This window comes from Helianthus annuus, chromosome 9 (genome assembly GCF_002127325.2).
Source record: "Helianthus annuus cultivar XRQ/B chromosome 9, HanXRQr2.0-SUNRISE, whole genome shotgun sequence".
Classification (NCBI taxonomy): domain Eukaryota; kingdom Viridiplantae; phylum Streptophyta; class Magnoliopsida; order Asterales; family Asteraceae; genus Helianthus; species Helianthus annuus.
The window spans coordinates 166,283,178-166,353,629 of record NC_035441.2 but is presented as its reverse complement, the minus strand read 5'-3'; the positions used below and the strand labels follow the sequence as shown (position 1 = coordinate 166,353,629).

The window sequence follows — 70,452 nt, the reverse complement described above, 5'->3', positions numbered from 1 at the left end:
GTTTCAGGTGCACCAATGCCAGTAACTGATGAACCTGAAACCGAACAAAAAACCTCCATTGACCCAAAACCATCTAATCTTCCCTCCGAGGATCTCTCTACACCTGTAAAAACAAAACCTGATGACGATAGTCCGAAAAGCAACTTACTTGTTCAAGAAGCAGCGTTATCACCAATTCCATCAGAAACATCTGCACAAAAACCAAACGATGCTACTCTTGAAAGTAATGGCAATCGTGTTGAGACGGTTAGTCCCAAGAACACGAGCTCAAGAATAGGTGATATCGATACCGCTTCACCTTTTGAATCCGTTAAAGAAGCCGTTTCCAAGTTCGGCGGCATTGTTGACTGGAAAGCCCACAAAGCCCAAACCTCTGAGGTATAATCTTCTTCAACCTCTAAAATCGCCACGTTTTATTTTATTTCGAAAGGTATTTTAGATATTTTTTACGTGGCAATGCAGAAACGCAAGTATATAGAACAAGAACTTCAGAAAACAAACGACGAGATCCCGTTACTGAAGAAAAATTCTGAAGCAGCCGAAGAAGCAAAACAACAAGTATTAAAGGAGTTAGACAGCACTAAACGGCTCATAGAAGAACTAAAACTGAACCTCGAGAGAGCACAAACCGAAGAAAACGAAGCGAAACAGGACTCCGAGTTAGTCAAACTAAGAGTCGAAGAAATGGAGCAAGGGATCGCTGACGAATCTAGCGTTGCCGCCAAGGCACAACTGGAGGTTGCGCAAGCGAGACACGCAGCTGCGGTTTCCGAGCTGGCCACCGTGAAAAATGAGCTTGAAAATCTCCGTAAAGAATATGACGTATTGGTTTCCGAAAAGGATATAGCGGTTAAAAAAGCTCGGGAAGCGGCATCTGCGTCGAAAGAAGTCGAGAAAAAGGTGGAAAACCTAACTATCGAACTCATGATGACGAAAGAGTCGTTAGAGTCAACACATGCTGCTCATTTAGAGGCTGAAGAACATCGAATCGGAGCCGCAATGGCACGTGATCAAGATGCGTTAAACTGGGAGCGAGAGTTGAAACAAGCGCAAGAAGAAATTGAAAAGGTCAACCACCAGATCGGCTCGGTTGAAGATCGGAAATCGAAACTCGATGCCGCTACAGCTTTGCTTAACGACTTGAAAACCGAATTAGCGGCTTACAAGGAGTCAAAGTTGAGTCAAGAAGATGTTAACAATCCTGATAATGAAATACAATCAGCGAAGAACAATGTTGAAGAGGTGAAACAAAACATTACGAAAGCAACAGAAGAGATCGATTATTTAAAAATGGCCGCAAGTTCGTTAAAAACCGAGTTAGAGAAAGAGAAAGCTGCACTTGCCGCCATTAGGCAGCGAGAAGGGATGGCGGCGGTGGTGGTTGCGTCTCTTGAAGCCGAACTAAACCGAACAAAATCGGAAATCGCGCTTGTTCAAACAAAAGAAAAGGAAGCCCGAGAAAAAATGGTGGAGCTCCCAAAACAGTTACAAACGGCGGCGCAAGAGGCGGATCAAGCGAAATCAATGGCGCAAGAAGCGCGTGAAGAGCTAAACAAAGCGAAAGAAACATTGGAACAAGCGAAAGCGGGAGCGAGTACAATGGCAAGCCGATTACTTGCGGCACAAAAGGAAATCGAAGCGGCAAAAGCTTCGGAAAAGTTAGCTCTGGCGGCCATTGACGCACTTCACGGGACTGCGAATGAACCAGAAACCGGAGTTACGCTTTCTTTGGAGGAATACTATGAATTAAGTAAGAAAGCCCATGAAGCGGAAGAAGCGGCAAACCTACGTGTGGCGGAAGCAATCTCACTGATTGACGTAGCGAAAGAGTCGGAATCGAAGAGCTTGAGTAAGCTCGAGCAAGTGACGTCGGAACTGGCTGCAAGAAAGCAAGCACATGATGCGGCGTTACAAAAAGCGGAAAAGGCAAAAGAAGGAAAGCTGGGTGTGGAACAGGATTTGAGGAAGTGGAGAGCGGAAAACGAGCAAAGGCGGAAATCGGGACTAGGGGTGGGCCCACGAGAAAGTTTTGAAGCGGCGAAGAGTTTTAACACGAAGCCCGTTAGCTCGTCAAACCAGAACCCGAGGCCTGTTGTGAAGACGGTTTTACCTGAAAGCAATAACAACAGCAATAGCAACACGGCGGAATCTTCACCCGAGGTGAGGAGTTTGAAGAAAAAGAAGAAGTCGTTTTTCCCTCGGATTTTTATGCTATTGAGAAGGAAGAAATCGGGGTTGAATAAGCGAGGGTAAATGATGGAACTGAGAGGTGTCGGTAATGTTATACGTGTAACATATGCTGTTGGTTTTGATTGTGATTCTATTTGGTCATAAATGAGGAACACAATAAGTTGTATTTTTATTGTTGTGTAACAAATTCCAGGTTTGAGTTGTGTATTGTATACTTATACTTCACTTCACTTGTCTAGTACTATCGCGTGCAATTTTTCCTTTTTATGGTTCCATTTGTTTATACATTTTTGTCGTTTACTCCAACTTTTTAGAACGGTGACCTGAATCGACTGTTTTGTGAGTCTTAATCATCAAATGAAGATGTTGGTGAACCCACAGTTAAGATGGTTTATGTGTTATAATCGAATTTACTTGATCAATGCACAAAGAATGTGATTATATTACATTGAACTGATTTAGGTTATAATACAATATTTTCCTGTTACAAGAATCACAAGTATTCAAATAAGCTGCTCTAAGAACCAGAGCCAGCGAGGGTTTGAATGATGGTTACGTGCCACGGGTCCGATAGGTGCTTAACTAGGTTATCGACAGGGCCCACATGAGTCACATTAGCCTGCACGAATATCCCAAGCATTGCCACCATTGCAAGCCGGCCTATAACAACCAGTCAGTTAGTCCCAAAACATAACTAAAATAACTGTCGCATAATTATTCAAAATGTTAAAAGGCATAAACAACACCATTTTTAATCTCCTTCAGCTTCCACTCGTGAGCATTTGTTATGTCTTTAGCAAGACCAAGAGGATTTAGCAAAGGCCCACCAGGATATCTGTTAAGCATCATCGATTATATATATCATATAAGTCGATGAAATGTACAAGTACATGTCATTATAGATACAAATGATATAAAGATTCTTACCCAGGTTCTAAACCTTCTAGAGCAGCTTCTAACCCGAAAAAAGACCCTTCCTTGGCTTGAGAACCCGGATTAGTGAAATCCATGTATCTTTTGGTCTCAACGAACCTGCACAAAGTGAATTTCGAAACTAAAAACTGAATAATCATTCACTTTATATGATAATTTCAAAAAATTTAAACTTTGAAATACCCCATCAATAGTAGTTGAACAATGAAGAGAGTTCTAGTACTGGCAAAATCGAACTTAGTTGCACCTGCTTCATACCACACTGGTAGGTCGCTAATTCCGGTTACACGAAGCAACTGCAACAAAAATGTTTTGTTTATATATAAAGAACCTCACTTTCCGAAACCTGTTTGTTTAAAATTGGGTAAGATCACAATACCGGGCAAATAAAAAAAAAAATAGTTTAACGAGTTGAAAGTCGTCTAAAACATTAAGAGGTTTTCGAAACTTCGGATTGATGATATTGTTTTTAATCATAACTAAAACATTAATTACTTAAACAATAATCAGAAAAAAAAGGGACAAAACAAAGACCCGTGTTGACCTGCAAAAAATAATGACCCGTTACCCAACCTGTCTAACCCATGCCCACCCATTTTGTCACCTCTAGCAGATATACAATAATGATTCGAATAAGAAATGAACCGACATCAGTGAAAAGAATTCCAGCAACTCCAGCCATAGCAAAACGGGCATGAACCAGTTCAGCCTGCACATACCACTTCAAGCTAGCTGGATCCTCTCCAAGTCCAAGAGGGTCAAATCCAAAATCTCCAGCAAGACTTCACAAGAAATAAACAAACTTTAAAAAAAAAAATCATGATTTTTTTTTTACAAATGCTAGTGTCAAGTGCTACTGCTTACGTTCCATCAAGATGAGGTGGCGGGTCAAGCCCAGGAAGCCATGTGGGCCGCTCCTGAGCTTGAATGGCGGTTTTCATGTGTCGTGCACCCCTGCTCCATTTAGATATGCCGGTTGTACCAAATGCTGTTCTGTTTGTACTTTTTCCGGCACGGTGTTTTACTATGGTAGATGAAGAACAAGGGCATGCTAGCATATGGGAGCTTCTAACAAGTGAAATGTACATTTTTTTTAAATCCTTATCAACAAACAAACCACCAGTTACAACTCTGAAGGCATAAAAACCACAAGGGACCCACTACTATCCACATATGTGTGATGGAAAGACACAACTTATCCAGATACTTCTAACCATTAATTCATATTTATATAAAAGAATTAAAAAAAGATAATAACAACACATAAATTATATTAACCTCAAATGATAAGCAAACATTTCAAGTTCATCTTAACCATTAGTAGTCCATTACTCCATTACAACAATCCTGTTGCTAGCAACAAAAATACAATCAAGTTGATAAAAGTACATATTGTTTTTCAGAAAAAAAAACTAGAAATAATTAAGCATAAGAAAGTCTGCTGCTAGATATGCTGAAAGAACTGACTTTCATTGGAGTAGCAACGACGAGTGGGGCCTCAGGTGAATCACTCACTGCAAATTTCTCATGCATAAAACGGCTTTCAACGATTGAATCGTCTTTTGGGACGATCTTGTAGCAGTAGCAACTCTTCAGACCGACTTGATTTCTGTAGCATTCGTGGGACCCGTCCTTCACCTGCTGAAAGTTCCAAATGACACTGAACTTCCCCACAGTGGCGACCAGGTGGCGTTCTTGCTTCCCGTCTTCAGTGACCTGTTTCAATTCATCGAAATTCCCATAAATCAATCCAAAAAAATAATAATTGTATATGGTAAGATGTTAGTAAGAAGCTATAGCATGAAGCAATATGCAATTGATAGGAATAAAGTAACTGAAACCGATACATACCCAAGAGAATTGTGCCCCACGGAACTTGTTAAACATTCCAGCCCTATGTGAATCAAGAGGATTCAACTTCAACAGCCTTGGAGCTGCGATTCTATTCCCCATACGTCCTGCAAAGCCCGTCTTTGATTTCCCATCTTTATCGGTAAACAACGTGCAAATAAGGATCAAATAAGTATCGGTTGTGCCCAAAATCCACTTCCCATCATAAGTAACATCCACATGTGTAATGGGTGACCCGAGGCCCGGAAAAGCAGTCTTGGCTTGTCTCATGGAGCTCACAGAGTACAGCCTTATCTTCCCGTCAAGAGAACCAACAACAATTGACCCATCACCAGTAGTCGCAAAACATTGAAAATTTGTCCCTCTAGAGAACTGATGTCCTTGTGTCCAGTTCAACACAGGGGTGTTTGCATCAGCAAGATTCTGAACAATCCCGTGTCGGTCACGCATATCCCACCTACAAAGCCTATTATCATCCAAACCCAAGAAAGTCGACCCGGAAGGATCCATTTGCGCTCCTTTGCTATCGTTCGTCACATCCCTCATCGTAATATCCGTCCCATCTTTTGCAAACTTCCATTCAGTTACAACTTTCCCAGTTTCTATATCAAACTGATGAATCCCACTAGTGTGCGGTTTTCCACTAGTCATCGGACTCATTAACAACATATTTGTTTCCGCTTTCATCAAAAGCGCTTTCCTAGGAGTCGATTCAACGTGTCCTTTAATCGCATCATCAAAATTAACATAAACCCCTTTTCCATGAATCCCATGACTAAAATTCTTAACAACTTGAATACCCGAATCGCTTACCAAGAAACTGTTGTCCAATGCCCCTAAAGCCAAGCTTTTTATACTGCCCCCTTTCGCAGCCTCTTCGAACTCCTCTCGAAGATCATGGTTTCCCCTAACCGGAGTCTTGAAAGCCGGACTGTTCGAAAAACTATCCTCAGCATCCTCCCACATTGAATCATCAGCAGCTTCCGGATTCGCCCACGCTACAAAATCTTTCCCGTAAACCTTCGCTTTATTCTCATCATTACACTCAAACCCATAAGTATTTTCAAACAAACACTTCTCATACTGCTCAATAAACCCCTTGTAATCTTCAATACTAAAAAACTTCATAGCGTAAACACCATTCGACACAAAATCAACCCGTAACTGATCCATAGTTGGCTTCAACTGCAGCTGCTGATCAACCGTTGACCGAACTTTCGACCCGACTTTCAAAAACCAATAAAGATCCCCATCCCCATCTTCTTCCTCTTCATCGTCATCATCTTCATCACCCCCATTCGACGTCGTTTTGACGAAAGAATACGAAGTGAGCTTATCAACAACAACCCATTTGGAATTGGCAGTATTTGCAGCTGAAAAGATGTAAAGCTTAACGGGGTTCTTGACAGATTGGTTCTTGGATTGGTATTTGAGTTTTAGGGCTTTTAATTTAGCTTCAATTTGGTCAACGGAAGAGGGGGTCTTGGGTGGGGTTTTGATGGGTGATTGGTGGTCTTTAACTTCTTCGTAATCTTCATCGGATTCGGAGTGTTGTTGTTGTTCTTCATCGGATTCAGAGTCGGAGATTTCTAACTCTTGTCGGCGGCTTTCAGCGGCACCCATTTGGAGTTAGATTGGGGGTTAGGGTTTTGGAAGGATGAAGAGGGTAGTGAGATCTGATTGAATGCTAGTGGTAAAAGGGGGAAGAGGGAGGCGCGCAAATTGAAATTTTGAAATGAATAAGGGGTTTGGACCTTTTGTTGGTTACTTGGATCTGACTTTTTTCTAATACATTATTGATGGTGTGAAACCCACCAACTTTAAAGCTTTAGAATATAGGGTATGGTGGAGTTTGGGTTGAACATTTAGTGACATGTGGAATTGGAGCTCCCTCACCACCTGGTTACGTGTCCGTGGGGTATGGCAGGGCATGGGTTGGGCTTGGGTTGGGGTGCACCGGTGGCATAAATTATAAAAAAAAAATTACAAAAAATTTAAAAAAAATCACACAACATTTATAAAAAAAAAACTACAACTTCATTAAAATTTAAAATTACATAATTTATAAAATTACAAAATAAACCTAGAGCGTTAAATAAATTTCAAAAATGTCGATCTTGTCGAACGTCTTTCGCTCCTTGCCTCGAAACTCTATGTTCGCCACCGCCACCCGGTCCTCGTGGCTCAACTCGCCGCTCGGAACCGCTTCGTAGTAAGCCTTGAAACGGTCGAGTTTGGGCCGTAGCTCGCGCCATTTATGTTGGCATGCGTTGAGGTTGTGGCGGTCATTACCGACGTTATGTCGATAGGCCGCGAATGCTTCCACCCAGTATTTTGTTTGGCCCGGTGGTCGTCCCTTCATAGCGTCGACGACGCTAGTAACGAGTGTCATTTCTTCTTCATGGGTTCACGATACCATAGCGGTGTTGGGTTCGTGAGATGGGGGGGACCAGTGGGGTAGCGGGTTCAAGAGAATGAGTAGCCGGTGGGGTTTCGGTTCGTGGGATGGGGGACCAGTGGGTGGGAGTTACAAATATATAGAGGGTTGTTGGGAGATCGGGGTGGTGGTTTGGTGGTATGGGGGGACCGTTTGAATTTTAAAATTCAAAATTTGAATTGTGACCGCCTGACGTGGCGGGGTGAGCAAATGATATTCCGCCAGCTCGCTTGGCCATACCGCCCCACGCCCGGCTTGAAAGCCAAGCCCCAAGGGGCCACGCCCCAACCCAAGCCCACCCGGGGTGGTGCCTTGGGCGTTTTACCCCAACCCAAGCCCCATACCCCATGGCCTTAGAACACACGGTGTGTGAGATCAGGAAGAATGGGCGTGAAACGTCATGTGTTAACCAAGTTAGCATTGTGGTCTGGAGAAAAAAATACGGGTGAGAAATAGCATGGAAGACGAAAAAAAATTAACAAAAAAATAAACATCGACCAATGAAAACAAACATAAACTACACCTACAAATCAAGAGTCTCCACATCACCCACACAATTGCCCCACGCTGATGGAATTTCTCCCGCCCCTTCCCCACGCCAACCACAATGCGTGGTTGTGGCTTCCACGCCGCTTTTCACGTCCACACCGTATGGTCTTAAAGAGGTATAATCTTCTTGTTATTTTCTTAGACTGCTCGGTATGGGGAGCGGCCTAGAGCTGGTGAGGGCCGGCGACGCCCCAACACACCGCCCCTAGGTTCGTCCTCGTTGTCTCCGGCTTGCCTCCGACGCCCAAGACGGGCCCCTCTCTCTCTTCTTCTTTATACACACACATATATACATGCATACACGTATATATAAATATATATTTAGGCTCGTCCTCCACATCCTAGGTCCATCCCCTTTAGGCCCATCCTCACACCCGCTTACGTGTACGCTTACATAACGGATCTTCCTTTGAGGACTACCCCCCTCCACACCCCAAGGCCGGCTCGAAGGGTGTGCGGGATGGGCGATGACTCACTGCCCAAACCCATCGGGGGCCCATTTTTTTATTAGTTTTACACTGTAAATTTAGAATATATACATAATGAATCAGATGAATACCATCTACTTGGTTTGATGGTTTGAAAGTCACTTAGTAATAAGAAGACACGGGTTCTAATCCCAGTGTCCTCAGTTTGTTTTTCTTTTAGTTTCTTATCTATTTATTAAACGCAAATGACATTAATTGCCTAATTTTGTCAGGTTGCATTAAATGATTGGTGTTGATTCAACTGATATTAATTTATTTTCATATATTTACATTTTATATAGATATATTTATTCTTTTTAAAAATTTATATTTAAGGGCCCGTATTTTCTATTCGCAAAGGGCCTAAAAATTTTCAAACATTTTTGGAGACGACCCTGCCACACCCCGTAGTCTTGATTATCAATCATTATAGTAAGGCATGCATGCTTAATGGATTGTCACATACTTACATACTTTATCTAGCGTATCGGGCGTAAAAATTGTCGTTTAAAGTTAAAAACCATGTCTTACACCTAGGGCATGTTTGGCTAAGCTTTTTGAAACAACTTAGTGATTTATTGGCTTTTTGGAAAAGTCAGAATGGAGTGACTTATTGACTTATTGGTTTTTTCCCCTCACATACACCCTCATTGCCAAATATCATTTTGAAGCTTATGACTTTTAAAAAACCAATAAGTCAATAAATTATTTCAAAAAACTTAGCCAAACATGCCCCTAGTCCCACTTGTGTTATGTACTTTTTAGTTTTCTTTTGTGTATCATCATAAATTGTATGTTTGCTAGATAAAAAGTCTAGTCATACGTTAGTCAATAATATTACTAATCAATACTATCCCACATTTTCACAAAAAAAAACCAAATTAAAATAATCCCATTGACCAGACGTTTTTTTTTAACAGCCAACAAACTCAATCCCGAGCACTTTTGGGGCACCCACTGGACAAACGGAGTACTCCGAGAGTAACCCGAGTCCACCACCAATTCCGGGGAAAACCCAGTAACCCATCCGTCCGTAGGCACGACGGTGAGATTACCGGTAAAACCGGTTTGGCTCAAGGATCCAACCCAGGTTTCCCTGGGTCTCCTATCATTGCCCACCAATGCCTCACTCTACACCAAGTGGGAGTCGAACCTGCATCTCTCAAGAGAAATGCAAGCCCTCCATCACTTGATCTAGAGATGATTGGCTTTACCAGACGTTGTATATGATGAAAAATTTAAGTGTGGGATCATATTTAAACCATTGGCCTAAAATTTTGAGTCCACTTAAAATTGAGATGCATAGTAGGGAAAAGGCGTCTGAAAGGCGGGGTAAAAACATTACACCGCCCATCCCCTTCAAATGAAACTACGTGTGTTTTGTTTGGAGATGAGGTTGTCACCGCCAAAAGGCCCAATCACACCTCACCATCACAGAACCAACTGTTCCCTATGTTCATTTTTCTCCGCGTGGAGTTTAGACCATGTGGTATGGTGGGGCGGGGGTTGGGACTTGAGTTGGGTATTGGTTGACATGTGGAACGGGGTGGCAGACATGGGAAACCCACAAAAACACACGGATTGGTGGGCGGGGGTTTGGGGGGCGTGGGTTTGATGGGTTTGTGGGCTGACCGGCTGGGCAGACCCAATACACAAATTTAATTTTTTTTAATAATTTTAAATAAAGAAAATTACAAAAAAAAAAAAAAAGATTACAAAAAAAAAATTCCTAACTTTTATATTTGTTTTTTATTTGTTCTCTCAACGCCAAGACTATTTCTAACTCGTCACCCTGTAGGTAGGTGATCAATCGGCTGGGATAGAATTTTCAAATCATCCCGTCTTTGTTTCAGGGCATCTCTAGTGGCATCTCTAGCTTCTTTGCTACTTCGTATTTCGGTCCTTTGTTGTTGGAATACGTTGAATGTATCTAACTTGCATGAAATGTCATCCAACTGGTCGCTGTATATTCCCCTACGCGAGCCAGAACTCCCAGCTGAAGGCGACGCCGTTTGTTTTTTAGCACGCCTTCTTGAGGCATTTCTTCCATGCTCAGGTCGGTTTGGGCTTGACGAATCATCCAAAAGGTCCTCAAAGTCTTGATCTCGTGCATCAGATTGGGCTTGGGACGAGGCCCTTGACATTTTGGAGGACGAGTTAGTTTCGCTACCAATGGGGATAGTCGCCCACTTTGGATGGAATTTACAAATCTCCCAACAATGCATGGAACGGAAGTCGGTCCCCACATTTGATTTGAATGCATTTACTGCATTTGCCAAAACTTCGGCTCCGGTTTCACCACTTTTAGGGTTTTGCGTTGCTTTATTTAAATAACCACTAAATTTTGTAAGTTGGGAGCTTATCTCGCTCCACTTTGAGAATAAGCTATCGTTTTCACGATAAGTCCCCCTACCCATTTCTTCATGGAATAGTCTACTAACCGATTCCCACAGGGCGGTTCGATGTTGCGAATTTCCTATTTTAATAAAAAAATATTAATATAGTACAAAGTTATATAAAAAATAACCATTCCATTAATATAAACAAAGGTTAAGAATACCTAAAGTTGAATGTTGAGATTGTTCACACAAAGCCCTCGCCAATGCAAGTTCTTCAGCGTAGACCCATTTTTGTTGTTTTCGTTTGGCGGTTTCAACTACTTTATCCTCCTCGGTTTTTTTCTTATGACTTCTTTTTTTGATGGGTTTCGATGCGGAAGGACCCTCTTTGGGTGGTTGAGTTTCGGGAACGGATTCGTTTTGTGAAAGGTCGATGGAGGTTGGTGAAAGGTCGACGGGCGATTGTTTTAACGGGGTAGGTATTGAATCTTCGGTGTGTGGGAAGTTAGTATATAAACGATTCCCAATATACGATGCATAACCCGCTATGTCGGGCATAGGAGAGTGTATGAAAAACGGACGAGCTATTGGACAAGTGGGTGGTGGGCTAGGATTATTTTCTTGGAATCCATACGGGTTGCTCGGGTCAAAAGGACGGTTGTAAGGATGCATTTTTTCGTTTTGTAGTAGGAGAATTGAAGATGTATAGAAGATATGGTTGAACGTGGTAAAAAATGGAAGTAAAATGTGATTTTTATAGTGAAAAAATGGAAGATTTTTTTTTTTTAAATATAGCCGTTGGCCAACGGCTAGCCCAACGGATCTTTTCTTTTCCCCATTCACAAACCGCCATGTCACCTTGGTCCCCCGCCCCACGCCCGGCTTGAAACCCAAGCCCCAAGGGGCCACGCCCCAACCCAAGCCCACCCGGGGTGGTGCCTTAGACGTTTTCCCCCAACCTACGCCCCAACCCAAACCCCATACCGATGTCCTTAATATTAACATATGAAATTTAGACAACGACTACAATTAATTTATATCTCATTTTAAACACATACATAGGAAGAATGATGTGTGACATGTATATTTTGTTGTTTTATCATATTAAGGGTCTTTACGGTCACAAAATCAGTTGTTGCTCATGGCTGTATGACTGGTTTAGCGTTAGCAACTTAATAAAAGTGATAGCACCACGGGTAATTTCACATGACAAAAGGAGTTGGCTGTTTGATTTAGGGTGGCTTGAATTCTAGCGACACTTTGTAATGATTAGTGGGAGCACTAATGGCGAAGCTTTATTGGGGCCGGGGGTGCCCTGTCCACACGGGTTTTTCGCTCGTAGTGTTAATTTTACCAAAAATTTCCGAAATTGTTTTTTTTTTGTGTAAAGTAATTCATTTTCAAGAGTCCGACCCCGACCGATTTAAATTTTGGGAGTCCGGCCCCCTCCGATTTAGATTTTGAGAGTCTAGGCCCACCGAATTTTCGTTCAAACTCTTCCACTGGACAACACGACCGTATTACACCATAATTGCATGTCTTTATGCCATTTGACAAAAAAATGTGGTGTCTATTTTCAGTTTGATGTCATAATTAATTTCAGAATTGCATATTTTTATCATACTCAGAAATATTTAGAGTAAACTTCCGTTTTGCTCCCTGTGGTTTGGTCACTTTAATGGTTTTGCCCCAAACCTTTAAAAATAGTCATTTTCCTCCCTGATCTCTCTAACTTATCATCATTTTGCTCCCCGCCTCTAACTCCATCTAAAACGTCTGTTAGTTTTGTGGGTAGTTTGGTAATTTAATAAATATATTTATGAGATCTTTTTATATTATAAAGTGACTCTCTCTCTCTCTCTCTCATCTCACCCTTCTTCTCCCTTCCTTCCCCTTTCATCTCCTCTACTAAGTCAGAATTCTTTCAACCTAACCAGCCACCACCATGAAACCAGCCACCACCATCACACGCAACCCGTCACCATGACACCACCACCATCATCGTTTCATCTTCGTCTGAAGCCATAACCCCGAAATCTTCATCTAACCCTAGTCATGGATGTTGAGGTTTCATCTTCGAGAAAATACATTGATGGTGGATCCAGACAGGCTAAACTAATCGTGGCGGTGAAAGGTGAACCGTTGTTGGTAGCTGTCACACCCCGATTTCCACTTGTCTCACCGGTGGGCCCGGTGGGGGATTACCGTGACGTAGTTGGCAACATTATAGTCAAACCACACAATATATATGAATGCACAGCGGAAGCAATAAAGATACTTATATTTCAACTTTAAGTGTATATCAATGTATCACCATTGTTGAAATAATAATCCACAGGGGATCAAATATAATAACAAAATATTGTTCAACAGACTTCAGGCATCTTAAGCTTGCGAGACTTCTAATGATGCAAAGGAGAAATCCCAGCCAATTACGCCTAGTACCTGCATTTAGTCTTTTTTGGGAAAATACGTCAGTTTACACTGGTAAATACATTCAATTGACACTTTTGTAAAATGTTTAATAAAATTGGTTTAAATGCTCAAGGCACAAACTCTTTATAACTTGGGATAATTTATAATCAAATCTTGTAAAGAATTACATGTTACTATGCGTTCGGTCGCCCGGGTCGTGCCGGGTTAAAGTTTAATAGACACACCACATAGCGTAAAACCGTGGCGTGTAACCAACGGCTACACTTTTATATTTATGGACATAAGGCCGGGTGTACGCCTACACTGGGATGTCAAGGTCGTGGCCATTCGTAAATGCTGCCAAGGATATCCGGGACATGGTCATTAAGCCCCCAAAGGCGTTAAGCCAACAAAACAAGTTTTTAAACGGGTCACATTGATAATACCCAACTACAAATGAGTTGGGGTCAATTGCCCGACCAAGCGGTAATTTAGATACCGTAACCCAAGCCCGTATAACGGAAAATAAGTTAAAAGTATTTACCTTTGCAAGTATAATCCTTAATTGAATAAATCACAGATAGCTTTCACTGGTCTCCTATTCTGGAACGAAGGTTTTAAAATAACCTATTAGAATCCTAACGGGCCTTTATATTTGCCGTAGCTTAGACCGGTCGGTTTCAAAGGATAGTTATGGTTTAATCGCGTGAAAGGCGAAAACCGTGAATGGGGTGTGATTTTGACCCAACAAGTTTGAAGACTTGTTTTATATGGGTATAATAATCATACTCTGGATTTTGGGGTCAAAACAATATAGTTTGACCCGTTTCGACTAATTTATGTAAACTAGTTACATAAGCCGAACCGTGCACGCAAAAGGCGTAACGGGTAACCGTAGGGGTCCTACACTTGTTTCCTAAGTCAATATGCCTTAAAGAGGTTGTGGTATCAGTAGGATACCTTCCGTAATGCCCGTAACGAGTTTAAGTTCATATTATGCCCCGTAGGGGTATTTTGGTCTTTTTAAAGGCTTTTAAAGAGCTTTCTGAGTTCTACAGGAAATCTGAGTTTCCCGAACAGTTTATCAAGTCTAAAATACTTTATTTATTATTTAAAATCAGTAGCAACTGGAATCGGGTCAAAAGACCTTGTATAACTCAAATTATGGCCAAAAAGGGCATATTCGGTATTTACCGAACTCTTGCCATAACCGCAGGTTATGAGCAGGTTAAAAATAATTAAAAATCTTTAAAAATCCCAAAATATTATTTTACATTAGTAAGTAAAAGTTTTGGTGTCGAAATCCGGGTTTAGATAGGCGTTATGCTAATTGCGCTATTTAATTACCAAAGTTTCGCAATTTGCGCTATTTAGCATAACTCCTATTCTGGCCCTCGGATTGACGTGAAATTTTAGGGACATGCTTAGAAATCAGTAACCAAGGTTACGATCCGTTCACGTGTCCGAAATTCTCGTTTTAATTTACAAAGGGCGTTACGGTCAACTTTTAAGCATTTAACGGAAATGTGTAAAAGACTTGGACAAACGATAAACCGGTCACAGAGGGTTATACCATCATGTAACCTGGTCCTAAGAGAGTCCTAAGGCATTTCTACATTACACTAAAACGGGTCAGAGCTGAAGTCAAAGCAAAAATCAAAGTTTTGCGACTTTCGGCTCCGAACCGGGTCAATATAGCAAATGGCCGAATCAAACAAGCTTAGACTTGTTAATATATTTATTATCATGTTTTAGGAGTGTTTAAACAGGTTGCATACCATCTACATTACAGATTATGCATAAATCGCAAAATAGTATTTATGTTGACTTTTTCTAAGCACGTTTGACTCGACATTTGAACTAGTTAGAGTGGTGATCAGGGGGAACCCTTTTAGGGGTTTATTACCCACATAAATACCAACTTATAACTACTTTTGATTCGGCTAATCACTGGACCATTTGTGATTAACCGCTATGTCAACCGTTAATTACGACGGTTTGACTTTTAAGCTAAAACTAAGAAAAACTAAACCATAAAGGGTTGAACCAACTTACAGAAGTCCTATGCACGAAATGTGAAGCTTAGATAGAAGTCTTGAGCTCCAGAGATGATCAAATATACAAGAGAAGGTGTGAGGAACATTGTTGCAACCTTATGGCCTTTTATAGGCAATGAGGATCACTAAGATCATCACACAAGGGTCTACAAGGCTCCCTTGATGATCAACAATTGTCCCTTAGTGCTAAAATATGATTAGGGGTCGCCCATATCTCTGGAAGATCTTGGCATTAATGTTTTACCGTTTAACACAGCCAACAGCCAACTTTCTGTCGCTGGGCATCGCTTACGGACCGTATGGCTTGGGCCTTGCGGTCCGTAAGCCTATGGCGGAAACACTTTTACCCCTTCACCCCTCTTACGGTCCGTAAGGCATAACCCTTACGGTCCGTAAGCGATCATCAGTGGCAAAAAAATTAACCTTTCATGTTTTGAACGGTCAACTTTGAATTAATAATTTTGATGGCTGGCCTTTTACCCATACTTGACCAGATGCCTACCCCATATGCAATATGGGTTTGCAAGAAGGATGGGCTTATAACCAATTATTTGTCTTGCATTATTTTCTTAGGATTAGATTAGCAACTTGTAGGCTTGTGATTATTGTTAATGACCCGATTAAGATTAGGTGCTTATAAATTTGCTTGGGGTCTCGGGATTTATAGTAACGAAGTCGCTCAGAGGTATAAAATTAACATGTCAACATATTCGAAAATCCTACCGCAAATCTTAATTAAATCCGGGTTTATATTATTTTTGTCGTATTTGACACGTGTCATTTATTTATTGGACACAAAAATTCGAGGTGTTACATCCTCACCCCCTTAAAATAAATCTCGACCCGAGATTTACTGAAATAAATAAGGGTATTTTTCTTTCATCGTGGATTCAACCTCCCACGTGAATTCGGGACCTCTACGGGCATCCCACTTGACCTTTACAATAGGTACATGCTTCCTTCGAAGCTTCTTTACCTGTCGATCTTCAATCGACAAAGGCTTCTCTACAAATTTCAAGCTCTCATCTATATGCACATCTGTGTGTGGGATAACCAATGATTCATCAGCGAAGCACTTCTTTAGATTGCAGATGTGGAACACATTGTGAATTCCATTGAGCTCTTCAGGTAAGTTTAACTTATAGGCAACGGACCCGACCCGTTCGATAACCTCGAAAGGTCCTATGTATCTCGGGCTTAGTTTGCCTTTCTTACCGAAATGCATCACCCCCTTCCAGGGTGATACTTTAAGTAACACTTTTTCACCTACTTCGAAGTGAAAATATTTACGCTTTGGATCCGCGTAACTCTTCTGCCTATCTCAGGCAGCTTTGAGACGGTCTCGAATCTGGACAATCTTGTCCGTCGTCTCGAAAACTATCTCTCGTCCAGACAATTGGACATCTCCAACTTCCGCCCAACAAACAGGCGATCTACACTTTCTACCGTATAATGCCTCGAAAGGCGCAGCCTTAATGCTGGTATGGTAGCTATTGTTGTAGGAGAATTCGATTAATGGTAGGTTCTTATCCCAACTACCACCCAAATCGATAGCACATGCACGTAGCATGTCTTCCAACGTTTGAATAGTACGCTCACTCTGACCGTCTATCTGAGGATGGTAACCCGTACTAAAATTTAAACGTGTGCCCAAAGATTGCTGGAAACTCTTCCAGAAATGCGACGTGTACCTAGTATCCCGGTCAGAGATAATAGACACAGGTATGCCATGCAAGGCTACAATCTTAGCAACATATAACTGGGCTAACATGTCGGAGCTATAAGTCTCCTTGATGGGTAAGAAATGCGCTGATTTAGTCAGCCTATCAACGATAACCCATATTGTGTCATTTCCTTTCCTCGTCTTGGGTAACTTGGTAATAAAATCCATAGTTACACATTCCCACTTCCATTCAGGAAGTTCAGGCTGTTGTAGCAAGCCAGATGGCTTTTGATGCTCAGCCTTGACTTGCGCACAAGTTAAGCATTTTGCTACATAAGCGGCTACAGACTTTTTCAAGCCTATCCACCAATAATTTGCCTTTAGATCCTGATACATCTTATCGATGAACAAAATATTTGGAACTATGGGCTTCCTGGAGGATAACATCTCGTAGTCCTCCATAAATCGGAACCCATATTCGTCCATTCAAACGTAAAATTCTGTCCTTGCTAAGAGTTAACTGCTCCTCAGTTACTCCTAACTTCTCCTTAGGATAGTTAGCTTCCAACACAGCTTCTCTCTGTGCAGCTAACACCCTTTCAATCAAATTATTCTTGACTTCAATGCTCTTGGCATTGATTCGGATGGGTTTCACCCTTTCCTTTCTACTCAGGGCATCAGCGACTACATTCGCCTTGCCGGGATGATATCTAATTTCACAATCATAATCATTTAAAGTTTCCATCCAACGGCGTTGTCTCATGTTTAACTCCTTCTGATTAAACAGATGTTGAAGGCTCTTGTGATCCGAATAGATCACAAACTTGATACCATACAGGTAATGCCTCCACAGTTTTAGTGCGAACACAACGGCACCCAGCTCCAAGTCATGGGTGGTGTAATTCTTCTCGTGCACCTTTAACTGTCTTGAAGCATAGGCAATAACTTTGCCTTTTTGCATGAGCACACACCCCATGCCAGTGTGTGATGCGTCGCAGTAAATTACGAACTCCTCGGTACCTTCCGGTAGTGTCAACACAGGGGCGTTGCTCAGCTTTTGCTTTAAAATATCAAAGGACTCTTGCTGCTTAGGGCCCCAAACAAACTTTTCCTTCTTCTTGGTCAAGGAAGTTAAGGGCGCAGCAATCCTTGAAAAATTTTCAATGAATCGCCTGTAGTATCCTGCTAACCCCAGGAAACTACGAATCTCAGTAGGCGTCTTTGGCTCTTGCCAATTCATGACAGCCTCTACTTTAGCGGGATCCACCTGGATACCATGCTCGCTAACAACGTGTCCTAGAAATTGGACTGCTCGTAGCCAGAATTCGCACTTAGAGAATTTGGCATGGAGTTTCTCATGATGTAGCAGTTTGAGAATACAACGAAGGTGTTTCTCATGGTCAGCTCGGTTCTTTGAGTATATAAGAATGTCGTCGTTGAAAACGATGACGAATTTGTCCAAGTACGGCTTGCAGACGCGATTCATGAGATCCATGAACGCAGCCGGGGCATTTGTGAGCCCAAAAGGCATCACTAGGAACTCGTAGTGACCGTAACGAGTCCTAAATGCGGTTTTATGTACGTCTTCATCTCTGACTCTCAATTGATGATAGCCTGACCTTAAGTCAATCTTCGAAAAATAACTTGCCCCTTGTAACTGATCGAACAAATCGTCGATCCTCGGCAAGGGATATCTATTCTTTATCGTGACCTTATTAAGCTCGCGATAATCGATGCACAGACGCATCGATCCGTCCTTCTTTTTAACAAACAGGACAGGTGCTCCCCAGGGAGACGAACTAGGTTCGATGAAACCTTTAGCTAACAGTTCATCCAGCTGGGTCCTCAACTCCTTCATTTCGGTTGGCGCTAGCCTGTAAGGTGCTCTAGCAATAGGTGCTGCTCCAGGGATGATATCAATCCTGAATTCCACTTGCCTATCTGGTGGCAAACCAGGTAGATCTTCAGGGAAAACTTCTGGATACTCCGAAATGACGGGAATGTCTTCTATCTTTGGTTTAGGTTCTTCAATAATCACCTGTGCCATGTAGATGACACAACCCTTCTTTAGACATTTTGAAGCCTTGAGCATAGTCACTTGCTCAGGCAATCCGTACTGGGTATCTCCCCGAATGGTAAGCGATTCACCAGACGGTGTCTTTATCACCACTTGCTTTCTGTTGCAGACGATTTGAGCCTGGTTGTGAAATAACCAGTCCATACCCAATACTAGGTCAAAACCGGCCAATTTAAAGGGAAGTAGAGATAGAGGAAAAGAGTGGTTCTTAATGGATATCACACATCCATCTAACACAGTGGAGACGGTTTCTATGGTGCCATCTGCTAGCTCTACCTCGTAATTCACATTTAAGGTTTTGACAGGCATATTCAGCAATTTGCAAAATTTATGATCTACGAAAGGCTTATCAGCGCCCGAATCAAAAAGTACTCTTGCAAAGATATCATTTACGAAAAAAGTACTTGTGATTACGTTGTCATCCAGCACTGCTTCTTTCGCCTCCATCCTGAAGACTCTAGCATTGTTCTTCTTGGCCTCTTCAGGCTTCTTGGCATATTTAGGGCAGTTGCTTTTAATGTGCCCCTTCTCGTTGCAGTTATAGCAGGTTGCATCTTTTATCTTCTTGCAGTCCACATTCTTGTGGTCCTTGGACTTGCACAACCCGCAAGCATACGACCTCGACTGGGTCTGCAAGTTTGACTCGAGCCTACACTTTCCCAAGTGATGTCTCTTGCAAGTCTTGCATTTGGGCTTCTCACCAGACTGTTGCCTATCCTTCCTTGACTCCGACCCCCTCTTGTTATCACCGTTTCCATGGCGTTTCTTGCCAGACCTCCGTGAAGTATCGTCTTCACGCTTTCTCTTTTCAGCCTCCTTGTTCCTCAGCGCTCTTTGTCGGACCGCGTCCTGAGTGAGGGACAAGGAAATGTCGGCTACAGATCTAAAGGTCGCCGGCCGAGAGGCCTTCACGCTTGCCTTTATTTCGGGGGCTAACCCACCGATAAAACGAGCGATTCTTTTTGGCTCCGGGGTTACCGGATATGGAACCAACCGAGACATCGTGTTGAAGCTCGTTAGGTAAGTTTGGCAGTCAAGGTTTGTCATCACCAATGATAGAAAATCAGATTCTATCTTTTCCACCTCATGTTGAGGGCAGTAATTCTCCTTGATGAGAGAAACGAATTCCTCCCATGTCATGCTGTATAGAACAGCCTTTCCCGAGGCCTGAACCAACGCCCTCCACCAAGCCAGGGCCTCGCCCTTGAATGATTGAGACACAAACTTTACCACGTCTCTTTCTGCACAGCCGCTGATGTCCACCACGGTGTCTATCTCGTCAAGCCACGTCATACAATCGACCGCTCCCTTCTCCCCAGTGAAGTCCCGGGGCTTGCATGATACAAAGTACTTGTAGGTGCAGCCTCTGGCGCGAGATGCGTCAGTATATACCCTTTCTTGACGGACACTGTTTTCATTGGACGAATGATTATCATCGTCCTTTTTAGGTTTGGACAGTGGTTTGCTGTGAGATTTTGTGTGGGTTTTCGGCTTGGAGTGTGGTTTGGATATAGTTCGGCTCAGAGATTCAGTATATTCCTCATATTGTCGATCCAGAGCTGCCTTGACAGCGTTATCGACAAGAGCTTTCAACTCTGCGCCCGTCAGATGAACTTGGCCGTTATCATATTCGTCTTCCTTCGAGTGGCTATTTTCTCCACTAGGATCAGCCATGGTAACTTGAATCTGTTACAGAAGATAACGAAAATTTTATTTAGTCGTTTATTATGGAATTGTCTTTTATGGCAATTAATTAACCATGGTAACAGAGACCATATCTGGTTAATTTGTTACTCACTTTTATTTAGGATTTGAACATACTTATCCTAATTACATATAATATTGTTAGTGGCATAAAAGCCTAGTCACGAGGACGTTATTATAATATTAGCCGAGATTACAGAGAATCAAAGTGTGAAGGTTTGAACCGTAGTCCTTTTACCCTTTCTGACAGGGAGTCATAGAGCACCACTGTCTTTTGTCTTATATGACAATCATTATGGCCCATAGGCACTACATCATTAACGGATGCTTAATAATTCGGCCCGTAGGCACTACATCACTAATGGATGCTTAATAAATGATCATCTTTATTGATGATTTAACCCATGATTTATTATACCATTAATTTGGGCCTTGAAATCCTTAGAAGGATTCTTATATAAGAATGACGCGTGCGATTTTAACGAATCACATCTGCCATGAACGTTAACATGATTACAGAGGTTAACTGGAATTCTGAATCTTTTAATCAGGTCTTACCATCTTAGCCGGGTCTAAAAAGACACCTGGCTAGGTTTCACTCTTAAGATTCGTTACTTAGGCAGATTTAAATTTAAAAGGAATGATTTTGATTTATTTCATATATAGTAATAACAAAAAGGAAATTTATAACATAACATTCCATAATCTTCAAATACGATTACACGCTGCCCTAAACGGGACTTTTAATTAAATAAGTACCTACGCAGAGGTTTGTAGAAAAACAAGTCCACGCAGGGACCAACACAAGATAGATGTCCGCATAGGGACAATAAAGATAAGTCCACGTAGGGACTGAAATACGATAAATGTCCACGCAGGGACTAAATTGAAAATACAACATTACATAAGGAGACTAATGGTCTCGTTTCTTCCTTCCCTTTAGTAGGTTTGCTAAGCCCTTGAGAAATCCGCGATTACTCTTGCGTTCTTGTTCGAAGTCTCGTTCCACACGGATTAAATGGTGGAGTATTTCTTCTTGCTCCGGTGGAGAAAAACGTGGCTGCTGCGACGGTTGCGGAACCGGAGGTCTAGAGGGTATTGGATACCCATGAGCTGTATCTGCTCTCCAAGAGGTTCCATGGAGGGCATTATAATTAGCCGCTATCACATAAGGATCGGCATCGTAGTTATAGTCGTAGTGCGTGTGAGTCGGCTGCTCAAACGGATTGTACGCCGTGGAAGCGCCGTACGCTGGTATCGGATTGTCATATCCGAATGGTGGCGGAGGTGGTGCAACTGGTGCAGAATTCACCTCTGCAGGGTGACCAGAAGGTTCCCCTAATTGCGGCTCTTCTTCAGGTACTGACGGAAAGTGACTAGCACTCGAGTGGCGAGGGGTGCTGAAATGAAATTCCCCTCCTCGGGTGAACATCCGTGCTCCTGATCTTCTACGCCTTGGCGGATCTGGAATTACTGGTTGAACCGGTGGCGGTGGCGTAACGGCCACAAACCGCGAATCCTCAGAAGGATCCTGTTGTTGCTGTTGGTCATGAGGCGAGTAATGATGTGAAGGTGTAAAGTACCAATTACATTGGTCAAACCTCGTCTGGTAGCTATCGGGACCTTGATAGGGCGTTCCATAGAAGGATGACCCATCTGAGATCTCGATTGGATGATTGGGAGTACCCCGTGCCGGCTCGACGGGATCCGTATCCTCGTCCATATCCACTGCATTGTCTTCAGAAAAGTGATCCTCAGGTCCTAAAGGGTTATACCCTATTGGCTCTTGGACATAATCCGCCGGGTTAAACTGTCCTATGAAGAAAGGTGAAGGATCGCCATAAGATCAGTGCGAAGCAGATCGCTGTAGAGGTAAAAAGGATGGCTGAGGGTTATTGGGATTGTTTTCCGAATCTGGTCCGAATGAATGGCGGTATGAGGGTGTTGAGCTATGCGAGGTAGAATGTCCCGCAGGTTCAAAAAGGTTTCTTCGTCTCTGTGGTTCTTCACTCCTTGTACTGGAAGGAGCTCGCGTGTTCGAAGGTCCAGCTTCGTGATCATTGTGAGTAATGATCGTTCCTCTGCCTCTTCCTCCTCTTCCTCGTCTGATTGCAGGCGGCATATTCCTGCTTTCAAAACTTTAAATAACAATAAACAATAAAAAGACAAACTGGAATAACAATTCGAATTTGTCCTATGTTCTTGTCTAGACTCAAGTATGTGCAATTGTGTAACTGAGATTAAACACAAAGGCTAGTGTTTACTTCACTCAGTGTTGGCTCTGATACCAACCTGTCACACCCCGATTTCCATGTGTCTCACAGGTGGGCCCGGTGGGGGATTACCGTGACGTAGTTGGCAACATTATAGTCAAACCACACAATATATATGAATGCACAGCGGAAGCAATAAAGATACTTATATTTCAACTTTAAGTGTATATCAATGTATCACCATTGTTGAAATAATAATCCACAGGGGATCAAATATAATAACAAAATATTGTTCAACAGACTTTAGGCATCTTAAGCTTGCGAGACTTCTAATGATGCAAAGGAGAAATCCCAGCCAATTACGCCTAGTACCTGCATTTAGTCTTTTTGGGGAAAATACGTCAGTTTACACTGGTAAATACATTCAACTGACACTTTTGTAAAATGTTTAATAAAATTGGTTTAAATGCTCAAGGCACAAACTCTTTATAACTTGGGATAATTTATAATCAAATCTTGTAAAGAATTACATGTTACTATGCGTTCGGTCGCCCGGGTCGTGCCGGGTTAAAGTTTAATAGACACACCACATAGCGTAAAACCGTGGCGTGTAACCAACGGCTACACTTTTATATTTATGGACATAAGGACGGGTGTACGCCTACACCGGGATGTCAAGGTCGTGGCCATTCGTAAATGCTGCCAAGGATATCCGGGACATGGTCATTAAGCCCCCAAAGGCGTTAAGCCAACAAAACAAGTTTTTAAACGGGTCACATTGATAATACCCAACTACAAATGAGTTGGGGTCAATTGCCCGACCAAGCGGTAATTTAGATACCGTAACCCAAGCCCGTATAACGGAAAATAAGTTAAAAGTATTTACCTTTGCAAGTATAATCCTTAATTGAATAAATCACAGATAGCTTTCACTGGTCTCCTATTCTGGAACGAAGGTTTTAAAATAACCTATTAGAATCCTAACGGGTCTTTATATTTGCCGTAGCTTAGACCGGTCGGTTTCAAAGGATAGTTATGGTTTAATCGCGTGAAAGGCGAAAACCGTGAATGGGGTGTGATTTTGACCCAACAAGTTTGAAGACTTGTTTTATATGGGTATAATAATCATACTCTGGATTTTGGGGTCAAAACAATATAGTTTGACCCGTTTCGGCTAATTTATGTAAACTAGTTACATAAGCCGAACCGTGCACGCAAAAGGCGTAACGGGTAACCGTAGGGGTCCTACACTTGTTTCCTAAGTCAATATGCCTTAAAGAGGTTGTGGTATCAGTAGGATACCTTCCGTAATGCCCGTAACGAGTTTAAGTTCATATTATGCCCCGTAGGGGTATTTTGGTCTTTTTAAAGGCTTTTAAAGAGCTTTCTGAGTTCTACAGGAAATCTGAGTTTCCCAAACAGTTTATAAAGTCTAAAATACTTTATTTATTATTTAAAATCAGTAGCAACTGGAATCGGGTCAAAAGACCTTGTAGAACTCAAATTATGGCCAAAAAGGGCATATTCGGTATTTACCGAACTGTTGCCATAACCGCAGGTTATGAGCAGGTTAAAAATAATTAAAAATCCCAAAATATTATTTTACATTAGTAAGTAAAAGTTTTGGTGTCGAAATCCGGGTTTAGATACGCATTATGCTAATTGCGCTATTTAATTACCAAAGTTTCGCAATTTGCGCTATTTAGCATAACTCCTATTCTGGCCCTCGGATTGACGTGAAATTTTAGGGACATGCTTAGAAATCAGTAACCAAGGTTACGATCCGTTCACGTGTCCGAAATTCTCGTTTTAATTTACAAAGGGCGTTACGGTCAACTTTTAAGCATTTAACGGAAATGTGTAAAAGACTTGGACAAACGATAAACCGGTCACAGAGCGTTATACCATCATGTAACCTGGTCCTAAGAGAGTCCTAAGGCATTTCTACATTACACTAAAACGTGTCAGAGCTGAAGTCAAAGCAAAAGTCAAAGTTTTGCGACTTTCGGCTCCGAACCGGGTCAATATAGCAAATGGCCGAATCAAACAAGCTTAGAGTTGTTAATATACTTATTATCATGTTTTATGAGTGTTTAAACAGGTTGCATACTATCTACATTACAGATTATGCATAAATCGCAAAATAGTATTTATGTTGACTTTTTCTAAGCACGTTTGACTCGACATTTGAACTAGTTAGAGTGGTGATCAGGGGGAACCCTTTTAGGGGTTTATTACCCACATAAATACTAACTTATAACTACTTTTGATTCGGCTAATCATTGGACCATTTGTGATTAACCGCTATGTCAACCGTTAATTACGACGGTTTGACTTTTAAGCTAAAACTAAGCAAAAACTAAACCATAAAGGGTTGAACCAACTTACAGAAGTCCTATGCACGAAATGTGAAGCTTAGATAGAAGTCTTGAGCTCCAGAGATGATCAGAGATGCAAGAGAAGGTGTGAGGAACATTGTTGCAACCTTATGGCCTTTTATAGGCAATGAGGATCACTAAGATCATCACACAAGGGTCTACAAGGCTCCCTTGATGATCAACAACTGTCCCTCAGTGCTAAAATATGATTAGGGGTCGCCCATATCTCTATCTCTGGAAGATCTTGGCATTAATGTTTTACCGTTTAACACAGCCAACAGCCAACTTTCTGTCGCTGGGCATCGCTTACGGACCGTTTGGCTTGGGCCTTGCGGTCCGTAAGCCTATGGCGGAAACACTTTTAACCCTTCACCCCTCTTACGGTCCGTAAGGCATAACCCTTACGGTCCGTAAGCGATCATCAGTGGCAAAAAAATTAACCTTTCATGTTTTGAACGGTCAACTTTGAATTAATAATTTTGATGGCTGGCCTTTTATCCATACTTGACCAGCTGCCTACCCCATATGCAATATGGGTTTGCAAGAAGGATGGGCTTATGACCAATTATTTGTCTTGCATTATTTTCTTAGGATTAGATTAGCAACTTGTAGGCTTGTGATTATTATTAATGACCCGATTAAGATTAGGTGCTTATAAATTTGCTTGGGGTCTCGGGATTTATAGTAACGAAGTCGCTCAAAGGTATAAAATTAACATGTCGACATATTCGAAAATCCTACCGCAAATCTTAATTAAATCCGGGTTTATATTATTTTTGTCGTATTTGACACGTGTCATTTATTTATTGGACACAAAAATTCGAGGTGTTACAGTAGCGGCGGCCAGGGATACAAAGGATGTTGACAACAATTTCTAGATCTAGGGTTTCGAACTAAGGTTCATCCCTCCGGTGACAAGAACAAATAAGACGAAGGATGGCCATGGTGGTTCGCGGGGGTCAACAACAGCAATAGAGGGATCGAAACCCTAGATCGTCGGCCAAAATCGTTAAACTATTGGACTTCGTCGTGGCTCCGCAACAGAAGGTAGAGAGATGGTGGTGATTCAGTGGTTTTTGGGGCTAAGGTGATGATTTCTGGTGGTGGTACTGCTGCTTGTCCGCGGTGGCACTTGTAGAAGAGGATGGTGAACAGGTTGAATATGGTTAAACATACGGATCTATGACAAATCTGATGTTTGGGGTTAGAGATCTGGTTTATAAATCTGATGGTTGAAAAGGTTGATATGTATGTGGTTTGGGTGGCTCCGGTAATTTGGAAGGGCAGGTGGTGCCGTGGTGGTGGTTGTTGTTAGTAGGTGGTGGTGTTGTGGTGACGAGTGTTGGTGCTTGTGTTTCAGAGAGAGATAATGTAAATAAAGAATTGATTTGGAAGGATAAAAGAATTGATTGCGGTCGTAGCAGGTGGTTGTAGTCGTAGCAGGTTGTAAGGGAAAGGGGAGGTGGTGGCGATTGGTGGTGGGTGGTTGGTGTAGGAGAGAGAGAGGGTGATCTTATAGAGAGAGAGAGAGAGTGAAAACTGAACTTGTTATGCATTATTAATAAAATTTACTTTTAAATGTAAATTACCAAAATACCCTTATTTTATATTTGTAATTACCAAAATACCCTGTCAGTTAACATAGAATATGGATGGAGTTAAGACCGTGGAGCAAACTGGAGACAAAATCCAAACATCAGGGAGTAAAATGGCTATTTTTAAAGGTTTGGGGCAAAACTATTAAAGTGACCAAACCACAGGGAGCAAAACGGAAGTTTACTCAAATATTTATTAGGGTTTGAATCTTTATCAATATTTTCTAGGTTATGGTGTATCTTCTCAAACAAATGATTGAATACTTGATTCAGTTACAACTTCACATATGTACATGAACCCCAAAATTTTAAACTTTCCTTTAACCTTTCACAAAAATTGTTGAAATAATGAAAATACATAAGACTGAAGGGAGTAGGGCGTCTTGCGACACGTGGCGCCACGTCAGATCAGAGGATTTTGAGCAAAAAAGGGGGCGTGGTGTTTGGGGCGGCTTGGGGCGTCTTGGAGGGGGGGAGTTCTTGGAATTTTGTGCCAAAAGTTGATTTGTGTGAGAGGAGTGGCGACGAGAAGAGGACGGGCAAAGGGGGGACGCCCTTGGGGACGCCTATGGGGGGCGGTGTTTGGGGCGGCATCGGAGGGGGAGACGCCCCACTCCGTTTAGTCTAAGAAACCAACATACATGGTAGCGCTATTAATAGGGTTGAGGATGGTGAGACGAGCAGCTCTTGCTGAAACCTCCTTACATCAAATAAGCTAAAAATTAAAGAGCAAGTGAACAACCAGGGCCGGCCCGTTAATGTAATTGGGCTAGACGATAGCTTAGGGCCTCCAAAATTAAAAAATAAATAAATCTATATTTATAAAAAAAGGATATTATATTTACAGTGATATTTGTTGACATTAAAACAAGTGTAGTCAGGTGGTAAGGACAAGATTTGGTTTTTGTAGAGAGCTGTGTTCGAATCCCACCTAATAACCATTTTCAAAATTATTACTCACTCTTTTAATAAAGGGTTATAATGCATCTTTTTTAATCATCCCTCTTAATTTAATAAGTTAATATATTTTGTCCACACAAATTTTTAACATGATACGTCCATGTAAAATTTTATTGTAAAAAAAAATCGTTTCTAACTAATAACAATAATATACTTAAAATAAGTAGCATGTTTTAATTTCTTTCACATATAATGTAAGTTGTTATTTGTTAGGTTAAAATCTTTTGACCAACTTACATTTGATTTATGTATTAGATCACAACATTATTTGATTAGGGAAATCATCTAATTTATATAATGGTTAAGTGCTTTATAAGTTTTTTCTTAATATATTTCATGTCATATATAAACCGAAATTACGATCCTAAAAAAATTAAAAACGGCCTTAAATTTTTAATTCGCTTTTAGGCCTCCAAAATTCTAGGACCGGCCCTCACAGCCATACAATGTACAAAGTATTAAGAACAATGGTTGCAAACGACTGCCATCATATATTGATTGGTAAACTTAAAAATACAATGAAAACTTTAAAAACCTAAAAATAAGAGTAAACTGCCATTTTGGTCCCTGTGGTTTGGTCAGTTTTGCCACTTTAGTCCAAATCTCAAACTTATTACATCCAGGGCCCTGTGGTTTGCATTTTGTTGCCATTTTAGTCCAAAATCCAAAAACCCTATCTTTTGACTGTTGCAACCTCCTATTTTGTCCTGTAGTGCAGGGGCATTTTGGTCCATGTTAATTTATTATAACATTTCAGTAATTAATAACATCTATCTTCAAGAACATCATCAAACTTCCTCATCAAAACCCAGAAAATCAAGAACATCGTCAAACATCATCATCAAAACCCAGAAAATCAAGAACATCATCTTCAAGAAAATCAAGAACCCAGAACAAAACCAGAAACCATCACAAAAACAAAACCGATTTGTAAAAAGAAACGAGGCTCAGATCTGTATCTTCAAGAACATCATCAAACATCATCATCAAAACCCAGAAAATCCAGAAAATCAAGAACATCATCTTTAAGAAAATCAAAAACCAATTTATAAAAAGAAACGAGGCTCCAACAACAAATCAAAACCGCCATGGCTGCAAACAGAGGTTGCAAGCGCACTTGCCCTCCTCTGATTCTGCCACGCCAAGCTGCGGAAAATCTCAAATGTTGACCCAATTTTGACTCGGATTAGGTGAAATCATCACAGCCTCGCAGTTTACTCAAAAAAAAAATCCACTGAATCACATAAAAGTAATCCAAATCAGCAATTGAAACAACAAAATTCTACCAAAACCACAGGGACCAACCACATCCGATGAACCTGCAACTCCCTGCAACCACCCACTCGCACCCCCTTCAACCACATCTGATGAACCTGCAACTCCCTGCAACCACCCACTCGCACCCCCTGCAACCACATTCGATGAACCTGCAACTCCCTGCAACCACCCTCTCGCACCCCCTGCAACCACCGCCCCTCTCTCTCAATCCGGTGAGCACCTCCACCCAAAAAACGACTGGGCAAACACTATAGGGTTAGGGTTTACCATGTGTTCTTGAGGCGGAGATCTTGAGGCGGAGATCTGTGTGTTCTTAGGGTTAGAGTTTTCGAGCGTTTGAGCTTCGATTTGAGCACCAGCAGCGTTTGAGCTTTGATTTCGAGCGTTTGAGCTTCGATTTACCATGTGTTTTCGAGCGTTGCGGTATTTTAGAGAGAGAGCATGTCATTTTAGAGAGAGAGAGAGCAGAGTTGGCGGCGGCGGGATGGTGGTGGGGATGATGCGATGGTGGGGGTGGGGGTGGTGTGGTGGTGGTGTGGTGGTGGTATTTTAGAGAGAGAGCAGATTTTATGTTGAGAGAGAGAGAGAGAGAGAGAGAGAAAGAGATGTCTGAGATGAGGTTGAAGATGATGATCTAAGGGTTTTATTATAAATGAGTTATTATAAAGAGATAATAAATCTAAAATGACCAAAATGCCCCTGAGGGTAAAGACAAAATAGCAGGTCATTAATGGGAAATCTGGTCAAATTTGAAATTTGGACCAAAATGGTATCAAAAACCAAACCACAGGGCCCTGGATGTAATAAGTTTGAGATTTGGACTAAAGTGGCAAAACTGGCCAAACCACAGGGACCAAAATGGCAGTTTACTCTAAAAATAAAGTCTTCACAATTGTAATCTTAAAAATGATAACTTTGAAAGTTAAAACAATAAAGTGGTTACAATTATAAACTTTAAAAGCTGAGTGACCAAACTTCAAGATCTAAAGTTTGGAATAATGGAGCGAGTGGTGGATAGGATAGGATAGTAGATCCAAAACCAAAAGTGTGTGGTGATTGATGAGTTTGTAGCTTTGTGCTGTTACTTTCTCATCACCCTATTGCTCCGTCACCTGAGAGCTACAGTTTCAGCCCATCGTAATCTGATCATTGCGTCTGTCTGCAATCTGGATCAACCTACATTCATCACAAAGGTGTATGATCATCGCATTTCATGCTGCTCACTTTAGACATAAAAGTTTCCTTCAAATTGTGGACATCAAAGTGATTTGTGAAGCATAGAATATAATAGAATCATGATCCACCACACTCCTCCTTTACAAGTTAAAAACTGGAAAACAGCAGAATTTAATACCCCCTCTTCTCCTCTTCTGGATAAAAGCTTCATGAGAAGATGGCATTTGAAAGATACAACAACTCCATGTGATAACAGAGGTCCAGTGTTACAATATCATAGGCCTCTGATCGACTACCAGTCGGTCCACTGTACGGCTAGTGGGGACCCGCTAGATGAAGATGATGAGCTCTGTCCCGTTGAATGTGTTAGAGAAATAAAAAGGGACGAGGAACTACTTGCAGTTGTTGAAAAAGCAAAAAACGATAATACATTGGTTGTGGTCGATTTCTACCGTACTTCGTGTGGTAGTTGCAAATATATCGAACAGGGTTTTGCTAAATTGTGCAAAGGGTCTGGTGATGAAGAGGCTGCAGTCATATTCTTAAAGCATAATGTGAGTTCGGTTCATTTCATATTCCTGTCCTGTTACTTATAAAACACTTGCATCGTCGGTTGTTTTGTTTCATCAAAGTGCCCCGAGTTGACTTATGATAGTCAAACTCAAACAAACTGCTTTTAAACTTCAAGTTTAAACAAACTGCTTTTAAACTAATGCTCTTGTGATGTATGATACAGGTGATTGACGAATATGATGAGCAATCAGATATAGCAGAACGACTTCGAATTAAGGTATGTAAATTTCCCTTGTTTCTTCATAAATTTTTTGTTTGCTGGTTATAATATAATTGGTGTATTCTTCGTACAAAATTTGGGATTTATTTTGATATAATACACAGACGGTGCCTCTTTTTCATTTCTATAAAGATGGAATGCTATTGGAAGCTTTTCCTACCCGAGATAAGGAGCGGATTAGAGCGGCTATAGAGAAATACACATCACCTATTCCTGCTGCGTCTCAAAACGCCTAGGGCATTCTGGTAATATGGTTATACTTAGCTAGCAATTTGCAGATAATTCTTTGCATGGTGCTATATATATATAATTGATAATGATAATTCAACCCATGTTGCATTGTAACATATAGAGATTGTATTCCATCAGTATAAGATATTACTCATTTTTGTCATTTAATATTCCTATTTTGTGGGCTACAAAGTAGACAGAGATAAATGAGACCATGATATAAATGAATAAAAGCATATTTTGTGACAGGAAAAATCAAATACATATTTGTTCTTTAATTTTGTTGAACTCCTATTTGTGCACTGATAGCTATTTTTTGTTTGTGTAATTCAGTTTCAGGTTGTATGAAACAATTTACAAGTTTTTTTTTTTTTTTTTTTTTTTTGGGAAAAAGGTTTGTCTATTTATAAGCGGATTTCTGATCCATAAGTTGTTTTTCATCTGTTTTTTCATCCTTCTTAGCAGTAAAGCAATATACAGATACAAGAAAATTAGAAATGTGACCATACATTCTAATCCTGTTGTATGACAGGAAAACAAACTGCAATATTTACACAAACTAACAAGACAAAGCAGTATAATGAAAAACATTAATTAGCAGATATATTCACAGGGTCATGGTTCATCTCCTTTGTTCAATGACCGGAACCCCAGGCCCATAAATCAAACGACAACGGTCACAGAATGAACCAACCAGTCGAGAAGACACCTCCTTAAAGAACACCGATGCCATCTGTTGTATAAAACACACCCATCAAACTAAGTTACACTTTTGTGCAAAAGAAACATATAAAGTGTACAAGTTAACTGATTACCTGTGAATAAAATGGTGACCGGAACTTGAAATCCACAAGAAAACGGAGGTCACACGTCCCTGGAGCGGGTCCCGGATGGAACTCCCAGATGTTTATTAAATGGTCGAAAAGGTTACTTTGTGATGAAGTTGTCTGAAAAAACGGAACAAGAATTCAGAAACATCTTACAAACTTAAAAAAGAAAATAAGAATAATGGAAATATGTTACCTTTATTGATTTGGGTTTGATCAATTTAACATGAGATACATAGCTTTCAACAAGAAATTTAAAACCGATTTCCAGCTCAGCATCAAAAGAACCATCGCCATGACGTTTAACAATATCTGATCGTCTACACCAAGGAAGAAAATCCTGATACATGTCAACAGCGGCAACCACTGCATACATCTGTTCTGGGGAATACCTAAAAAACAGAACCGTTATAATCGTGCAGATAATAATAGCAACAATCTAACGTTAATAGAGAACAGTTATTAAGTTATTATTACCCCAAAATATGCTTCTCCTCGTGAACTTTCGATACGCCTGTACTCCCTTGATCTCCATCACCACAACCGAGAAAGCCTCTCCTTTGAACAAAACTACTTAAATGTGTATTTTGCAAACACACGGAATCGACCTCGTGACTACCAGCAACTGGTTGAAATGAAGGGGAACAAGGTTCAACATGTGCAATGCTTCTAAAGAACCGATTCTGAACATAACTTGCCGGTTTAGGTTTGTTTCTTGGACATTTGATTAGCTGTCTACCGCCATTCTTGAACGTAAACAACTGCCTGACGGCTCTTGAACTTGACGCTAACGACGGCATTGGAGCAAATATCAACACTGAAAGTGTAAATAAATAGAAACTGTCAGATCCTCGTAGGGGTAAATCGAGAACAAGAAAGGCAGTCGATAACAAAAACCATTGCAAGCACAAAAAATGGTTTGTAATTTGTATGCAGAAGCAATCTTCCAATTCGTATTTAGAACAGGTGTTGCTAATAGCAATTGGATTTTACCAACTGTTTCTTCCAACTAGAAAAGGTCTAACTTTTACCAAGACTCATTTTTAACCTACCTTAACTGTTTTGGGATACAATATATGGTTATTGGTTAACTATGCAAGAGAAAAAAAATATAAAATATTCAAAATCCATACATACAACATGCATACAAAGATGCATATATACAGGGGTGACTAGACTGTATAAAAAAAAATAAGCGGTCCACACTTATGGACCCCTCAATTTTCTTGATTATATACCAAGGTATTAGAAAGTGTTGAAATAAATAATCTACGCGATATATCTGTGTTTTTTTTTTTCGTACCGCGAATTAGATTTGAATAGGTGATTTAGGGTTTAACTTCTTTTAATATTTAGTTTTGACAAGAAGAGCAATATACAAAATATGTGTCATCATATTTCCATATGTCAGAACTTGAAAAAAATGACCCTGATTTTGAAATCTGCTTTAGGCCCGGAAAGCATATAATATCACGTTTTACCAAATAATTTCAACAACTTTATGAACACAAATGACAGTTCCAGATTCAAATTTCCTCCGCCAATGAAACCAATTGAATAGCAAAATGAAAATAAAGAAATTGAAGATTACCTTCAAAATCTGATGGAATTCATGTCCAGAAAATGAAGGCATGGAGAATGAATTCACCAAGGGGGATTCGTATGTGTTTTGATCGGTTAGTAGAGAATGTTAGGGAATGAAAACAGGTTCTCCGTCTAATTTACTAGTTTAATATACGGCATACATTTTCATTGATTTTTGGTGCTACTTGAATTTTTTTTTTTTGAACGGCAAATTTGGATCACTGACTGACGGACCACTAGAGTATCATCGTGTCACCAGCGGAACCACTTGATCATATCCATCTTTACTAGACATAATGCCTATACACCAATTCAGGAGGAAACCCAATAAATATGAGAAAACCCCCCTTGTGGGAATCGAACCCAGGACCAATTGGTCCTAAAGTCTTATCTCACCCCCAAAATGTCACTAGGCTATAAAGCCATGGGCTGGTGCTACTTGAAATTACCAACAAAAAAAAAATTTATTGAAACTACCAACAAAAAAACAAATATGATGGTTCCGTAACGGTAATGATACACATTTCTATGGGTTAGAAAGATAAGGTTAGAGCATTGATTTTTATTCTAAAAAATGTAGGAAAATAAATTATAAGATCGTGTCATAGAAAATACACATTGTATTATCTAGATTATTTTTTCCACTTGTTGTCATCCACATTTTTTGTTTCCTTCGACACATGATATCTTTCTGGTGGCTTCCTACACTTTTTAGAATATAAATATTATATATATATCGCATGGGTCCACCATTTTCCATCCGCTTGAGTTCGAAAATCCAAACTCTAAACCGAACAGGTCCTCCATAGAGCCATGGGTCCACCATTTTCCATCCACTTGAGTTCGAAAATCCAAACTCTAAACCGAACAGGTCCTCCATAGAGCCATGCGTCCACCTAGGCGTCCATAATCGTCACATAAGCACCACAAAATAATTACTCATGTAATTATTCAGTTTTATTAGAAGTTGCAACTAACTAAAAATATTTCCCAACAATGTAACTAATATATGCATACATTTCTTCATTGCTTAACATTTTTTTAACAGCAAACTGTATAGAAAGATAATAATTACTCATGTATGTAACTGTTCAAATTTTATTCTGATAATTGAAGTTACCATTTTTTATAGATGTTCTAATTACCAAAACCTTTATCTTGGGCAATCAAACTCACACACATACCCTTCTATACTAGCTAATAACCAAACACGTTGCAATTTTTTGAATCCTTTAATGAACTAACAAAGCTGGAGTAACATAGATATCAATTTAACAACAAACTAATGAACGAATGAACTACCAACAAGAGTGGACACCAGTGCTACCAACTGACCACAACAAAAAAAAGAGCGAACCAATCGATAATCAACCTATCTATATCTTGATTTTCCTAGTCCGAGCATAAAGTTTTTATTCACCTTCTCATTATCATATAATCTACACCTTTAATTCTTTACTATGTGTTTTCAGCACCATCATCACACACTGGAAATCACATCCAATTTCTTCACTACAAAATCTTTTAAGAGAGTAACATGGGTTAACACTTCATAACCCCAGCCAGGTTAAGAACATATAAATGGTCATCTGGATCCTGGAACACCTCATTTTGTCTTCTTTTTTGAACAAACATAACTATCCGCGATTTTAGTTGTTGCATCCAAAGTGCAACGGGGAACAACCTGAATGTAAACAGATTCTAAATAAGCTACCAAAAAACAATATGAGTTCAATAAACATAAAAGTACAAACCTTCATATAAATCGGCATTGCAAATTACCTGATCTTTGGTTGAGTGAGCGATTTTTGAAGTTCTCACCCTTTTTCGGCTGGACATTGCGTCTTCAACAAAATTTTGATCTGTCCCCTCTGCAATGATGGAATGTTAATACAGACTATATTAAACATACTAGTTTACAAAATGTAAGTAGCTTAAAAGTACCTGTATTGCTACAACCAGTCTCTTGATGCAACCGAGAGTCGGTTACAAAATCTTGCATTGAAGTTGAAGTTTGTCTTTTGAGGGACCCATTTGTGAAATGCTGGATCCAATGATTGCTTGGAGAAACTTGGGGCCTATCTGCATCTTTCAGATGTGATTGTTCTCTCTTGAAGCATTTCTTCGACCAACAGCCGCGCTGAAGAACCTTAAACTGGCAAATAAGTTGTATCCGAACGTTAGAAACAAACAAAAAAAGCTTTCGATGCAGTGTGTAGATAGGTTTCATCAGATTATAAACCTGGCCTGAAGCAATACAAGTGTCGGGTTGGTTTTTCCCGGTGGAGATTTCATCAGAGGAGTATGTTTGCATATCCAAAGAGTTATACAGCTGGTCGACGAATAATGCTTCTATCGACTTCAGATATAAACTGTGTTTCTCGTTGGTCCACTTTGATGATTCATCTTTACGCAAGTCCTGATACAGTAAATTATAGTTAGCACCTCGTATGAGAAAACAACAGGTTAAAAAAATGGTAATAAACTCAATAACAAATTATATATGCATAAGATTGTAACTGGTGGTTCCACTAATATTGTACTATGTGACCTTAAGGATTGTCAAGTGCAAATAACCTTTTATCCATCATGTAAACAACTACTATACTTGATAAGTAAACCTGTAACATCCGGCCGCTCATACCAATCAATATTGTCCACAAGAAGCTCACGGATTTGTTTTTTATTTGTCTGAGCAGAGACTTCCTATCCTTAAATTACTTCCACACACTTATCTTAAGAGTCAGTCATTCTCTATCCACGGCCAATGCGCCTAAAACGAGTCGGACAATGTGTAGGATTTGCCTAAGGTGTCACAAATCCTCTTTTTAGAAGAATATAAAAACTATTATTTACCATAAACGAAACCTAAAAAGTTAGTGTGCTTTTAACCCAAAATACCACAAACTTGTCATACATCAACACAAAACACTTTGCCTAACAACATAAATCACTAGAGAAAATAACAACACAACTGTTAAAAAACCTCCAAATTTGAGATTCGAAATTAATTTAAAACCGATTACGCTCCAAATTCAATACAAACCATGGAAATATATTATTCAAACACACCGTAAGAAGAGATGTAAATTTGCATAATATAACACTCCGATTCAAAAACCTAACAAAATACCAAATAATAACTCATAATTCAATACAAAATAGCGATACACATTAAAAAAAAAAACCCTAAAAGCACACCTTAAATCACCGTTAAATCAAAACAAAACAAACAGATCATAACACAAATCTAACATCATATAAAAATAAACAAATACTTTAAACAGAGAGGAATTAAAGTACCCTAATTGAACTCTCCTCCTGCTCCACAAAATCATTGACCAACACATCGTTACCGGTCATCTCTGCCGTCTCCGTTACCGTTACCGTCACCGTTACTGTTGCAGAAGAAGAATGAAAAAGAAAAAACGTTATCTTCTATATCACAAATAAAGATCTTGTTTCATAGAGAATTTGGATTGGATATTTTGTGGAGAAAAAGTGCGTATAAGGGGAATAAAAAGTACCAGCTGTCAGATGCTTTTACACGTGGTATGGAGCCACGTCATCTTAGAGCCATGTCGGTTATCAGATATTTTTCTGCCTTAGATATTTATTTGTCCTTACTTTCAAAATATCAGCGGCTCTCTTACTTCTAGATTGGAGGCTTGTGACCCTATCAACTTTGTATTTATTTCCTCCACAATTAAAGATATACTAGTTTAGGGTGTTACGAGTGGTAGCCGCAAAGGGTTTTTTTTCCACGCGGCAAACACCACTGACAACCCTTTGCCGAGACGGTGAAGAGTGTGGTGCGGGGAGGGCATGCCGACGCGGGAAAGGGGAATTTTGACATTGGGGGCGAGTTTCAACGGTAATATTACCGTTTAAAATAAAAAAAAATATATTTTTTCTTTTAAAAATTAAACTATATATAACATACCAAACCATCTTCAAATTTATATCCAACCAAATCAAAAAACACCACAAATCCTTCCCAAACATCTACAAAACAAAATGGCGGATTAACTCCCGTTATGGTTCCCACCCATGAGTAGCGACGATTCATCCGATAGTAGCATTCTTTTTTTTCAAAATCTTATCGAAGAAGCCGAACTTCAAGACACGGGCACGTCTAACCGAAGGAGATATATTGATAGTCAACGTGACGAGGGGCATGAGACACTCATGGCGGATTATTTTGTCGAAGACCCGAAGTACAACGAAGATATCTTTCGACATAGGTTCCGTATGTCGAAACGTTTGTTTCTAAAAGTTGTGGTCGACGTGGTAGAGAACGACCCGTGGTTTGAAGAGGCCCCCGATGCGCGAGGTAGGAAGGGGTTTACGCCGTTGCAAAAGGTGACATCGGCTATTCAAGAGGCAACATGAGGCAGCAAGAAAAGACGTCGAATGTGGTTATTTGCTCGTGGATGGAATCTACCCTTCGTGGTCCGTGTTTGTGAAGTCGATCCCTTACCCTCACGAAGTAGACCAAAAGAAATTCAAGAGGCAACATGAGGCGGCAAAAAAAGACGTCGAACGGGCTTTTGGTGTTTTGAAGGCGAAATGGGGTGTATTGAGTCGACCGATGCGAGCAAGATCCGTTAAAAAAATTAGGAGTGTCGTGTACACGTGTATTATTTTACACAACATGATTTTGAAAGATGAAGGAAAGGCGATAGCACCGGTGCACATTCGGGATCCTCCGGTCGAGCCCGCTCTAGACGATACGGTGTTGGGTGAGTTGATGGATAAAGACACGCATTGGAGACTAAAACACGATCTCATAGATCATCTCGCAAGTCAAGATTTACCCCACCTTTTGGTCGATTCCGACGAAGACTAGTTTAATTTATTTCAAGTTAATGTAATTTTATTGTTTTTTAATTTAGTGTAATTTTGATGTTTTTAATTTAATTTATGAAAGTTTATTGTTTTTTAATTTAATGTTTTTATTCTACATTTATTAACTTAAATATTAAATAAACTAGTGCACAAAAAAATAATAAAAAAAGTTTACCACTTCAGCAAGTGTTTAAACCATTGCCAACACTTTTCAGCAAAGTTTAAACACTTTTGACTGATTGACATGGCGCGCTCTGATTGGTCGTTTTTTTGGTTTGCCACTCTAAAGTGTTTAACCACTCCTAACACCCTTATGCTTAGTTTATAGCGATAACCTGAATATTTCTTAGTTTTATATGTGTAGTTACTTCTGCATACTAATCATAAAATGATTCTAATAAAAATTATATTAAGCCAATCAAATAAAATAAAAAACTATCACAATTTTACCAAAAAATGAAACGATAGCAAGATTGTAACTTTGAACTGTGGCAAAATTGTAATTTGTCAGGACCAATGAGCGGGTGTCAGACAGCTGTTTAGTACGAATAAAACTAATTACAACTAAACACTACCATAATTTAAAAAAAAAAACTTCAACGTTGGCAAAACTGTTATTTTAAAATGAGGGCATAATCGTAATTTGTCAGGACCAATGAAAAAGTGTCTAACAGCTGTCTAACACTACTAATGGCAAAGACGTAATTTTTAAATGGGGACAAAAACGTAATTCTCTAGGGCAATAGGTAAATGCTAGGCGCGCGCCCGCGTTGCGGGGCGATAACCGAATAATTCTCAACCTATCAAAAAAACAGTACTATAGTTTTGCTAGAAATAAAAAGTAAAAAGAGTGTTGGGCAGCTCTTTGACACGATTTTTAGCTGAGGGCAAAGTCATATTTTTATTTTTACTTGGGGGAAAAATCAATTTTTTTCCAAGGGTAAAATCCTAATTTTTAGTTAGGGAAAACCATATTTTTATTTTGCACTGGGGGCAAAAACGTAATTTTGAATTGAGGGTAATATCATAATTTTAAACCGAGGGGAAATTCGTAAATTTTAGCTGGGGGCAAAAGCATAAATTTAATTTGAACTGGGGGGAAATACGTAATTTTAAACTGTGGGTAAAACCGTAATTTTAAAGTAGGTATAAATAATAAACTGGTGTAAATTCATAATTTTGAGCCGGGGGGAAAAATAAAACTTTATTTTGAACTGGGGCGAAAATGTAATCTTGGCTGAGGGTAAAAGCGTAATTTTTTTACCGAGGGCGAAATCGTATTTTTAGCTCGGAGGAAAAGGGTAAATGTATTTTGAAATTAAGGCAAAACCCTATCTTTTAACTGGGGAGGGGGGGGGGCAAAACGTAATTTTAAAGTGGCTATAAAATAATAAACTGGTTGGTCCAATGGGTATTGCTCGCCGCCCATTTGAACCAATGGCAGAGAAACACTATTGCAGGGTAAAAACGTAATTTTAAAGTGTGTATAAAATAATGAACTGGTTAGTTTAATGAGGGAGAGGCGACAACCCATTTGAACCAATAGCAAGATGATACTATTCCCTGTCATGTGGTTTATATATGTTGAAAATAGTAAAGTAATAATAATTCAAGACACTAAACATCATTCATATATGTTTAGACATTCATGTGTCTCAAGATATCGAGATATAATAGTAAAAATCTTTTCTTTTTTATGTAATAAAATAGAATAGAATATCATAATTTTTTGAGAAAAATACTCGGATAGTCTTTGTGGTTAATGGCGAAGCTTTGTGGGGGCGGGAGGGGGTGGCTGACCCCCGAACTTTTCGCTCGTTAGTGGAGAGTATGTAGTTTTCATATAGAAATTTTTGGGTTTATACGTTTTGACCCCCCGGTTTTATAGAAAATTTTGGTATATACGTTTCGACCCCCCGGTCGGAAATCTCCAGCTTCGCCGCTATCTGTGGTTTAGTCAAATTTCACATATAGTCCCTAACTTTTTAAATTACATCTATAGTCTACAACTTTTACACACTCGTTTCTCTAATAGTCCCTAACATGGATGTGGGTTAATTTTCTCTGTTAAGTGGGTGTGAAATGACTAAAATGCCCTTTATATTAAAGTGGGTCTCACTTAATGTAAAGGGCCTTTTAGTCATTTAACACCCACTTAACTGAAAAAAATCAGCCTTTATCCCGATTGTTGAGTATTATGTGCCTCATGTCCAAGGCTAGATACAAAACTATTATTGAGCCCGGGGGTCTCATTGGAAGCAGTCTCTCTATTCCTACGGGGTAGAGGTAAGACTGTCACACCCCAACCGATGGCGGAATCATCGGGGCGCGGCACTGAGCGAAACAGATTGTCCAAGAGATTCCATAACAACTACGATTACCAATTATTTAAGCATTATGTCCCATTCCGTAACATAAAAAGTAACACAGTTATTACAGACCAATTGTTCTCAAAGACAAATAGAAAACTGTTCCGACAACTCACAAATTAATTGTTTGTTTCTAGACTCCCCTAAGCTTGATTCCAAAACATCCAGCAATCCTAGCATCTTAAACACCTGCCACATACGTTAAAATAGAGATCAATACACATAGTGTAAAGGTGAGCATACAAATTTAATGGTATAATAGATAGCGAAAGCGGTTTACGCATAACAAGCATGTAACATGTTGAAAAGTGAAGCTAGCAAGTTATCGACAATGAAATATGCACAGACATGACTGCGAGTTGTAGAATGCGCAACACATATCACCACTATGACACGTGAAGTAAAACCCTTAACAACCCCTGTCCACGTCAGGTGCTGAGTTCAAACTATAGTATTATCTTTGCTAAGATGTCAGGCAACAATCACTGTGTAAACATAACATACAAGCATTCATCAAATAACACGTATAACATGCAGAGTCGGTTAGCGCATAAAAGTGTTTGCGTTGTGTGATCGATGTGATTTGATATAGGTAACGTATGTTACACCTAAAAGTACGTAAAGCAAAAAGGGATCGAGTATACTCAAAGATCGTGTTTAGTAAATAAACACTTTCTTGGATTGAAGGGAGCGCTGAGAGATTAGCCTGAACACAGTACGACAGTATAAGCATTGAACGGTGCGTTACACAGTATGAGCGAGACAAGTGACGGATAGTGATCCGATCGGATGACCGTCCGGATGAATGGTCATCCGGACGGATGGCCATTCGCTCGGAGGGTTGTCCGTTTGGAATGGATGTATTTGTGTATGATGTGACTTTGAAGTTTTCGTTGTAGCATTTTCAAAATTTAGAAGTGTTTCTATAAATCAAGTCATCCGGCCGGATGGTCATCTGGACGGATGGCCGTCCGATCGGATGGCGATTCGTTTGAAAATAAAATCCTTTGGGTTTTGTGAAAATGTTTAAGTGTGAAACGTCACAAGTCATCCGGTTGGATTGTCGTTCGATCGGGTGGCAATCCGATCGGACGGCAGTCCGTTCAGCAACCTTTTCGTTTTGAAACTTGTAAAAATTTAATAAGTTGTAAAGTTTCGCGGTTGATCCGAGACGATATGACAAGGTGACTGTCACGGCCCCCGACCCGGTTTGACCCGTTTCAGGAGCCGCGGGACAGAAATCCTGCGGTATTTAATTTAGGTGACAGCGGAAGTCTTTTAAAACAGGATCTTTAGTATTAAAACTGCTCATTACATAATTTAGGGATAAAACCCAGTAATTTACAATAAATGTGATTTCCATGGAAATCTCTATTTTTAAAACATGTTTCTTTATTTATTTACACTGAGCCACTTTTCTAAGCTGGTAGTGCTTCCTGGCACTTTTCTTTGCTCACAACAGATTACCTGAAACATGTTTGAAAAAGGTTTTATCAGCGGGGAAATACTGAGTGAGTTCATTCAGTTTTTTTTTAGGAAATGACCCATAGTTATAAATTACAGCATAAGAGCGATTACAATGGTTTACATCTTTATCTTTATCTGGCTTTCTGCCACAATGGTGACAAGTCACAATGGTGACGATGGTCATACCACTATTAGGTTAATGAACTCTAATAGTGACGTTTCTCCCTAGTAGGTCAATGAACCTAACTGGGAGAAATAGTAATGTGCACAATACCCCACTAACCAATAAATCAAGATATCCACGACTTAGTCCCTGTAATTATAACACTTTGAAAATAATTTGGAGTATTGTAAAACAGTTGATAAAAAGAAGAATGACTCACATTGCAGATTTAACGAGCAGTGTATAAGCCTACTGATTAGCCTTGATTATTTCTAATTTAACAGTAATGCACACAAAACAGGATTAGTGATCAATACAGCAGTTACGATAATTTCCCGAGATCAATTACTCGCAATGAATGACCAAGTGCAATACTTCAACTCATTTATCAAAATGACAAACGACAAAGTATAGTACTTCAACTCATTATCGAATTATCGACAACGACAAAGTACAATGCTTCAACTCATTTATCGGATTACCGACAAACGACAAAGCATAGCCCAATGTGGGCGGCACTTAGACATTCTTTGAATGTATTGATTCCGGAAACTGAATCGTAATAGCGATCGAGTAATTACCCTGTTATCGCGGCAGAATTTCGAGATTATGTGGGTTTTTATAGTATTTTGACGATATCTGGATGTACAAATTGAATTTTACCGTCGAACCAACGCAGGAAATCAAGTGCCAAACTCCTCTATTTATACTGGAAATTTGACACCGTCGCGTAGCGCGAGGGGGTACCCCTATAGGCGTCGCGCTACGCGAGTGACCACCCTACTTTCATAGAGTATCCCTTCATGCATGTAGGCTTGCTGTGTCGACAGTTTTTAAATTTTCGAATTTTATAATTAGTTATGAGGATAATCGTTGGCTAGGGTTTATCCCCCCCCTGAGTTTTAGGGGCCCTGATCCTGATTCTGATTGTTCTGGAAATTTTTAGGGTTTGCGTAGAATCACTTGGGTGTCTCAATTAGGGTTTTCCTAATAGCTAATTACTATCCTAATTAGGGATTTTAGTGACAGTTGTTACATCCTCCCCACCTTAAGAAAAATCTCGTCCTCGAGATTCACTGAAATAGATGAGGGTATTTTCACTTCATTTCTGATTCTAGTTCCCAAGTATACTCTTGTTCTCTTCTGGATTCCCATTGGACTTTCACTAACACTAGTCGTTTGTGTTTGAGAAACTTAATTTTCCGATCTTCTATTTGTAGGGGTTTCTCTATCATTTATCTCTATATCTTGAAGAGGTACTACCAAGGATTCGCCTGATAGATGTTTCTTGAGATTGGATACATGAAACACATCATGTACTTCAGCTAATTCTTCTGGTAGTTGTAAATGATAAGCTACTGGTCCTATGCGTTGGATTATTGGAAATGGTCCTACGTATCTTGGACTTAGCTTCTTAAATTCCTTTCCAAGGAAATACTTTCAATAGCATTTTGTTTCCAACTCGAACTTCGACGGCTTTTGTTTATTATTTGTATAATTCTTCTAACCGTCTTCAGCCTTTCCTTCGTGATACTGAATATCACAGTCGTAATCACCGAGGATTTCCTTTTCCTCATTTTTAATTCTTGTTGCTCAATATGTATCTTAAATTCTTATGACTTATATGGATAGTAAGCTTGCTTAGATAATGTTTCCTAATCTTAAGGGTAACTTGTGGTTTCTAATTTTTTTTCTAATTTTTTTTTAAGCTTACAAGTGGTAAGGCTTTCTTCGTGCTTTTGCAATTGCCTTGATGCATACACAATTACCTTTTTGTGTCGCATTACTATACATCCAAATTCTAACTTTGAGGCATTACCGTATACTTTAAAATCTTCTGTTTCTTCTGGTAAGGCTAGCTAGAGGCTTCTTTTTGTTTGGGTTCTTATTTAGAATTAACTGTTTTAGCTTAGTTAAGGATATACCTATTTAAAAGAATCCTTAATAAACTGTCTATAGTATCCGGCTAAATTTACAAAATTCCTAATTTCCATTTAAAGATTGCGAACTCTTCCATTGCTATCTTAGCAGGATTTAAGTGAATATCTTCATAATTTATCATGTGACCTTACGTGGTTTATTTTCTATAATCATAAATACTTCCCCGGCGGGTACCTGGATTTTCTATAAAGTTCTTATCACCGAGAATTTGAGTAGGGTTGGCTACTAACCAATCTATTTCTAACACAACATCAAACTCGGCTAATTTCATAGGAATTAGGTTAGCGAAGAACTATATGACCTAAGAGTTCTATATTTTCCTTTTTGCCTGTTTTGACTGTAAAGATTTGTCTAAGTTAAGAGTTTGACAGAATGAAGTATTTATAAAACTTTGGTGTACATCAGAGTCAGTTAATACTTTTTGTGTAAACGTTGTAACTTAGGACGTACCGGCTATTACATCTGGAATGAGCTCTGTCTCCTGAGCCGTCAATTGAAAGGCTCTTGCATTCCTTTTTGCTTCTTCTGCAGGTTTGGCTTTAGTATCAGATGGTTTGTTTAGTTTTGGACAATTTGGCCTAAGATGTCCAGTTTCTCCACAGTTGTAACAAACTGAAAATTTCTTCCTCCTGCAGTCTTCTTCCTGATGCCCGGAATTTTGCAAAAATTGCAGTATCCTTTGCATCTTCCAAAATGCTTTCTTTTGCAAAAATTGCAAAATGGACTAGTGGAAGATTGCCCATTCCCTCCTTTCTTGAAATCGTTATGGTTATCCGAACGGATTACCTGGGTAATCTTTTGGGCTACTTCCTTCCTTCTATTTTCTTCTCTTGTCCGTACTAGTTCGTCAGTCAGAGTATTGGCTAAATCCACCGCATCATCAATCGTGCGAGGTTTCGCAGCCTTGACGATGTTACGGATTTCAGAAATCAATCCCCAAATATATCGAGAAATAAGTACTGGTTCTGGCGAAGCCAGGGTTGGTACTACTCGAGCATACTCAAAGAATGTCGTAGTATACTTTCGACAATCTACATCCATCATTCGGTGGGTTAAAAATTTGTTTGTCATTTGTTCCTTTTCATATTCGGGACAAAATTTTCTTTCTACCAAGCTCTTAAATTCTTCCCAGTTCATAGCATACGCCATCCTTCTTCCTTTTGATTGTAACACCGTATTCCACCATTCTAGCGCTCCTTCTTTGAAAAGATTTGACGCGTACATGACCTGATCATCCTGAGCACATTTACTTATGGCAATTACTGCCTCAGTTTTCTCTAACCAACGTAGTGCCGCAGTTGCTCCTTCGTTGCCTGCAAACTCAGATGGTTTACAAGCAAGAAATTCCTTGTAAGTGCAACCAGGCGTTGCAACTTTCATTTTCTTAGGGAGCGGCGCTGGTTGTGGTTCATTGTCATGATTAACATGATCATTGCCTCCGTTTACGCTATTACTGAAGTTATCTTCGGAAATACGTTTGCTAGGAACGGGTTGTTGTGGTTCTATTGGATTTTTAACAGCAGCAACGATGGCTGGAATAGCGTTGGCTATCCCTTGAGCTATCATTGTTGGAATAGTGTTGGCTATCCCTTGAGCAACGATATTTTCTATATCCTGCCTAGTCATATATTGATCTCCCGGTTGTTGCTCAGAATCATTAACCTCATTAACTGGTTCATTATTAGCGTTTTCCATTTGACAACTAAGTTATAGATAAATAATTAGTATACAAGAAATAATCCCATATCATACTTAATTGCACATAATCACGTATATGAACAAAATTTGTAAATTTTCTAAAATTTCATGCTTCTATATACAACCGTTTTATTATTTATCTTACACATACTGATTTTACTATTATTATTACATAATAACAGTTTCATAAATCCCCTATTCTTTTTGGTCAACGATATTCTAGTAACTGTGTTCCCTCTTATCGTAGTTCCAGGAGATCTGTCCCCCAATCTCTTGGATCCTATTCCCAGTATCCATTAGTTCTTTACCAAAGCGAAGTTCAGCCTTATTCTTGTTACTCATTGGTGGAATTGGGTAAATGTTCTAGATGGAACTTGAGGAAAAAGCTTATAGGGATGGTTTTGTAACTGTATTTCATTAATTAACCATTCGTTTATTTGCGAGTGGATTGAAGGGTTTGGAATAGATGGTTCTAAGTTCATTGGTAGTTGTGTTTCGAGAGAGCGATTAAAAATATTTTCATTAACAGGCTTAATAGTATTATGGCTTGCCATTATAGAATCTAACTCTTCCTGAGATGGTAACTTTTCAATTTGCCTGGAACTTTCCCCAATTTCTATTTCCTTGGGCTTGGGTTTCTTGGGAGGCAAAGCATTGAATTCTATAGGTTCTTCTATATCTGGTATATACCTATTGAAATCTCTGGAAACTTCTACTCTTACTGGATAGAGATTTAAATTCTGAAGGGCCTCAGACAAGTTACTCATGCTGTTTAGCAAAAATAGACATAGTCAGAATTCATAAAATTTATAGAAAACTTTTTAAATATTAGTTCCTACTGGGTACTATTGAAATTTATATCATACGAGGTTTTATTTGAAAATTTTATGATTTTCTTAATAAGACTTCTAGACTGTAGATAATAAAGGTACTAATACTTGAGTCAAATTATTTAAGAATTTGCATTACTTATTACATTGACTAACATATAAAGATCTGCTCATACTGTACAAAATTATTCAGATAAATAAACAAATAATCACAAAATAGCAATTAATAAAAATTAAGTATTTTCTAAATACTTAATTGGCTTAAATCAGTGGCTTGAGAAGTGGCTCTGATACCACCTTGTTTCTGTCACGGCCCCCGACCCGGTTTGACCCGTTTCAGGAGCCGCGGGACAGAAATCTTGCGGTATTTAATTTAGGTGACAGCGGAAGTCTTTTAAAACAGGATCTTTAGTATTAAAACTGCTCATTACATAATTTAGGGATAAAACCCAGTAATTTACAATAAATGTGATTTCCATGGAAATCTTTATTTTTAAAACATGTTTCTTTATTTATTTACACTGAGCCACTTTTCTAAGCTGGTAGTGCTTCCTGGCACTTTTCTTTGCTCACAACAGATTACCTGAAACATGTTTGAAAAAGGTTTTATCAGCGGGGAAATACTGAGTGAGTTCATTCAGTTTTTTTTTTTAGGAAATGACCCATAGTTATAAATTACAGCATAAGAGCGATTACAATGGTTTACATCTTTATCTTTATCTGGCTTTCTGCCACAATGGTGACAAGTCACAATGGTGACGATGGTCATACCACTATTAGGTTAATGAACTCTAATAGTGACGTTTCTCCCTAGTAGGTCAATGAACCTAACTGGGAGAAATAGTAATGTGCACAATACCCCACTAACCAATAAATCAAGATATCCACGACTTAGTCCCTGTAATTATAACACTTTGAAAATAATTTGGAGTATTGTAAAACAGTTGATAAAAAGAAGAATGACTCACATTGCAGATTTAACGAGCAGTGTATAAGCCTACTGATTAGCCTTGATTATTTCTAATTTAACAGTAATGCACACAAAACAGGATTAGTGATCAATACAGCAGTTACGATAATTTCCCGAGATCAAATACTCGCAATGAATGACCAAGTGCAATACTTCAACTCATTTATCAAAATGACAAACGACAAAGTATAGTACTTCAACTCATTATCGAATTATCGACAACGACAAAGTACAATGCTTCAACTCATTTATCGGATTACCGACAAACGACAAAGCATAGCCCAATGTGGGCGGCACTTAGACATTCTTTGAATGTATTGATTCCGGAAACTGAATCGTAATAGCGATCGAGTAATTACCCTGTTATCGCGGCAGAATTTCGAGATTATGTGGGTTTTTGTAGTATTTTGACGATATCTGGATGTACAAATTGAATTTTACCGTCGAACCAACGCAGAAAATCAAGTGCCAAACTCCTCTATTTATACTGGAAATTTGACACCGTCGCGTAGCGCGAGGGGGTACCCCTATAGGCGTCGCGCTACGCGAGTGACCACCCTACTTTCATAGAGTAGCCCTTCATGCATGTAGGCTTGCTGTGTCGACAGTTTTTAAATTTTCGAATTTTATAATTAGTTATGAGGATAATCGTTGGCTAGGGTTTATCCCCCCCTGAGTTTTAGGGGCCCTGATCCTGATTCTGATTGTTCTGGAAATTTTTAGGGTTTGCGTAGAATCACTTGGGTGTCTCAATTAGGGTTTTCTTAATAGCTAATTACTATCCTAATTAGGGATTTTAGTGACAGTTGTTACAGTGACAAACAACGGAAGCTCCACCAAGCCCAAGTCGTCTGATCGGTTGGGAATCACCCCGTCCGATCAGTTAACTGTTCTTGACGGTTGTTCATGTTCAACCCGTGAATTGGTTGTCCCTTTGATAGGAATCAGTTCTCAAACTGGCACTTCACTAGAGAATGAGTAGAAGGCCTGAGCAAGCTCAGATTCTGTCGGTTTTTTTGTGAAAAGTTGAGAGTATTGAAGAAAAGTTTGAAACAATTGAAAGTTGTTTAGATTTAGGTGAAATCAGTGCTTAAACATTGTAGAAATCCCTTAGATCTGAGTTGTTCTTGGTGGGATGAGGTCACACTTTGAAGTTCATGAGAACTCATGATGACATCACCCTAGAACAGCCCAAATCGGTAGATTTCATGGTGAAAAGTTAAGATTTGTTGGTGAAAATGATGAGAAAGTGTGTGTGGATCGAAGAAGTACAAGATTTGAGTTGAAAACTTACAAGAATCGTGAGATATCGAGAGAGAATAGCCCAAAAGTGTGTTGGTCAAATGAGAGCTATCACATCACATGAAGAGTGATGTGACAGGTGGTATTTATAGGTGAGAAGAGAGAAGAGGCGGTGTAGTGGTGTGATCGGAGGGCAGTCCGATCGGATGGTCCTTCGATCGGATGGTTAGTGCGAGTTGGTTTCCGACTTTTCGTTTTGTGCGTTGAGCGTTGCGGTGCGTTGTGAGTAAGCGATGCGATAGTATTAAACAATAGTTACACAAATAACCTAACTAACATACAACAACATAAATAACCTTGCGTTTAGAGTTTGCGATTAGATTGCGATGCGATAGAGTTGCGTTTTCGAATAATCACCACCAAACAAATATAAACATGCACAAATAACACATAAATAGCACACACACGTAAAACAATATCCAGAACATGCGATTCAAGTTGCGATTGCGATGAGATAGCGTTAAGTCAATTAGCGATAAACTGTGATTATTGCATGTACTCCACATAATACAACTAAAGTAACATAAACTAGAGTATCGATTATCGAGTCGAATAGTGCGATCAATAATTAAGCAAGGAATGGCAGATCGAATTAGCAATCTTTTCTTCCTTTGACTTTGACTTGTACTTTGACTTCAAAAAGTCGGTTTGTTACAAAGACTGTCTACATCTTACCCTACTCAGACCCTACCATAGCTTTACTATTGGTGGGATTTACTGAGTATGATGATGATGATGATGATGATGATGATTAACTGAGAAAAATAACCCCCATCCATATTACAGACTATCCGGGAACGAGTGTGCAAAAGTTGAGGACTATATGTGTAATTTTAGAAAGTTAGGGACTATAGGTGAAATTTGACCAAACCACAGGGACTATACGGGTATTTTTCTCTAATTCTTCGGTTAAGTTTGTTGTTTAGTTTGAGTTTGAGTTTGCTGAGAATAATAATGCATGATTTTATCTATCGCTCTCAAGACAGTCGCTTGGTGTTGTGAATATTCAAAAATTGTTCCAGTTGCCACAACTTATATAACTTGTTATAGATTTCAAACCACATACTCATCGGACGTAATAGATGCACTCCAAGCAATCTTTATCAGTTGTTTAAGTTATGAATTGAATGCTCTTCGTACTCTCAATTAGCTTAACAAATGCTTTTTGGAGGTCCGGGTTTACACTTGACGGCCCCATCATCAAACGTTCTGGTTTTAAACCAAACGATGCTTACGCTATTATTTTTGGCAAAATTGCTCGAAACTAGGGGTGGCAAAATGGGTGGGTTAGGTAGGTTTAGGTAATGGGTTAGAATGAGTATGGGTTAGGATGAGTTTGGGTTAGGATGGGTTTATTAAAAAATGGATTATGACGGAATTAGGTTAAAATGGGTTTTTGTCAAGATGGATTTGGCCATCATAAAAAATCAAAAAAATTCTAAAAAATCAAAATAATAATATAAAATCCAAAAAATTCTAAAAAAATCAAAAAAATATAAAAAAATCCAAAAAAATCAAAAAAATTATAAAAAATCAAAAAATTCTAGAAAATCCAAAAAATTATAAAAAATAAAAAAAAGAAAAATCGAAAAAAATTCTAAAAAATCAAAAAGTAATAAAAATCCAAAAATTCTTACAAATAAACAAAATAATAAAAATATAAAAAATAAAAAATAATAATAAAAATTCCAAAAAATTCTAAAAAGTCAAAGAGATTCTAAAAAATCAAATCAAAATATAAAAAATAAAAAAAAATCCTAAAAACTTAAAAAAATCATAAAAATTCTAAAAAAATCCAAAAAAATCTAAAAAATTAAAAAAAATTAAAAAATAATAAAAATTTTAAAAGATAAAAAAATCTAAAAAATGATAAACATTCTAAAAAATCCAAAATATTCTAAAAAATAAAGAAACTATAAAAAATCAAAAAAAATTCTAAAAAATCCTAAAAACTTTTTTTTAGAATTGTTTAGATTTTTTATAATTTTTTGGATTTTTTGTATTTTTTAGAATTTTTAATATTTTTTGTATTTTTTAGAATTTTTTGGATTTTTTATTATTTATTTTTCATTCTTTAGATTTTTTTTTGGATTTTTTATATATTTTTTTTATTCTTTAGATTTTCTTTGATTTTTTAGAATTTTTTTATTTTTCAGAAGTTTTTAGATTTTTTTTTATTTTTTAGAATTTTTTGGATTTTTTAGATTTTTTTTTATTTTTTAGAATTTTTTTGGATTTTTTTTATTTTTTGGATTTTTTACATTTTTTTATTTTTTTGATTTTTTAGAATTTTTTGGTTTTTTATTATTTTTTTGATGTTTTATTATATATTTTTTTTATTTTTTATTATTTTTTTGGATTTTTTTATTTTTTTTAGAATTTTTGGATTTTTTTTATTAGTTTTTGGATTTTTTTTTGATTTTTTAGATTTTTCTGATTTTTTAGAAATTTTTTATCATTTTTAATTTTTTTTATTATTTTTAAAATTTATATTATTTGTGAAGCCAAAGCCTACAAACACTCGAATAGGATGAAGAATCTGCCTGTAATGCTTTTTTTAGTTAACAATTTACCCAGCGTAATAACCCATCCTGAACCATTCTTAATTATTTCTTGACCCATCCTGACCTATCCTCATTTTTAAAATGACCTAAAATGACCCAAAAAACCCAAATGGGTTTTTATTGCCAGACCTACTTGAAACTAACAACTAGCATAGGATTATTCACTGACAATAACGAATGGTGAGTCTAGCATAACATAGCATAAACTACATCATAATAGACTAGGGGACTACTTGATGACGATACTTTCAACTTAGGCCTAGCCCATTGAGTTCATGCCCATCCCTAGGATCGATATGAACCGGATATGCCTTCTTCTTACACTTTTACTCGAGTCCTGGCACTAAACTTGTGGATCCTTGTAGCAAAGCCGCAAAGGTTTGTAGATTTGATTTAAGGTTCCATTTACACGAAATGTGTGCAATTTGAATTTTTTTGCACAAATAGGGGACTTCAACCACAAAAAAGTGGTAGTAGGTTGCTTGGAAATTTTGAGCAATCTTAGTTATGTCGCTGTTTGAAACAACGAGGTTCTTTCACAAAGGATCATGCTAATCACACACGCCAAAATAATTTTCACACCCCTAAGCGCTCCGCTTTGGCCAAAGCGCGGCGCTTAGGGCGACAAAAGGTGATACGAGGTTTCGAATGACTGACTGAGTGACAGACTGACAGACATAAAGTGTGACTAGGTTTCAGTGAGCCCGTGAACCCTAAGCGCCGCGCTATGGCCAAAGCGCGGCGCTTCGATCCCTCATTCTGGCTTTAAATCACTGGCCAGACAACGGATTCATCACTCGAATTGTTTTCCGTCGATCTTCTTTGCTCTATTAGTTAAATTTTTTGAAAAAACGATGTCGTGGTTCAGTAACTATCTTTTCGGTGATTATTCTGACGAGTCGGTTGTTCCTGATTCTTACGAGGGGACCGCTATTTCTGACTCGTTTGAGAAACCGGTGTCGTCCAACTTGAGGGAGACAGAGGTTGTCTCTGGCATTCGTTATCGTGATAACACGGTGCAGCTGGATTTGAATACCCCTGTGGAGGACCCTTACGCAAAACAAGGTTATTCGAATTTCGGTTACGGTGGCGACTATAGCTTTGTACAGCAGGAGTGTAATCCAAACGACAGTTACGGTTGTCATCAAAGTTATTCAAATTTCGGTTACGGTGGCGAGCAAAGCTTTGTACAGCAGGAGTGTTATCCAACCCAGAGTTACGGTTGTGAACAAAGCTTTGAACATCAAGTCTATTCGAATGTCGGTGACGATGGTGAGCCGGAGGATGTGTCTGTTGACGAGGAAGGTTGTTACCCGGTTACATTTTCGTTTGATACAACGCAGACCTTTTCGTCACGTAAAGAGAGATGGTGCGTTGGGTACAAGACACGGCAAAAGACAATGGTTACCTCATTGTGACAAAGAGGTCGAATAAAAGAGGAGAGAATTACAAGATTTGGTTTCAATGTACTTTTGGTGGGGAGCATAAGAGTGTAGCTACACAGAGGAAAACGGGTAGCAAGAAAATAGGATGCCCGTTCGAGATGATCGGGTTTTCGGAATCATCCGGAAGTGTTTGGAGGATCGAGGTGACGAAGGCGAAGCATAACCACACTCCTATTGAAAACTTCGAGGGTCACGCGTATGCGAGAAGGCTTTCTTCGGAGGACAAAAAACTGGTTAAGGAGTTGGCAGAACAAGATATTCGCAACCAAAGTATTTGGCGAACGCTGACAAAAAACAATCCGGCTAGAAAGCTTATTCCGAAAGATATACACAACGCTGTTCAGAAGATCAACGCCGAAAAAAATGTAGGTAACTCTCCGATGCAAAAACTTGAAAATATTCTTATCGAAAAAAATTACACTTATTACATGCGCACGAATGAGATATCGAACGAAGTTGAAGACGTCTTCTTTGTTCACGAAAAATCATTCACTATGTGGTGTGCCTTCCCGCATGTGCTAATGATTGACGCCACATACAAAACGAACATGTACAACCTGCCATTTGTTCAGGTCGTAGGCATGACGTCGACAAACAAATCGTTTACGGCTGCTTGTGCTGTAATTTCCGCCGAGAAGTCAGAGAACTACCTATGGGTGTTGCAGAGGATCAAGTCTATGCTGGCAGGATGTATGGAACCGCGCGTGATTTTAACAGACAGGGATTTTGCGCTAATGAACGCGTGTGAACAAGTTTTTCCAAAAGCGCATAAGTATCTTTGTCGGTTCCATATTCAACAAAATATTAATAAGAACAGCAAGAGGAAATTCTCTGACAAGGAGTGGAAAGAATTCGTACGTACATTTTGGACATTGTGCGAATCTACGACCGAGGAAATTTACATGTATAACTTGGAAAACTTTGAAGCACAGCTGAAAGAGGCTGACCGTGAACGTGAGTATTTCTTACATAATTATGTTCAAATTTTATATAATAACAAAAACTGACTATTTACGTTTTTTAATTTTAGAGGTTTATGATTATATGAAGAAATCCTGGTTGGATCCGTACCGTGAAAAGTTTGTATCTTGCTGGATTAACCAAACTATCAACTTTCGCCAGACTACGACCAACAGGGTTGAGAGCATGCATGCAACATTAAAAAGTCACTTTCCAAGTCATCGCAACACACTGGATAAACTTGTACTGTATGTTGATCATGTTGTTGCTAAACAATACGCCGAGATTAGAAGTACCTTTGAAACAAGCCTCCGAAAAGTCATGACGCACCACAAGAAGCAGCCCATGCTTGCATATATTCTCAGAAAGGTTTCAATATATGCGATTGAGCTTTTGAGTATCGAACTAAAGCGTAAGGAAGACGGGTTGAGAGCCTACGGTGCAAGCTGTGGTTGCCAACTTTTTACCAGCTGTGGTTTGCCATGTGCCTGTCGTTTGGAAAAGTTGGAAAATAAAGGTAATTATTATTTTTGAACTTTCTCGTTATGATTTTGCCACCTAATTTGTTTTCATCCACAGGTCAGCAAATCCGGATCACACACATAGACGTGTTTTGGAAGAAGCTTGACTTCAAGCCTGCAAGGAATAAAATAGAGGATATTGATGTAGACGCGGAATTTGAAAAATTGAAAAAACAGATCGATCCAACACCCCCTCAAGTGAAAAGGAGCTTCTTTGAAAAGTTTCAGCAAATCCTCAATCCAGGGGACAGAAGTCAGTCCTTGTCTGTTGACCAAAGCCAAAGCGCCCCGCTTTGGCCATAGCGGGGCGCTTTGGGTGTGCAAAAAGACAAACGGCGTGTGCGAATAGACCTAGCCTTCACAAATCTTCAAAAGTTGTAGGTTTACTGCAAAAACTGAACTTTTCTCTGAATATCGCTAATTGAAACAAAGATATTCAGAAACTCGCTGTTTAGAAGTGAGACTTTAATGTATGTCGCTGTTTGAAACTGAAATGTTATTTGACTTCGTTGTTTGTTAAGTATACTTTCCAGAAATTCGCTGTTTCACAACCGTACTTTCCAGAAATTTGCTGAAACATACAAATACGTAACGAGCGTACGTCCTTGACGCGCGTCGAATCCGTAACGAGTCAAAAATATATAATATTTTATTTTTTAGTCTATGTCGTCCGTAACGCCCGTCAAAACTGTAACGAGTCCAAAATATATAATATTTTTATTTTTTAGTCGATGCCGTCCGTAACGAGCGTACGTCCGTCCGTAACACGCGTCGAAACCGTAACGAGTCCAAAATATATAATATTTTTATTTTTTAGTCGATGTCGTCCGTAACGAGCGTCGAAACCGTAACGAGTCAAAAAATATATAATATTTTTATTTTCAGGAAAGCATATTTATGAAACAGCGATGTTGAATAGCATATCGGTATCAAACAACGAAGTTACATAACATTTCAATTTCAAACAGCGACATTCTTTAATGTCTTAATGCGAAACAACGAGGTTCTGAATGTATGGATACGAAACAACGACTTTCAGAGAAAGTTCTGTATTTGTAGGAAAAATGCAGGTTTTGGAGAAATTGGAGAGAATGTCGCTGACATAACTATAAACACTCAAAAACTTGCAGGCCACCTAAAGGCACTCTTTTGTGGTTGAAACCACCTATTTATGCCAAAAATTCTGCATTTGGTGCTCCGTATAATGGTCGTTACAAACAACTTGCATCAAAAGCTTCATTTATATCTTCTTCACCACTTTACTATTATGTCAATGCCAACTGAATCAACTTATCTCTTTCTTTTGGGTTTACAATGTCATTGTCTAATGGTTTCTTTGCTGTTTGTATAACCCATGACAAGTAAGCGAGCATAAACAAACAAAAACAATGCAATTAAGCTGCGAAAACCAGAGGTACAAATTTATACTGGGATTTATATTCATGTGTTAACCAAGATCATTCCAAACTGTATCCCACTAAAGAAAACATCATTGAAGCTATAATTATGAAACTCAAAATTGTATTAAGATTGATCTTCTCAAATCGTTGTATTTTTACAGTAAACACTCATGAGACGTGAAAACAGGCGTATGTGAGATCTTAATGCTTGCATTCAAAGACTGTGACAATTTGACCAGGACGAAAGTCAACTTTTGTGCTCCTGCTCATGCTCCTCCTCGGGTAATGGAGTTGCTTTCAGATCCATATGGCCTGAAATAGGATGACAACAATTAGAAATATTCATATACGATTTCATTGTTATGTTAAAACAAGTTTATTTTCATGAGATGATCAATGTCACAATAAGTGTCGAAAAAAAAAATCACGTGGTAAAATCAACATACCAAACAAGGACACCAATGATGGGGGCTTGGAAGGTCCATTTGCCCTCATATCTATGCCTGCATAACAATGATCAGTTAAAAGCTATGCTTCTTTCATTTGATCAAAGTATTTAATTATATAATTAAGCAAATACATTATACAAGATAATATATGTAGCCGTATACTGAACTTATAATCAAAAGGTTGCATATAATCAAGATTTGGGTCAAGTCAACCATAGTTTGCTTTGAGTAGAAACTAAAACTAAAACTGCTCCAGAAGCATACCTGAAGTTCCAACTGATTTTAACATATCCGATTTCTTAAAGGTATATCCTATGAAATTCGAGTCTTTTGACGTTAACATCTGCAAGTTCACGCATAAAGATATAAAATTAACACCAAAACCAATGAGATACATTATGAGCGGATAAGAAAACTCAATGCTATCTTTATTTATTATATACATCACCTAATTGATGAAAACAATAACTATTACCTTTCTCCAGGGTCCCACTCTTGGTACAGCTGACTGCGGATCTTCCACCTAATTTGAATTTGTGATTAATAATAGAGCTTCAAAAAGGTTGTATATCTTTTCTTAAACTAGTTCCACAATTTACTAACACCCTTCTCAACCTTTCTTTCAAATAATTATTAAAATATATCAGAATTAAAGTACTTACTTCAGGGAACTTTTCAAAATTCTGAGTATCAAGTTCTCCAGTAACAACGGGTTTATACGCAGCTTCCATTTCATACAGCATATCCCACTTCACCCCTTTAAACCATGGGTGTGCCTAAAAGAACATACATTAGTAACAGATGTAAAAACTTCAAAAGTGCTGGATTTTCCAGTATTTAATTATATTTTATAGTCTACCTACCTTTATTTCTTCGACTCCACCAGTACCCAACCTTGATTCCACATCGCATAGCAAATGACAGATGAGATCCCTAGCCTCATTTGAAATTTTTGGTTCCTCAGGGAATTTCAAACATGTCCTCCAGTTTATGATCTTGCGACACGTCATCCTAGGATCATCAGAACAAAACGGGGGATAACCGATAAGCATTTCATACATGATTGCCCCCAGTGACCACCAGTCACACTCCATTCCATATCCTTTTTTCAGCAGCACTTCAGGTGCCATATAATCAAGAGTTCCAACTGTAGAAAACGCCTACAAAATAAAGTTTCACACAAAGAGAGGTTATTGATAAGCACATGGAAGAATACTAGAATAGAAATAAAAGCAATCTGTTCTTCAAAATGCCAAGAAAGTAATACCAAAGCACGTCGATTACGTTTCCACTGTTGCAATTTTTCTTTTGGCATCAACCAAGGAACTTGCTGCCCATCAGTGTCGTTTAGGGGCCCCTGATTTTCATAATCTTCCTCGTTCAACAATATTGATGAAAATTTACTTTCAATGGGCTTACACAAGCCAAAATCAGACAGCTTTAGATGCCCGTTTCGGTCCAGTATCAGGTTATCTGGTTTAATGTCCCTACAAGTGAAAAGAAGTTCAGCACATGCTTCGATGTAAATTCACTTGAAGCAAGTAAATTTTGTTTTATCAAGAAATATAATAGAATACCTGTGTATGTAGTTATGCTGGTGAATAGAATGAATGGCCAAGATACTTTCAGCCATATAAAATCGAGCAACATCCTCAGAAAGAATATCTTCTCTCATTAGCAACGTCATGATGTCACCACCAGGTAAATATTCCATTATAAGGTACAAATAATCAGCATCTTGAAAAGAATAAAATAGTTTTACAATGCATCGACTATCAACCTCCACAAGCAAATTCCTCTCAGATCGAACATGTTCAACCTAAGCAGACAAAAGATTAGAAGCCATCAAACAATGAATCTCTAAGATCCTAACCTTTACACCACATCCTTTTCAACCTTTAAAACACTAAATCTTAAGTAAATATAACGGTATGATTCGGATAGATTTAAACCATTGGTAGCAATCGATATTATCTTGATCTAATATCAAACACCCTTATACAAAAGCACATAGATCACATGCATGTTAACATCATTCTAACAACAATACCTGCCCACGACTAAGCATATCAGATTTCTTCAGCTTTTTCATTGCAAATACTTCTCCACTCGTTTTAGCACGACATAATCTGACCTGCATCATACGATTAGAACATGATCAGATTAAGTTCTAGCAAATTATTGCATACACAACGATTCGGGTTCAATGAGTAGATCTAAGTTGATAACCAATCAAACTCTACAAAACTCTAAATTCTAGTTCTTAAAAGGCATTTACATCTTTAAAAGTTAGTGATCCACCTCAAAACAAATCAATATCATCATAATTTAGTTTCACTAACACATTCTATAACAATTAACCGTGATATTAGTCAACAAATTAGGGCTTATACCTCACCAAAAGCACCTTTACCAATCAATGTCAAGAGCTCAAAATCATCAATCCCAATCTTATGCCTCTGCAACCTCATATACTCCGTCTCTTTCTTCTCCAAATTCCTCAACAACTGCTCCTCTTCCTCACTCGAAACTTTCGCCTCAGCCGCCCTCCTCTGTAACGCTCGTCTCCTATACTCACAATTCAACACCATAATTCAGGATCATAAGTTCATAAACAATAGAAAACTTGAAATTAAACTACCTCTCTTTCCGATCCTGCAATCCTTGAAGATAATTCTTGTAATGATTCTCAATCAACTGCTTAGCAGCGGCAGCTTTCTGGCGAGTGACCGGAGACGAAACAGAGACATCTGGATCCAAATTGAAGGCCTGATCCGGCCTCGTAACGGTTGATTCCAGCTTTTGAGCGTCCATAACGTCAATTTGGTCTGTTTGTACACAATTAAAGTTCAGATCTAGAAGCAGAGAATGAAGAAGATGTGTGAGATTGAAATGGAAGGTTCTGTATAATTGTAATTGGAATCTTGTGACAGTTATGAGAGGAGGAGTGATGAAATCGAGGCATTTGACTGACTGACAAAAGAGGTATAAAATATTAGGGTTTGTGGAAGAAGGTATGAAGAAGTATGAACTGTCAATGGTTACAGGGTGGACTCGATTGGGACTGGATTTGTGAGATGGATTGTAGCTGACGCCAGGGCAATCGCCATCTCATTTTAGATATTATTAACTCTTTCTTTATGTTTAGAGTTAACTGCCATTTTCGTCCCTGTGGTTTGGTCACTTTGGCCATTTCAGTCCATTTTTCAAAAATGCGCCATTTTCGTCCCCCACGTTCTGGAAAGGTGCCATTTCAGTCCAAAAATCATAACCCAGTTAAGTCAGTTAGTAAATAAGGACTGATTGTGTAAATTTGTAACATAAAGGACCATTTAAGTAAATATTAAACACCACCACCACTAGCCCTGCCACCACCACCACTCCGCTGCCACCACCACCGCCACCACAGCCCTGCCACCACCACCACTCCGCTGCCACCACCACCACCACCGCCACCACAGCCCTGCCACCACCACCACAGCCCTGCCACCACCGCCACCACAGCCGGTTCATCATCATATCAGACGAGAGAGGGAGAAAGTCGGAGAGAGAGAGAGAGAGATAACGAGGCGGGAGAGAGAACCGACGACGGTGGGGCTGCCTTCCCCAGATGATGACGTTGATGGTGGTGGTTCCGGCGGCGGCGGTGGTGACCATGCTACTGTTCATCGTCTTCCCCAAAACGGTCAACAGAAGTCAAACAGCCCAATTCTCGATCAATACCGGATAATATTCAAATTAGACTTGCAGAAACATTGTACAAGTATAAACATACTGATTAGGTGATTAAAACTGATCCGGTATCGCGTGCAACGGCGTGGCGACAGTCTCCGGCGACGGGTATTCCGGCGAGACTTGCAGACGATGAACAGAGGGTATTTTCGAAGGGGTAAAGGATTTTGAAGGGTGTGAGAGTTTTGTATGGGTTCAGGGACTCTAAATAACACAACAATTTGACACTTAATCGACAAACTTCTGTGGATTAATTCCACTTTGAATTTTTTATAAAAACTCCGATTTCACGTGGTGTCGGGCATGCTTATTGAACAATTACAAAGCGTGGGGAGTTGTTTACGATCTGTGAGAGTGGTGGTGGCAGCGGAGTGGTGGTGGCAGGGCTGTGGTGGCAGGGCTGTGGTGGTGGTGGCAGGGCTGTGGTGGCGGTGGCGGTGGCGGTGGTGGTGGTGGCAGCGGAGTGGTGGTGGTGGCAGGGCTGTGGTGGCGGTGGTGGTGGCAGCGGAGTGGTGGTGGTGGCAGGGCTAGTGGTGGTGGTGTTTAATATTTACTTAAATGGTCCTTTATGTTACAAATTTACACAATCAGTCCTTATTTACTAACTGACTTAACTGGGTTATGATTTTTGGACTGAAATGGCACCTTTCCAGAACGTGGGGGACGAAAATGACGCATTTTTGAAAAATGGACTGAAATGGCTAAAGTGACCAAACCACAGGGACGAAAATGGCAGTTAACTCTTATGGTTATTATTCCTCTTTTTATCAATAAAAAAATTGTTTATTAGGGAACACCTCCTTCCCATTCATGGATGAAGCAAACAAAAGCGGAAGAGATCCGGGTTGGATGCTCGAGGCCGCGGGCAAACGCTTAGTGGCGCCGAGTTTAAACGAAAAATCAGCGAGAGAAACAGGGAGGCCGTAGCACACCCCGGTCCCTGTGAACACTACCTTGTCCGAATCAGGATTGACAAAAAAAATCAATATTCGGGATCTATACCGTGCACTCTTAGGTCTGTATTTTATAATGTGTCGTTTTGATACTGAATTGGCATGCGGAGTCATGTATGTTAATCTGTTAATTTTGGATTGGTTGAACATTTTGACCAATGTGATTTGCAACGACGAAAGTTGTATTTACCATTGTTGAAATTAGGTATGCAAGGTAATAAAAAAAAAGGTTCGAAGCAAATAGATGCATGAGCTCAAAACGGAATTGCAGACGTTAATCATTTAGTTTTTGGATTAACAGAACCATTGTGACTGCTCATGAAGTTGGTTATAGAGTGTATGGACCTACAAGTCAAGGATATGAACAAAGGCATACATATGCATGTTGAGAGGTAAAACTATGTGTAACGGTTTCATTGTTTCACTAAAAAGTAAAAAAAGGTGGTGTCATGTCATTGTCACGTAGGCAGAAGTGGTTTTAAGGAGTACTTTCACTAAAGTGAGTAATTGTTTCACATGTGAATAATATAAAATAAAAAAAATAATGTGAAGTGTGTGAATTTGATTGGTCAAGAAATGCGCAAGGCCCAAGCCCGTGAAACCATCATAGTTGGAGCCAAGTATCAAATCATAGTTCCTAAACTGATAAAGGTCACACACACACATATATAGAGTAAATTACGTTTTTGGCCCCTGTGGTTATGTCAGTTTTACTATATTGGCCCAAAATAAGATTTTTTAACAGATTTGCCCCCATGGTCACTATATCTAACCATTTTGGCCCCTAATTCTAACCAAACCCTAACTCAGGTTACTTTATGGGTCACATGCTTATCACATGATGTCTATTTTGGTAATTTCCTCCCCTTTCTATCTTCTTCTACCTTAGAAAACCCTAAACCAAAAACATAAACAAAACTTTCAACTCATCAGTTCTTCACAATCACATCTCAAACACACCTAAAAAACTCTCCTGCGCACCTTCTTCCTTCTCAATGAAGGCCAGCAGCCGACCGGCGAGACCACCGGCGGCAAGCCAGCGACGGCTACCGGCTACCACCGGTGAAAAGGATCAAACCCACCAAAATGCTTACATCAAGCTCGTCCTCCACGCCTTAAACCACAAAACCTCCGCAGTTAATGGCGTCCTCCTCAGATCGGACTCTTACCGCCCCTCGAGATCGCTTTAATTACGGTATTTGCCATTTTGCCCTAACTCGTGTTTGTTAGTGAGTAGTAGTTTCTGATTTTAGCTTATTTTGATTGTGTGATAGATTGAAGAGTATTACAGTATCGGCTCCACCGGTTCACCGGTCGCCGATCGGAGTGAACGAGGGTTGAGGGGGGGCTGTCTTTGTGTGTTGTAGGTAGAACTTGAGAGGATGAGATGAAGAAAGGGGGTAATCGACTGGTTGTATGTGTGAGCATGTCTGGATAATGTTGAGTGAAAATGGGAAGGAAATAGGAAGCAAGTGTTGTTGATAAACTGAGTTTGTGGGTTTGCAGTGGATTTCGAGAGGGTGAGGTTTTATCCTTATTTGTGTGAAGATCTGGGTCTGAAGTTATGGGTTTGAAGATCTGGGTTTGAAATGAAGTTCTGGGTTTGAAGATCTAAAGTGGTTTGAAGATCTAATGTGCAGATGATGATGATTTGTTCAAGATTTGGGTTTTATTTATAAAGTCATAAAAGGGAGAGGGGAAATTACCATATTATCCATCATGTGCAACCCATGTGACCAAGAAATTAACCAGAGTTAGGGTTTGGTTAGAATTAGGGGCCAAAATGGTTAGATATAGTGACCATGGGGGCAAATCTGTTAAAAAATCTTATTTTGGGCCAATATAGTAAAACTGACATAACCACAGGGGCCAAAAACGTAATTTACTCCACATATATATATAAAGTATATCGTACAATATGCCTTAACACACGCAGCATACGCGAGGGCAAAATTGCACGTTATGTTACAAAAAAAAAATGAAAATCGAATGTTACAGAAAAGATGAAATCGCATGTTAAATTTTTTTTTATAGAAATCGCATGTTAATTTTTTTATACAAATCGCATGTGTATCAAAAAAACTTAAATCGCATGTACATAAAAAGATGAAAGTCGCATGTTATAAACCAAATTCGCATGTTGATACTGCCTCGCGTACGCAATGTACGTTAAGGCATTTTGGACGTTAACCGGCCTCACATATATATATGGTTAGGTTCATTTGTGAACAACCCCTTGATTGTGAACACTAGTGAACTAATCCCTAGTCCTTAATTATCAATACACAAGTGTAAACACCAGTGTAAATCAATGTAACAACCCGACTTTTTGAAGTCAAGGTACCAGTCAAAGTCAAAGGAAGAAAAGATTGCTAATCAGATCTAACATTTCTTGCTTGACTATTGCTTTTACTCTCGAACCTCGATAATTGATACTTTAGTTTACGCTATTTTACGTTACGATTTGTAATATGTGAAGTAACAATGTGATAAACGCAGTTAAAACGCTAATCTACTTAACGCTATCTCATCGCTATCACATCTCAACGTGAATCGCAGTTATGGATATTGTTTTACGTGTGTGTGTAATTATGTGCTTTACTTGTGTGTGCTGATGTTAAGTTTAAAGGTGTTATTCACAAACGCAATCGCAACTCTATCGCAACGCAATCAAATCGCAAACGCTAAACGCAAGGTTACTTATGTTTTAATTGTTAGTTATGTTATTTGTGTAACCATTATTTAATACTATCACATCGCTTACTCGCAACTCGCTAAAACGCAACGCAACGCTCAACGCACGAAACGAAAATCGAAAAACCAACTCGCAGAAGCCCTCCGATCGAAGGACCATTCGATCAAATAGACATCCGACCGGATGACCATCCGATCGGATGGCCATCCGACCGAAAGGCCCCCCGACCCGTTTAACCACCACCGCCTTTCTTCTCCTCTCACTATAAATACCCCTCCTGTCACATCACTGTTCATGATGTGACAACTCCCTCCGACCCACGCACTCTCAGGCCACTTTTCTCACGATTCCTCGCGATTCTTGTAAGTTTTCACTCCAAATCTTGTACTTCTATCATCTACACACACCTTCTCATCATCTTCTCCATCAAATCACAACTTTTAACCATGAAATCACCTGATTTCGGGCTGTTCAATGATGACGTCATGATGGGTCTGTATGAACTTCGAAGAATGACTTCATTCCAGTAAGAACGATCCGAATCTAACAGATTTCTACATGATTTTACACAAATTTTACTAAATCTGAGCATAATCAAAGTGGTTCAAACTTTTCTTCAAACATTCTTAACTTTTACTCAAAACCGATAGAATCTGAGCTCGTTCAGGCCATCTATTCATTCTCTAGTGAAGTGTCGGTTTGAGAACGGATTTATATCAGAGAGACAACCGTTCACGGGTTGAACATGAAACACCTCACGAACAGCTGGTTCGGATCGAACGGGGTGATTCCCGTCCGACCGGATGAGTTGGTTGAATAGGTTTCCGTTGTTTGACACGTTGTCAAACGAATCAACATCCGATCGAACGGTCATCCGTCCGGATGACCATCCGACCAGATGGCTGGACATATAGTGATACTTCTCACTTTTTAAAATGCTACAACGAAAATCGTGCAATCATTATTTGACACAAGAAATAATTTTAACATGCATGAAAATTTTGTATAAAAAAGGATAAAACATGTTGTTAACTAGACGTACTTTGTTTTTCTAATCTATTTTATAAAACTTAATACATTGAATGTCACTAAAAGTTACTAATGGACCCGTCTTTTGAATTGAAAATATAAAGTGCATTCTTTTAAACGATTAGCCATAGTTTTTCCACCAAATTTTACGCCAAACGTCAAGTCTTCTAGTTTTTTTATGGGATTTTTGTTAAATGTGACATAAAAATAAACTTGATTTTACAGATCATATATCATGTATCTGTTAGATATATATAAAAAACGTTTTCTCTCAGTTTCAACTCTTACCCGTTTTCTTTATTTACGTAGACATATGTAGAAAAGTAACGAAGGAAGAGCTACCCTTCAACTTCAAGGATCATGGTCAAGTTAACGGGTATCATTCAGGTTGCTTAATCAGTAATCGGGTTACTCGGGTTTTAGGACGTTGGAAACTAAACCAAAAAGTATGTATAGTTGGTTTTCAGGTAATTTGATTCAGGTGTAATGGGGTTGGTTTTAATCGGATAACCGAATTACAGTAAAGATGCAGATGATGTTTAAATTTTTTAAGTGACAAGCCATGTTTTTTTAAGAGCGTGAGCCACCAATAAAATGTGCACCATAAGTAGAATGATCGTAGGGACGAGGGTGACTTGAATGGTGGAATATTGAATTGTTGAATATCAATTAAAAGTTTGGAACTTGGAACCCTATTGCAAAGTTGTCACTGCCGGATAAAACCTTTAGGAAAATCATTAGAATGAAACATGAAAATGTTTGCGTCGAAGCGTATGTACAACCTAGAAAAAACCAAACATTTAAAAAAAACTATAATCAGCTAAATTGGGATCACCCGATTATAAGAAAATGAATTGGATTACGGAACCAATAAAACAATCCGGGTTCGGTTTTTTGTAATATTTAGGTTTGGTTAATCGGGTTCTTCCTTAATCAAGTTCGGGGTGATTTGCTTTGGATTTAGTTAAAACAAAACATATCGAGATCAAGTGACCTCACCTCTATAAATAATTTGCGTAAAAAAACCAAAGATTTGGTTGTCTTGGTAAATCATGTTCTCTCTTTATCTAAAAAACTTGGGTTCGATTCCTCTACTACCCAGTTTTTGTTTATTTTATGATTCAACAAAGAACAATAAGGACAATAAAATAATAAGATGCGTGACCTAGAACCTCTAGTATTTAGACATTGGATACTAGCAACTAGTTATGTTAAATTAACACTCATTAATTAGTTATTTGATATATTAATAAATTTCAACAAGTCAAACATGTGTCCTCCCTGTTACAACAAGTTGACCTTACCGGATCCAAATTTTTTCCTATTAAAATCTATGTAAACCCTTTTATATTTTTATGGTGTTAAGATTCTAAATCTTTTATTTCATAGGGGATATTGTAATAGGTGGTTGACTTAGTAGCTTACTAACCAGTTTTGTAATTACGAATTTTTGATGATTAATAAAGTTGTTGTTTGCCATTAAAAAAAAATCTATGTAAACCCATTGTAGTTAAATTTAACTTCATGGCGGTTTCATGTTAGTCTGTTTTGTATTAGGTTAAAATCATATTTTGTGTTATTGCAAATTGACCACTTTTACAACCAACTCCTCCGACCAACGATCATAATCAAACATGTAATCAAGTATTACATATGATTTTATCAGATAATTTCATACCAAATTTTGAATTTGTAACATAAGAGACAAAACCATATCCTCATCTAGTTTCACTATCTTTATTTAAATAATCACAAGGAAAGAAAAAATGATTATCCTATTTCTAAAAGCTAGTTATATTTTGTTGGATTACCAAAAGGATGTATTGTCCTGTCGTTTTATGATACAAGTATTATACCAAATAACTGGTGTATGATAATGTAGGTAAAGGATCCTGTAAAAAGTCCATCTTTTGTAAGAAGTGTAAGAAATAATCTTGGAATGACAAGTGTCCCTCCTCTTAATTAATTCAAAAGGGTAGATTAGTAATTGTATATTTTTGTCATTTAATTGATTTACAATATAACTGAAAAAAAAAACTGGCCATGAGAATTTTTAGGGATTGATTGTTTCATCATCATCTTCTCCGATTTGAACACACATGCATATCCGACCACCGTCACCAATTTCTTTCGTCTCCACAAATCATTCACCGTCATCGTCTTTCATCTTCGTCATCCTCATTTCTGATCGTGACTTGAATCATGGTCATGGTGTTTTAAAATATGGGAATGTTTTGTATTTTGATTGTCCAGATGTTAAAACACCATGGATGTAATCACAATACAATGTTTTCTGGATTCTAGATAAAACACCATGACTTGAATCATAGTCAATTTATCCAGTTATTTTAAAACACCACGCCATGAATCTGATTATACAATGTCTCCATATAAAACACCATGACTTGAATCATAGATGTTTAAAACACCACACCATGAACAATGTCTACAGATAAAACACCATGACTTGAATCATAGTCATGGTGTTTTAAAATCTGGGGATGTTTTTGTATTGATAAAACACCACGCCATGAACAATGTCTCCTGATAAAACACCATGACTTGAATCATAGATGTTTTAAAACACCACGCCATGAACAATGTCTCCAGATAAAACAGCATGACTTGAATCATAGTCATGGTGTTTTAAAATCTGTGAACGTTTTCTATTGATAAAACACTACGCCATGAACAATGTCTCCAGATAAAACACCATGACTTGAATCATAAGCGTATAAAACACCACGACATGAACAATGTCTCCAGATAAAACACCATGACCTGAATCATAGTCAATTTATCCAGTTTTTTAAAACACCACGCCATGAATCTGATTATAGATCTATTTATGATAAAGTATGAAGAAATTCGTTGATTTTTTGGAGATTGATGACGGTTACCATATAATTCGCTAGTTACCATATAATTCGCTGATCTTTAGGAAGGTTGATGGGGGTTTTGAAACGGTTACCATATTTTGAAACGTTGGAAAAGTCACTATTGCCCTTCAATTTTTACATAAGGTCCTTCTAATTAAAACACAATTTACATTTTATACCCTATTGATCTCAACCATTAGATCAAATATCCAATGGTTTAAAACACTTCTTACCCTTCTTACATTTTAGACACTTTTTACCATATCCCTACCCTGATAATGTATATTTCACCAACGAATGTGAAAGCACTTAATATAGTTAGGTATGTGCAAGTGAGTTTGTCTCTCATATCTGAAAAGATTTTTTTTTAACGGCAAATTAGGATCACTGACGGACCACTGGGGTATCATCGTGGCACGAGTAAAACCACCCGATCATATCCATCTCCACTAGGTTATAATGCTTATGCACCAATTCAGGAGGAAGCCTAATAAATTTGGGAAAAAAACCCCTTTGTGAGAATCGAACCAAGAATCTAAATGTCACAAAGTCTTATCTCACCTCCAAGATGTCACTAGGCTATAATGCCATGGGCTCATATCTCAAAAGAAAATGATAGAACGTATTGATCAATAGAGTTGTTGATACATCTTTACATGATATAGCTAGACAATTATACTCTAGGTTAACAACAAGGGTTATATGATGGGTTTGAGTGGGAAACACTTACGAACTTGAGCATTTAAATTTAAATTGAGGGATATAGTAACACAAGACGAAGATATCCTGTATGATGCATGAAGAGATGTAGAGCTCAGTGGCGGAGGTAGTGTATAGGTAGGGGTAGCAAAGGCTATCCCTCAACCCTGTCTATGTAGTATTTCTTTTATACAAAAGATACCCTTGATTCTAAAAAATAAATTAGAATACCCCTGAATTTTTGAGCTAAATCCAATACTAATAGAACTCCTTGAGAAAAAAGCTAGGACAAATCTAGAGAATCCAAGTAGGGACATGTATTGAAAATATAGAGTAAACAAATCAATAATAAAACCATTTATTGCATACACTTTTCATAAGGGTGATCGGGGCACCCTTCGGTGACCCCATCGGTGACCCAAAATGCCGATTAGGGGGGGGGGGGGGTGGGCTGCCAACACTTAGGTGAGTTAGAGAGAGGGAGTGAAATGGGTGAGGATTCACCGAAGAGTGGGGGAGGAGAGAGGGAGGAGAGAGGATGAGTGGACCAATCAAAACTTTTTTTTTTTTTTAATAAAAACCAAGTCACCTAAGAGGGGAGTGCCGCCATCAATTTAGGGTGTTATGGGAGTTTAAGAGGGGAGTTGACGTGGCACACGAGGATTGGTTTGGCGTAAGAGAGGGGACTCACCTATTAGGTAAGCACCCCTTACACCCTAAGGCTTTTGAGAATATACAAGTCCTCGTTGTTACTATCTGTTAACACCCATGCAAGTGTCATTAAAATATAAAACAATAATAATTACTCGGTTTAAAAAATGTAATTGTGAACCACTATTTGTTTTTTCTAGGTATGATCGATGAAGCATGGTCGTTTGAAAAAGGATATCACAACCATCGAATGATTACTATCAAATATTATTATAGTGTAATGAAAACTTACTTCTTAATCAAAACTCATAATGTTTTTAATTGTCAGATTTAAAAAAAAAAAACAATTTTTTAGATTAGGGGGTGTTTGGCCTAGCTTTTTTAACAAAGCTTATAGCTTTTTTAGCTTTTTTTACAAAATAAGCTTCATTTAGTGTTTGTTTTAGCTTTTTAAACTTATGCTTATTAGCTTATATAAGCTAATTTGAATAAGCTTATTTGAGGATGGTTTTTAAGCTTATTTGAAGAATGATAGAAATAAGCTATAAGCTAATCCAAACACTTAAAAAGAGCTTATCAAATGATAGAAAATAAGCTATAAGCTACTTTAAAATATAAACATAAGCCAAAAAATAAAAGCTAAGCCAAACACCCCCTTTCCAAGCCCCAAGAAATATGGTGTGGTAGTAAGGTGTCACTCACTCTCTGTCTATAAAATGAATGATTCAATGCTACAAGATGCATTAGTTTTCCTTTCAAAAAATAAGTTAGATTCTAAAATTGATGAAACCATGAAATTAGGGCTGTAAACGAACCGAACGAACACGAACAAGACCATGTTCGTGTTCGTTCGTTAAGGAAATTAACATGTTCACGAACTGTTCACGAACGCATACCGAACATAAGTTTGTGTTCGTGTTCGTTCGTTAAGGAAATTCATTTGTTCACGAACAGTTCATGAACACTGGTCTCGAACATAAACAAACGCAAGCGAACACAAAAGAATGCAAACGAACATTTAACTTGAAAATAAAAAGATAGAAATATTGTTATCCTTAAACTTTAGATATAAGTAGTTAAATACAACCATCAAATGATAAATCAAAACACAAGAAGTCTAATACACCACCAAATGATGAATCAACTTTAACTAACTTAGACATAATTATC

General features: G+C 38.8%; 7 protein-coding genes and 1 long non-coding RNA gene across 10 annotated transcripts in view; 3 read left to right on the top strand and 5 right to left on the bottom strand.

Annotated features, from left to right (window-relative positions):
* The window catches only part of LOC110879433 (protein WEAK CHLOROPLAST MOVEMENT UNDER BLUE LIGHT 1), a 3,625-nt gene extending 1,170 nt beyond the window's left edge, over nucleotides 1-2,455 (top strand). For all 3 annotated transcript variants that reach the window (XM_022127892.2, XM_022127893.2, XM_022127894.2), the window contains exons 3-4: nucleotides 1-378; nucleotides 463-2,455. The exon at nucleotides 1-378 is cut by the window's left edge and continues 94 nt beyond it. In XM_022127892.2, coding sequence (XP_021983584.1) covers nucleotides 1-378; nucleotides 463-2,253 — 2,169 coding nt within the window. In that variant the 3' untranslated portion in view covers nucleotides 2,254-2,455. The remainder of the gene's footprint in view (nucleotides 379-462) is intronic.
* A 131-nt stretch (nucleotides 2,456-2,586) lies between these two features.
* On the bottom strand, nucleotides 2,587-4,319 carry LOC110879436 (photosystem I chlorophyll a/b-binding protein 5, chloroplastic). The gene is made up of 6 exons (XM_022127898.2): nucleotides 3,988-4,319; nucleotides 3,773-3,905; nucleotides 3,307-3,419; nucleotides 3,118-3,222; nucleotides 2,937-3,025; nucleotides 2,587-2,850 (listed from the first exon to the last, which is right to left on the bottom strand). The coding sequence occupies exons 1-6, from the start codon at nucleotides 4,209-4,211 to the stop codon at nucleotides 2,708-2,710; spliced, it is 807 nt and encodes a 268-aa protein (XP_021983590.1). The 5' UTR covers nucleotides 4,212-4,319; the 3' UTR covers nucleotides 2,587-2,707.
* Nucleotides 4,320-4,407: 88 nt separating this feature from the next.
* Nucleotides 4,408-6,743, bottom strand: LOC110879434 (protein CYPRO4). Its single transcript, XM_022127895.2, has 2 exons — nucleotides 4,975-6,743; nucleotides 4,408-4,839 (listed from the first exon to the last, which is right to left on the bottom strand). Exons 1-2 carry the CDS (start codon nucleotides 6,595-6,597, stop codon nucleotides 4,546-4,548), a joined length of 1,917 nt encoding a protein of 638 aa, XP_021983587.1. The 5' UTR covers nucleotides 6,598-6,743; the 3' UTR covers nucleotides 4,408-4,545.
* A 23,349-nt stretch (nucleotides 6,744-30,092) lies between these two features.
* LOC110879432 (thioredoxin-like 4, chloroplastic) lies at nucleotides 30,093-31,594 on the top strand. Its single transcript, XM_022127890.2, has 3 exons — nucleotides 30,093-30,836; nucleotides 31,019-31,072; nucleotides 31,180-31,594. Exons 1-3 carry the CDS (start codon nucleotides 30,402-30,404, stop codon nucleotides 31,309-31,311), a joined length of 621 nt encoding a protein of 206 aa, XP_021983582.1. The 5' UTR covers nucleotides 30,093-30,401; the 3' UTR covers nucleotides 31,312-31,594.
* Nucleotides 31,595-31,797: 203 nt separating this feature from the next.
* Nucleotides 31,798-33,917, bottom strand: LOC110879431 (coenzyme Q-binding protein COQ10 homolog, mitochondrial). Its single transcript, XM_022127889.2, has 5 exons — nucleotides 33,725-33,917; nucleotides 32,611-32,950; nucleotides 32,330-32,525; nucleotides 32,122-32,253; nucleotides 31,798-32,039 (listed from the first exon to the last, which is right to left on the bottom strand). Exons 2-5 carry the CDS (start codon nucleotides 32,931-32,933, stop codon nucleotides 31,929-31,931), a joined length of 762 nt encoding a protein of 253 aa, XP_021983581.1. The 5' UTR covers nucleotides 32,934-32,950; nucleotides 33,725-33,917; the 3' UTR covers nucleotides 31,798-31,928.
* Nucleotides 33,918-34,936: 1,019 nt separating this feature from the next.
* LOC110879430 (cold-regulated protein 27) lies at nucleotides 34,937-37,208 on the bottom strand. Its single transcript, XM_022127887.2, has 5 exons — nucleotides 37,021-37,208; nucleotides 35,960-36,136; nucleotides 35,662-35,872; nucleotides 35,500-35,588; nucleotides 34,937-35,401 (listed from the first exon to the last, which is right to left on the bottom strand). Exons 1-5 carry the CDS (start codon nucleotides 37,078-37,080, stop codon nucleotides 35,324-35,326), a joined length of 615 nt encoding a protein of 204 aa, XP_021983579.1. The 5' UTR covers nucleotides 37,081-37,208; the 3' UTR covers nucleotides 34,937-35,323.
* Nucleotides 37,209-54,729: 17,521 nt separating this feature from the next.
* On the top strand, nucleotides 54,730-55,041 carry LOC118482215. The gene is made up of 2 exons (XR_004867747.1): nucleotides 54,730-54,791; nucleotides 54,854-55,041. It is a non-coding gene; the product is annotated as an uncharacterized LOC118482215 (long non-coding RNA).
* A 1,154-nt stretch (nucleotides 55,042-56,195) lies between these two features.
* On the bottom strand, nucleotides 56,196-59,760 carry LOC110879429 (serine/threonine-protein kinase tricorner). Its single transcript, XM_022127886.2, has 11 exons — nucleotides 59,286-59,760; nucleotides 59,038-59,212; nucleotides 58,695-58,778; nucleotides 58,222-58,463; nucleotides 57,912-58,131; nucleotides 57,508-57,804; nucleotides 57,307-57,420; nucleotides 57,120-57,167; nucleotides 56,909-56,987; nucleotides 56,642-56,698; nucleotides 56,196-56,507 (listed from the first exon to the last, which is right to left on the bottom strand). Exons 1-11 carry the CDS (start codon nucleotides 59,456-59,458, stop codon nucleotides 56,443-56,445), a joined length of 1,554 nt encoding a protein of 517 aa, XP_021983578.1. The 5' UTR covers nucleotides 59,459-59,760; the 3' UTR covers nucleotides 56,196-56,442.
* Nucleotides 59,761-70,452: the final 10,692 nt, after the last annotated feature.

Excerpts from the sequence above, each read along its gene's own strand:
- LOC110879436 (XM_022127898.2), bottom strand. The coding sequence starts at position 4,211 with ATGTACATTTCACTTGTTAGAAGCTCCCATATGCTAGCATGCCCTTGT. Across the intron at positions 3,420-3,772 it reads CTGGAATTCTTTTCACTGAT|TTGCTTCGTGTAACCGGAAT; the intron begins GTCGGTTCATTT and ends TTTTTGTTGCAG. Across the intron at positions 2,851-2,936 it reads GCTGAAGGAGATTAAAAATG|GCCGGCTTGCAATGGTGGCA; the intron begins GTGTTGTTTATG and ends TGGTTGTTATAG.
- LOC110879431 (XM_022127889.2), bottom strand. The coding sequence starts at position 32,933 with ATGCCGTCGTTAGCGTCAAGTTCAAGAGCCGTCAGGCAGTTGTTTACG. Across the intron at positions 32,254-32,329 it reads TCAAACCCAAATCAATAAAG|ACAACTTCATCACAAAGTAA; the intron begins GTAACATATTTC and ends CCGTTTTTTCAG. Across the intron at positions 32,040-32,121 it reads GGTCACCATTTTATTCACAG|ATGGCATCGGTGTTCTTTAA; the intron begins GTAATCAGTTAA and ends TTTATACAACAG.
- LOC110879432 (XM_022127890.2), top strand. The coding sequence starts at position 30,402 with ATGATCCACCACACTCCTCCTTTACAAGTTAAAAACTGGAAAACAGCA. Across the intron at positions 30,837-31,018 it reads TCATATTCTTAAAGCATAAT|GTGATTGACGAATATGATGA; the intron begins GTGAGTTCGGTT and ends TGTATGATACAG. Across the intron at positions 31,073-31,179 it reads CAGAACGACTTCGAATTAAG|ACGGTGCCTCTTTTTCATTT; the intron begins GTATGTAAATTT and ends TATAATACACAG.
- LOC110879434 (XM_022127895.2), bottom strand. The coding sequence starts at position 6,597 with ATGGGTGCCGCTGAAAGCCGCCGACAAGAGTTAGAAATCTCCGACTCT. Across the intron at positions 4,840-4,974 it reads GTGGGGCACAATTCTCTTGG|GTCACTGAAGACGGGAAGCA; the intron begins GTATGTATCGGT and ends GAATTGAAACAG.
- LOC110879430 (XM_022127887.2), bottom strand. The coding sequence starts at position 37,080 with ATGACCGGTAACGATGTGTTGGTCAATGATTTTGTGGAGCAGGAGGAG. Across the intron at positions 36,137-37,020 it reads AGGAGGAGAGTTCAATTAGG|GACTTGCGTAAAGATGAATC; the intron begins GTACTTTAATTC and ends TTACTGTATCAG. Across the intron at positions 35,873-35,959 it reads CTTGTATTGCTTCAGGCCAG|TTTAAGGTTCTTCAGCGCGG; the intron begins GTTTATAATCTG and ends CTTATTTGCCAG.
- LOC110879429 (XM_022127886.2), bottom strand. The coding sequence starts at position 59,458 with ATGGACGCTCAAAAGCTGGAATCAACCGTTACGAGGCCGGATCAGGCC. Across the intron at positions 59,213-59,285 it reads TTGCAGGATCGGAAAGAGAG|GAGACGAGCGTTACAGAGGA; the intron begins GTAGTTTAATTT and ends TTGTGAGTATAG. Across the intron at positions 57,805-57,911 it reads AACGTAATCGACGTGCTTTG|GCGTTTTCTACAGTTGGAAC; the intron begins GTATTACTTTCT and ends TTTATTTTGTAG.